The sequence below is a fragment of the Alnus glutinosa genome, chromosome 1 (assembly GCF_958979055.1).
Source record: "Alnus glutinosa chromosome 1, dhAlnGlut1.1, whole genome shotgun sequence".
In the NCBI taxonomy this organism is placed as follows: Eukaryota; Viridiplantae; Streptophyta; class Magnoliopsida; order Fagales; family Betulaceae; genus Alnus; species Alnus glutinosa.
In genome coordinates this window covers 16629527-16701615 of record NC_084886.1, presented here as the reverse complement: position 1 = coordinate 16701615, position 72089 = coordinate 16629527, and the positions used below count along the sequence as shown (strand labels likewise).

Genomic DNA, 72089 nt, shown 5'->3' with positions numbered 1-72089 from the left:
ATTTTTCTAGTAAACTTTTTTACTTTGAATCCACTTGAGTGGAAATGGAAGTGAAAGTAGAAGTTGATATGTTTATGTTTGTGTTGGGTTTGATTGCTTGAATTTTCATTTATATGCTGAGTGTGGGTGTGTGGACTATGAATATATATGATTATATGATTGTCTTGACCATGGACTATGAATTTTTTGATGTTATGACTTTTCATTTATATGATTGTCTTGACTATGGACTATGAATCATTTATTAGTTTTATTTCGTTTGGTGAAATGTATTTTTGAATGGAATCATTTATTTAGTTGTGAAGATATGTATCAGATCGGTATCCTACTCAGTGGTGGTGAATGAACAACCAGTGGAGAAAATTGTTCCTACTCGGGATATTAGACAAGGGAACCCTTTGTCTCCATACCTCTTTCTCATGTGCACGGAGGCCTTATGTTCTCTTCTTCATCATGCCGAGCGGGTGGGCAGTATCATAGGAGTCTCAACGTTAAAAAAAGGTCCTCGACTCATGCATTTATTTTTTGCAGATGACAGTCTCTTATTTTGTAAGGCAAACCAAGTGAAATGGCGCAGATTGATGCGGCTGTTAGAAAAATATGAAAATGCATCAGGGCAGAGACTCAACAAGGAGAAGATTTCCATCTTCTTTAGCAAGAATACTAGCCCATCACGGAGACAGGAAACCACTCAACTTTCGGGGTTCCCAACTGCACACAAATATGAAAAATATCTTGGCCACCCAACTCTAGTGGGCAAGTCTCGATCCTCAGCTTTCAAATGCATCAAAGATAGGGTGTGGAATCGGCTAAATAACTAGAAGGTAAATTTTTTATCCCAAGCAGGGAAGGAGATCCTATTGAAAGCTGTAATACAAGACATTCTAATGTACAACGTGAGTATTTTCAAACTTCCAATCGGTCTTTGCAAAGAAATCAATGGGCTAATTTAAAAATTTTGGTAAGGGCTAAGGAGAATGATGCAAAAATTTATTGGATGAGTTGGAAAATGATGAGTGTTTCAAAATCACAGGAGGGGGATTGGGCTTTAGAGACCTAGTTTGTTTCAATCAAGCCCTCCTGGCAAAACATGTTGGTGTTTACTACAAAACCCCACCTCCTTGTCAGCTCAGATCATTCAAGCAAAATACTATCCACATTCCTCCATTCTGACGGCCTCCCTGGGAGAGAGACCTTCTTTTACTTGGAGATGTCCAATGTCGGCTTGTGATGTACTCAAGCAAGGATTGATTTGGCATGTGAGGGATGGTAGAGATGTGAAAATTTGGGGTGATAGATTGCTTCCAATGCCAATCTACTTTTCAGTTCAATCTCCAAAGCGATACTTTACGAAGGATGCTAGGTAATGGAGCTTATTGACCCAATCACAAAGTGGTGGAATGTGCCTCCAGTCCATGTAGTTTTCAATGAAGAGGAGGTAAATATCATATGTAAAATTTCTCTAAGTCCAGTACCAGCAAATGACCAACTCATATGGAGAAGTACTTCACACAGAGAATTCTCTGTAAGGAGTACATATCATATGGAAAAAGAAATACAGGCTATGAGAAGCTGTGGAGGGGTCCAAAGGACAATCGGGGAATCAAGTGTGGAAGACGATTTGGACTGAAAATTCCAAATGTGGCAAAAATGTTCCTAGGGAGAGCATGCAATGATATTCTCCTAACAAACGCGCTCTTGCTTCGTCGACGAGTAGTTCAGGAAGCGCGATGTCCCATATGCGAAAATGATGTAGAGGCAGTGAAACACATTATTTGGAGCTGTATGTCCTGCTGCTCAAGATGTTTAGAACTATGGCCCCAAGCAAATACAAAAGTTCTCTGCCATGGGTCTACTTTCTTACAAACCTTTGAGACTTTAATAGAGCCCTGGGAAGTGGAAGACATTGAGTGGGTGGTGATGGTGGTTCGAAAAATTTGGTTTCGCAAAATTGAGGTAGTGCATGGGGGAGACTTCCTTCATCCTAACCAACTTCTCATCGAGGCTAGCAATTTTATCAATGAATTTAGAAGGGTAAACTCAGGCTGACATTCTAATTATTTGGAAAAAAATCACCCACATATATGTTTAAAGTTAATTGGGATACAACTGTTGATAAGACCTAAGGATGCATTGGGATAGACATTGTTGTACAGGATCATGGGAGAGTAGTTATGGTTGCCTGTAGCATTCAAAAAACTTTATTTGCAGAGGCTGTTGTTGCCGAAGCGTTGGCAGCAATCCATAATGTTGAACCATGCAAGGAGATGTGTTTTTTTTTTTTTTTTTAATATCATTTTAGAAGGAGATGCCTTGCAAGTTGTTAATGCGGTTAATATGGAAATTAAGCTCCAATTGGAGCAAAATGGGTCATCTTATAGATGGAATCAAAGAAGGTTTGGGCAAGTTAAGATCATGAAGGGTTGAACATGTGAAGAGAGTTGCAAATTCTACAACTCATATTCTTGTACGAGAGGCTTTTTCTTATGTCATAGATAGGGTTTGAGTTGAAGACATTTCATATTGTATATATGATATTGTAAACAAAGAGCAATGGCTCTTGATTGATTGATTGATTTTATCAATAAAGATTATAATTTTGTTGAAAAAAAAAATGTTTTGAAGGGAATCATTTATTGTGATTGTGGATTTTTTGAGTTGAGTTAAGGTATTTGGATCGGTGTAATGTATTGGATAGATTATTCAGTTTTGTATGGTATTTTTAGGGCCTTTTTAAACATTATCTTTTCAAGCTTGACCAATAAAGCGTAAAGGTTTTTCATGTCTTTTAGGGCCTATAAAAATGAGTTTTTCAATCGAAGAAAATGAAGAAACATGAGTTTCTGTCAAGCTTTTTTAAACATGAGCTTTTCACGTTAAAAAAAAAAAAAAAAAAATAATAATAATAATAAATGCATGAGCATATTGGGCCTAAAGTGACACAATCAAGATAGAAAAAGCCCTAAAAAGTTTAAAAAGGGGAGAAAAAAAACGTCTAAAGGGAGCCCAAAAAATAGGCTTAAAAAGTTCAATCTTCTAAAAAGCGGTTAGCGGAGACGGTTATACAATCTTTTTTAACCGCCTTAAGCAATTGCAATTAGCAGTTTTAACCAATAATTACTAACCACAACCACATTTTCATGCATTGTTACTCTAAAACAATAGAGAGAGCGTAAGTCTATAATGTCTATACTTTATTTACAATATCTAAGATGACACATGCACGCTTTCCACAAATATTGCATTATTATTTTTATTTGTGACGTCGTCACTGCCAAAAGTATCTACTATCTACCACGACTCCCATATTTGTGGCCCCAAGACGAAAATTGCTATTTGCAGGAGTTTAGGGAACTTCGATCAATTATTGCTAGACAAATGTTTGTGTTTATAATTTGGGAAAAATCAAATTTAATTAATAGTTTTTAAGACAATTTTAATTTAGTCTTTAAGTTTTTAATTTCAACAATATTTAAATTTTCCTCTAATTCTAAATAGGTTCGTCTGTCCACTTACCTTTTAATTAGTTAATAAATATGTTACGTCCCAATCAATTAATGTCATATAACTCACTTGACACTTTTTGTGACGGAGGGAGGGGGGGCATAGGGGCCATGGCCTCCTCCCAATTCCTAGGAAATTTTTGTTTATAAGGATGAAATAAAAAAAAAAAATCTAAAAAAAAATAATATATTTTTAGTCCATTGGCCTCTTCTCAACAAATTATGTTGGCCCTATCCAAAATTTTTTTTGGACTTGTTCACTATTTTTTTTTTTTTTTTCCTGTCTGACCTTACCCAATTAAACCTAAAAAAAGTCCTTAATTTCTAGGTCTAGGCCGCCATATCAATCAAATGAGTTAACATGTGCCGTCGGAGCCTACAAGTAAATCAGGTATGTACCTAATTTTCTAGTTATAGGCCAGCGAGAACTAGTTGATGTTACATCTTGACACCTTATTTGAGAAATAATTAACTTAGACTGTTTTATGCAATAGCGTGCATTACAGTAGAAACAAAACAAAGTTAGGTGATTCAATTACAAGAATTAAATCGCTGGTTTAGTGAGCATGCGGTGGAGTTGCTTATTTCAGGTTCGACTTTTGATCCTCGAGTCGCACGTGAATCTTTTAGAATTGATGATATTTGTGAGTTGGTGAACAAGTTTTATCTGCAAGACTTTACTGATTTTGAAAAGGAACAGTTGAAAATAAAACTTAACCATTATAAGCATAATGTATGTAGTTCAACATTCAAGTTTCCAAGCATTGTAAAATATTTCTGAATTGTGCCAATGGTTGGTTAGTACAGGAAAATCAAATTATCTACCAACATGTTTTTCGAGTTATTGTATTTGTACTTACTCTTCTTGTTTCTACCGTAACTACAGAACGGGCATTTTCAACTATGAATTTTGTCAAAATTAGGCTTCACAACAAAATTGAAAATGAGTTTTTGATGAATTCTCTAATGATGTACATTGAAAGAGAAGTTGATACAACAATTAACATAGATTCAATCATAGATCATTTTTGGGATTCAAAAAAACGACAGGTTCCATTTTGATAGGTGTTTTGACTTAAATTTGATGTTTTTCTTTTGTTTATTTATTTTGTCAAAACTGAATTGATACTAATTTCATTTTTATATATTTATTTCAACTTCAATCGTAATATATATATACTTTTTAGCTCCATTCTTGCTTGACACGTCACATACCAATTGTAAATACAATTACTTTAAATTATAAATATGCCATAAATAAAGAATTCGTTTTTATGTTAGGGAAATATTTATCCCCTATGATTGGTGGGGTTAGACCAACTCCTTTGGGCTGATCCCTGGACACCGGGGTGTATTTTAGGTCTTAGACTTTGGGCTTTGGCCGGACATCTGAGTCTTCTTTATTGGCGTAGTTAATTCAAGTCAGATATATATATGTATTGAATGTACGCCTAGAACACCGTGCCTGACAGAGAGACAGAGGAAGTGACTTGATATTTATCATGACAAGGTTTTCTCTAAACAAAAGGGAGAAAAAAGGGGATATACGCGTGAATGTAATATAAAAAGGTGGTATCTAAACTTTTGACGGGAGATTGAATGATCCTCTCTCTCTCTCTTTCTCTCTCTCTCTCTCTCTCCCTCTCTTCTATATAGACACTTAACTGATTTGATCGTCGGAGGAGGTTTCGCTGGCCACCTCTCCAGCGGGTCTTTACTGTTTTGCAAGCCATGACATGGACGAAGGGAAGTTTCTAATGGTGCCACGTCACTGGACAAAAATTTGCATCAACAGTTTTAAACTTTTTTTTAAAAAAAAAAATTAAAAAATATATATTCATGTCATGTTTAGACAACGTAATATATACTTTTGCAGTTTATATTTTGATGATAAAGCGTTGGACGTGCGCGCGGGGTGAAGCCAAAGACCGAGCTACGTTCAACGTTGTCAACTACTTAAAAGTTGGTACACGACTTAATTATTTAATATTCCACTTGCGCGTGATTCAACGATTGAAAAACGCCAACCGAATAGCGACGACGTCAAGCAGCCTAAGATTGACTGAGTTGAGTAAAGCCGTGACCCTCTTTAGTCTTTAGGCATCCCACTCTAAGCACCAAGCATTAAGCAAGAAGATAGTCTTAATTAATCAACCGTACGTTTCTTCCCCATTTCTTTCAATTCCCCATACTCTCAATTCCTTTCTTTCCTAAAAACCATCTTTATGCAATATCTGATCTGCTGCTAGCTTTTACTTCCCACAATCCCACCTGTGCTTTCCAAAAGCTTGGAGGCCGGCCGGGCACTGAGTCCCTCCGCCAAACCACGCAGAGATGGCAATGCATGCCCTTTTGTTACCATCTATTGTTCTTGAGCCCCACTATCTTTTCTCAATGCTCCTCTCTTCTCGAGAAGAAAACTGCCTAATTAAGGTTTCACACGTACGCTTTCCTTCTTTCATCATTGTTCATCTCAAACCTGACAACAGATTAAAAATTCATCGAACAAGTACTGTAGCTAGCTTCCTCAACTTGACAAGTTTGGGATGTGCTTGGCATTAAAGATCGAGCATGTAATCAAAGAAGGATGGTATGATGGTAGAAGCATATTTGTTGCCGTATTTCTTGTCATTGCTAGCTGTTTCTGCCATAACGTACTAATTTTAGGCAAAACACACAATTTGACAAGTTGCCCAAAGCCAACAACAATATCCAAGTTGATTCGAGAACTTGGCTGCATCAACATATTTCAGTGTTTGAAATTGTGGTTGGAGATGTCATTTGTTTAAAGATTGGAGATCAAGTTCCAGCTGACAGGCTATTCTTTGACGGGCACTCATTGCAAGTGGACAAATCCAGCATGATAGGGAAGAGTGACCATGTAGAAGTAAATTGCAGTCATCCATTTTTGGTTTCTGGAGCACATGCAGATGGTTGATGCTGATGCTCGAATGCAGATGGGGCGAGATTATGAGCTCATTCAGTCGAAACACACCAACAAACATGATTACATCTACCAAGCTCACCTCAACAAGCTAACCTCATCAATGGGTTAGGTGCGTTTGCTACTTCACAGGAAATACACCAGAAGATAACCGAAGGGAGTTTAATGGCAGCAAGACCAAGGTTGATGAAATTGTGCATGTTAAGGTGGGGTCGGAGAAGGTGACAATTTCTGCCAATTTTGGATCGGGTTAATTGAGGCTCAAACGTGTTGGTCGGACTCATCTACTCCTTAAGCACGGGTCACTGATCAGCCACTCCGAAATCTATTGGCCAAACCCACCGATGACCCATTGGCGACCTGCAATCCGATCCCACCCAACCTAAATTTCATGTTTTACTTAAATTGATCATGTAGAGGTATGCTTTCAGACTTTTATTTCATTACATTGTGTTAATTTGAGATTTTTGTTTTCTCTAATTTTGTTAATTTGAGTTAGATGGTTGTGAATTAAATCTTTTTAAACTTAGGGTTTTAAAAGGCCAAATTTTTTAGGGTTTTTTTTTTTTTTTTTTTTTTTTTTTTTTTTTTTTTTTTTATAATGTGACTTCAATTTACCGACATTTATGGGTGGTTTATGTTAATAAGTTTTAGAATAACATCTTGAATAATCAATTATAATAGTGAGTTATGATTAATTTGAGAAAATTTGAGAATCGTGGTTGTTTTATACATGAAAGTTAGGGATTTTGGTTCTTGGATGACTTGTGCTTGATTTTGAACAAATTGGTAATATTGATTTTGTTTGCAATTGAAAAATTAGTTTAGATTTGGTAATTAATTTTTTATTGATGGAGTTAGTTTGTAATTGATCTTGTCGTGTTTATCTTATATATATATGGAGTTGTTAAGACATTTTGGTTATTTTGAATCTTTGATGTTATGTTATGGTACTAGGGATATCAAGTTATTTATTTATTTTTTTTAAGAAAAATAAAATTAAAGTGAGATATATATCTAGTTTATTTGAACAATAAAATGTGTTCTTAATTTTTTTTTTTTAATTAGTCGCTCTAGTTGCATTGTATTATTTTGGAGAACGCCATAGCTATAGTCATTATCATATGAGAAATGTCATTTTGTATTCTTTCATCTATCTTTTTTTGGAATCAACAATTATTTATTTAAGTTTGGGAATTGAATACTTACAACACATTGGTTATCAGATCGAGCAACTCCATCATGTACCAATTCAAGAATATATAGAACTAATGATGAGCAAGAAGCTGCTGCAAAACCTTGTTACCTTCATTTGGTTCAGCGCGAGATTGCCTGTTTTATCCAAGTAAATGATGGTGGCAAAGCCCATGGTCTCACAGGGATTGCCTGATCAGCTATCATTCTGATCTCTTCCTGGATTGAGCAATTGTAAGCGTAACAGCTCGTGTTGAACCTTCTGGATCGGGACTTGCAACCACGACTACAGTAACTACAGCAGCTACATTAATCCCCATGATCACAACATTCACTATGTCATCAACCTAGCTTGGTCTTGCTGCCATTGAACTCCCTTCTGTTATCTTCTTGTGTATTTCTGTGAAGTAGCAAAGACACCTAACCTATTGATGAGGTTAGCTTGTTGAGGTGAGATTGCTAGCTAGGTGCATGTTTGTTGGTGTTTCGAGTACTGATCAATTAGCTCCATCATCTCGCCTCATATTGTGTCCATACCAACCGAAGTGACAAGAATTCAAGCATCAGCATGCATCAACTACCTTTGCACCAGAAACCAAAAATGGATGACTGCAATTTACTTCTACATGGTCACTCTTCCCTATCATGCTGGATTTGTCCACTTGCAATGAGTGCCCGTCAAAGAATAGCCCGTCAGCTGGAACTTGATCTCCAATCTTTAAGCAAATGACATCTCCAACCACAATTTCAAATACTGAAATATGTTGATGCAGCCAAGTTCTCGAATCAACTTGGATATTGTTGTTGGGCTTGGGCAACTTGTCAAATTGTCTGTTTAGCCTAAAGTTACTTATGACAAAAACAACAATGATAGAAATACAACAATAAATATGCTTCACTATCATACCATCTTCTTCTTCCTCTTCTTCTTCTTCTTCTTCTTCTTATTATTATTATTATTATGTGCTCTTTAATGCCAAACGCGAGAGAAAGCGCAATACATTCTATAAGGATGAAAAAAGAAGAAGAAAAAGGATGAAAATAGTAAGATCATTGAAGGCGGATCACCCGATGATGATGGTGGGCCTGAATTCATTTTTGGGTTTGGATAGAAGAGAGGATTTGACTTTAAAGTTCAACGTTTACTTGAGAATCATATATCGGTTAACTTGAGAGGATTTGACGTTAAAGTTCAACGTTTACTTGAGAATCATATATCGGTTAACTTGCTGCTTAACGGCGTGACATTTTTTACGCCTTGAATCTTGTAAAAAAATCTCAATTATGAACACAATTCAAATGAAATGGCCGGAGATGACCCTCAATTGGGAGCCGGTTCTTATTTTAAGAGGAACAATTTTTTTTTTTTAAATGTAAAATTAGTCAATGTACGTGTTTGGCCTAAATTACAAATCGCGTATTGCGGTATAAAAAATAATGCAAAGGCCCTCGGGGTAGGCCAAAATCATAATTTAGTTTCTGAAGTCAAATTCTGTCAAAACACATAACATATTTCGTTAGTGTGACACGTCAGCACCAATAAAATGATGACACGTGTCACTCTTTTTTAAAAAAATTATGTAACTAATTAAAAATATAAACACATAAAAACTTAATTAATTTTTTTTTTTAAAAAAAAAAGAAAAGAAAAAAGAAAGGTGGATCGGCCCCACCTTCGACCCTATCTACCCCACCTCTTTTTTTTTTTTTTTTTTTTTTTTTTTTTTTTTTAAATTTTTTAATTTTTTTTATAAAAAGTGACAAATGTCATCATTTTATTGGTACTGACATCACACACTAACGGAATCCGTCAAATGTTTTGATGAAATTTGATTATAGGGACTAAATTGTTATTTTGGTAGGGGTGAGCAAAAACCCACAAACCCGCCCCTAAAAATGGTTTTTTTTTTTACGGGTACGGGTTGGATTTTAACCAACCCGTGCGGGGCGGGGCGCGGATTTAATCTTTTTTTTTTTCCCGGATCCCCGCCCCGCGCCCCCCCTCCCTTTCATATATTTTCCTTTTCTTCCATATTCTTCTTCTTCTCTTCTTCCTTCCTTTTCTCTTCTTTTTCTCTTCTTCTTCACAGATTCACAACCCCCCTCTCATATATTTTCTTTTTCTTCTTTCTTCCAGATTTTTCTTATTCTTCCTGCACCATTTTTCTTCTCTTCTTCCTTATTTTTCTCTTCTTCTTCACATATTCACATCCCCCCCTCTCATATATTTTCTTTTTCTTTCTTTTTTTCTTTTTTTTCTTTTTCCAGATTTTTCTTCTTCTTCCTGCACCATTCTTTTTCTCTTCTTCACAGAATCACCCCCCCTCTCATATATTTTCTTTTCTTTTTCTTCCTGCACCTTTTTTTTCTAATTTTACATTTATCCCAATTTATTTTTACAATTTTGCCTCACTTCTCCCTCCCTCCTTTATTTCCCCAAATCTTGGGTGACCCTCATTCACAGCTGCTTTCTCTCTCTCTCTCTCTCACTCTCACTCTCACACACACAAACATAGAGGGCTCAGGTTTCTAGCCATTCCCAACAATGCAGTGGAGCTGGTGGACAATGGCGACAGACGAAGTGAAGAGTGAGTTGGAGGCGGAGAGGATGTGGTGCGTGTTGTGCCAAGAGGAGTACGAGACAAATGATTCAGGCACTTGCAAGGAGTGCTGCGAGGAGGCAAACGAGACAAAGGAGGAGCTGAAGAGGGAGATCAAGGACTTAAATGCCAAGGTCGCTTTTCTCAAGTTCTGGTCTCTTCTTGACCGGCCACCACAACCTTGGGCCTTGCTTCACCAACGTCGTTCTCATTGTGACGTAGCAAGAAACGACTGTGTTCTTAATGCACAAAATTAACACACACGTTGATAGAAAAAATTGATAATATTTTGGTGTCAAAAATTGAATTGTTTATTCCATTACAATTGCTCCTAATTTATAATGAAACCTTAAAACTATAAAATGATAAAATAATCTAGGAATGGAAAAAAAAACTATGGAAATACTTGATGGCTACATAAGCCGATATATAGAAAGATCCTAAAGCTACTAACACTACAAAAAATTGGACATTTCGCCACGTGGCTACAGTAACCAATACTATAGCCATGTCGCGATTTCACCGTGGATAATTTACCACATCGCGATTTCGCCACGTGAGTAGTATACCACATCGCGAAATGTATTGCGTTGGTAATTTGCCACGTCGCCAATTAGCCATGTGACAAATAAACCACATGGCTAAGTTAATAAATTTTTTTCCAATTTTTTAATGATTTGAAAATTTAGCCACATGTTTTATTTGCGAAGTCGCAAATTATTGATGTGGCAAATAAATCATGTGACTAATTTTTATAAAAATTTTCATTTTTTTTTTTTAAGGATTTGAAATTTTAGCTACGCACTTTATTTTCCACGTCACCAATTAGCCATGTGACAAATAAACCACGTGGCTAATTTATTAAAAAAAAAAAATCAATTTTTTTGAGGATTTGAAATTTTATTAGCCACGTGCTTTATTGGCCACGTTGCCAAACAACCACGTGGCTAATTACCATTAATTGTTGAAACAATTTGGAGGGAATTTTACCTCCAACCCATTTCTAATTTCCCTCCTTTATGCAAATTTTCCTCCTCTTTACCTCTCTCTCTCTTTTTTTTTTTCTTTTTTTTTTTTTTTTTTTTTTGTTCGAACATTGTATAGTTCTCTCATTCTTTGATTTTTATTTATTTTTTATTTAAGACAACGACTCACCCCCACCCGGCCGCACGACTCGATCGCCACCACTCGGAGAAACTCGTTTTCGTCGTCAGTGACGGAGAAACTCGTTGTCATTGTCTCGCTGGGGAGTTGGTGGTTTTTTGGGTTGGATTTCTTGGGGAGGAAGGGGAAGGAAAAGTGGCCGGTGCTTCATTTTTTTTTTCTTCGCCAGGGAAGGAAAATCCAGGCCTTGAGCTCGTCGGCCCTCGGCGGTTGTCGATGACATTGTCGACGAGGAGGTAGACAAAAGTCTAGTCCGGATCTCGTCGGATCTTGACGACAGTGTTAGCAATGAGGTGGACGAAGATCTAGAGAGATTTATGATATTGGGGGGAAAGAAAATTATGATTTTTACAACGTGGGTTAGGGGTAGGTGGCTAAAAATGCCTATTTTTCTCTTCTTCTTCTTCTTCTTCTTCTTCTTCTTCTTTTTTTTTTTTTTTTTTTTTATTAATTTTTTTTTGGCCACATGTTAGTGGCACATGGCTAAAAGTGTCACGTCGCTAAATAAGCACATACTTAAAATGTCGCTAATTGCCATTTAGCGACAACTTGATTAGCGACGCGAGACCCACATGGCTAACACCATATGGCGACCCATTAGCGATGTGGATGATCCTCATCCACGTGGCTAACTGCATTGGCTTTTTTTTTTTTTTTTTTTTGTAGTGTAAAGAGTAAAATCTTTTAAGAAAGAAAATAAACAACGAAAGAAAAATATAATAAATAAGATAATTCTTGACGACTATGTCAATCTAAATTTGAGAATCTTTTACTAAGGGAATTAGAAAATTTAGGAAAAGTTATTATGCAAAATATCTTCTAAGTCACAATATGTCAATAGTCTCTTCTTTCCTTCTTGAACGACATCTGCTAATTGACCCTTCATTTATTACTTAAATCTTCTTGATTTGGTATATCAATATGATATATGTTATGGATGTAAAAGAATCAATCTCGTTGCCACATCATAGACTGATTAATTAATTCTCGGTCGTACTAAAAGTCCCGACGGTAATTTCCCACTCATGTCCCTCGGCCGTTTCTCACTCTTTATCGACCCGGCCGGTAGCCTTTTCCTTTTGTACTTCCACCGCCGAATATTAGTTGTCCTCATGTCCACTTAGTGCCGACAATACAGAATGTCTCGCTTAAAATAGTTTACTCATCAGAACCTAATGTTAGGTTCCGACAATAAAACATTTTTGTCCCAGCTTGCTAAGAACCCTTTGGTAAAGCTCTTTGTTTTGTTCCTGAATAAGCCTATTTTTTTAATAATCTCGATGTCAAGACGAGTCCCCTTAGTAATGAGAGCATCTTTGGAACAAGATGGAGCTCTTGTCCTACATCACGTTGCCTCCTCATTCCTGCCATTTCAGGTAGAATTTCTGTTTATGAATGTACTCTATGGATCGTATAATCGGAAGGGTTTTATTTGAGAAGCTATTTCTTTGAGTTACATATAAATTTGTGTTTGAGTGGTTTTGGTTTTTTGTTCTAGAGATTCTTTGGAAGTAGAGGCCGAGCAAAAGTTGCTTGAGGAGGTTAGTTTATTCTCTTTGTTATAATTTGTATGCGTTGCTGAAAAGAAGGCTCGGATTTTTGCATCTTGGAAGCTAATTGATGGGTTTGTATGATTTTGCTCTAGGCAGTTAAGAATGCTCGAGAAAGGGACCGAAGGACTCTACTACGTGCAGAAAGTTAAGAGGCAATGCTTAGAATGGGAAGGAAATGCAAGCACTACTACACATGACAACCATATAGAATGTAAGTTGTAACTCCATTGGAACATGGAAGATACTGACTCTGTGTGTTGATCATTGTAAAGTTTGTTTTTCTTAATATTCCTGGATATTGCAGTTAAGAGAATTTTGCATATCAACTGTTAAGTGAATTATACATGTATGCTTTTGTTGATCTCTTTTTCCACTGTTTTGGAGCTAACTGTTGGCAATGTTTGTCAAATTCATGCAGTTAGGCCTTTGGCAATCTCTTCCTCCCTGTTTGGGGCTAACTATTTTCTATAGTGGTCCCTAATGTAGATATGTATTTGTAAAGCCTGTAGTATCATGTACTTTTGCAATCAACTAGTATGCATATTATGTTGACTGAAGTATGTAGAATATTACGATATATTTTATCAGTTTAGCTTAAACTAAATTTGTTATTTTAGTTTTAGCTTGTTAGTTAGTTTCTCTTTCTGTTATTCAGTTGTATGAGCTGGATCCTAGCTGTTTAGTTTAGTTCAGTTTAGTTGGATCCTTAGTCTTAGTATAAATACTTTTCTCTCAGTTGTATTATTCACTTACGCACATTTATCAATACAAGCAGAGATTACAAAGCTCTCAACTCTTTCTTCTCTCTAGATTTTCTTTACCAATCTTTCTTTCTAAAAGTCAATATGGTATCAGAGCAACTGTCAATGGCGTCTGGCTCTTTTTCTTTTGCTTTCTCTGATTCTTCTAGCCCTTATTATCTTCATCACGGGGACAGTCCCGGTTCCGTTCTAGTCTCTCAAGTTCTTCAAGGAGATAACTATCACACTTGGAGTCACTCGATGATCATGGCTTTAACAGCCAAGAATAAGCTCAAATTCATCAATGGAACGCTGAAGAAACCATCTACTGAGCTTGAAGATGAATTTCATCCATGGAATCGCAGTAATAATATGGTGTTATCCTGGATCCTGAATTCGGTGTCCAAGGATATTGCGACGAGTGTGATCTACATCAATTTGGCCGAAGACATGTGGAACGATCTCAAGGATCGTTTTTCACAGAAGAATGGGCCTCGAATTTTTCAATTGCAGAAGGCAATTTCTTCTCACTCGCAACAGAATCTCTCTGTCAGTGAGTATTATACTCGACTTAAGGGGTTTTGGGACGAATTGAATAATTACAGGCCAATTCCACAATGTTCTTGTGATACTCCGAGAATTCTTGCTGATCACTCTCATTAGGATTATGTTTTTCAGTTCCTCATGGGACTGAATGACAGTTTTGCTCAGATTCGAGGGCAAATACTTCTTATTGATCCATTGCCGTCGATCAATAAGGTGATTTCTTTGATCGTCCAGGAGGAACGGCAGCGTGCCATTTCCGTAAATCCTGTTCAAGTTGAAACTGCTGCCTTGATGACGAAGACTTCTTTACAGTACCAGAATCAGCCAAATCGATCTGGTAAACCGCAGTTTCGCAAATAAAGACCTGTTTGTACTCACTGTGGCTTGCTCGGTCACACGGTGGAGAAATGCTACAAACTTCATGGTTATCCTCTAGGATACACTTTCACTAAGAACAAGCAGAGTTCTTCTTCAGCAAATCAAGTTCAAGAAGCTGATCAGTCCTTTCAAGTCCCTCAGTTGTCCATATCTCAGGAGCAAATTCAACAGTTGCTAGCTCTAATCAAACCTTCAACTTCATCTACTGAAGCTTCACCTTCCGCACATCAAGTCGTCAACTCTTAGGATCATTTGTTTTCAAACATGGGAGGTAATTCCATTCCTTTTTCTTTTGCTTCTTTCCTTTCGAAATTGAAGCATTCTATGGTTCATTCTGTGACCTCTGCTTCTATTTCTACTTCTTTGGATTTGAAGCATTCTGTATTTTCAACATCACATATATCATCTCATATTCCATCTAATAACCTTCATTCTTGGATAATTGATACTGGTGCTACTGATCATATGATCAGTACAGTATCATTATTCACCTCTGTTACTGCAACTATTTCCTCTCGTGTAAAACTACCAAATGGCAATTATGCCATGGTTACTCATATTGGTACAATTAAACTTTCTGAACATCTTATTTTACATGATGTTCTTTGTGTTCCTTCATTTTCCTTCAACTTGATTTCAGCTAGCAAGTTGATTCAATCTCTCCATTGTTGTCTAATTTTTCTTGCCATTTTTTGTTTCATACAGAGTTTGTTGGATTGGGTGACGATTGGAGTGGGTAGACAGCAAGGTGGTCTCTTCTACTTGCTGCATAAACCACGTTTACATTCTGCACAGGTTTATTTTGCTTCAATAAAGAATGCTTCTAATGACATATGGCATTATAGGCTAGGTCATTTGTCACATTCTAGAATGAAATTGTTAGAACATTTCATTCCTTTTGTTCCCTGTACTTTTGATTCTGTTTGTACAGTTTGCCCTCTTGCAAAACAGCATGAGCTCCCTTTTCCATTTAGCACTTCTGTTTTACAGGCCTCATTTGATCTAATTCATTGTGATCTGTGGGGACCTTTTAATGTGAAATCTCATAATAATACTAGTTTTTTTTTTTACGATTGTGGATGATTTTAGTCGTTTCACTTGGGTTTTTTTGTTACACTCTAAATCCCAAACTCGTTCTTTCATACAATATTTCTTTCATATGGTTGAAACTCAGTTTCACACCAAAGTTAAATGTTTACGTTCGGACAATGGAGTTGAATTCAATATGGTCGATTTTTTTTATGGCTAAAGGAGTTATTCATCACAGATCTTGTGTTGAAACTCCTCAGCAAAACTCTATTGTTGAGCGTAAACATCAACATCTTCTAAATGTCGCTCGTGCTTTGCGTTTTCAATCACATCTTCCTTTGCATTTTTGGGGAGATTGTGTCCTCACAGCTGTTCATCTTATTAATAGACTTCCGACCCCTTTACTCTTGAATAAGTCTCCTTATGAGATATTATTTTCTAAACCTCATTCTTATTCACATTTGCGTGTCTTTGGCTGCCTTTGTTTTGCTTCCACTTTAACTAGAAATTGTCATAAATTTGATTCTAGAGCTGATCCATGTTTGTTTTTAGGGTATCCAGCTGGTATTAAAGGTTTCAAGTTACTTAACTTGCAAACTAAGTCCACTTTTATCTCTCGCAATGTGATTTTTCATGAATCCATTTTTCCTTATAAATCCTTATCTGATTTTGTTTCTCCAAATTTTAATCATTCTGTTTTACCTCCTTCTTTTTCTGATTTTCCAGATTCTTGTTCTCATCCTATTTCACATAATTCTGATATTTCTAATTATGTTCCTTTAGCAAATACAGATTCTGTTTCACATTCAGTTCCTGTTTCTTCTTCATCTATTCCATCCCATGTTTCAAACTCAGATTCTATTTCTATTTCTTTAGATCGTACACCTTTAGATATTGTTGATCCAGTTTCTGTAAGAAGGTCTACTCGTGTTAAATGTAAACCTGGTTATTTGCAACAATACCACTGTAAGCTTGCCACTCACTCATCATCTTCATCCTCTCCTGACGAACAAGGTATTCCTTATTCTCTTTCTTCTTGTATTGCTTATGACAAACTATCATCTGCTCATAAACATTTTTGTCTTAGTCTTTCTTCTCATGTTGAACCCAAATATTTTTACCAAGCCGTTAAATCACAGCCTTGGATAGATGCTATGCATGCTAAAATTTCTGCCCTTGAACTTAATAATACTTGGACAATTGTTGACTTACCTTCTCATAAACACCCTATTGGTTGTAAATGGGTTTATAAACTCAAATACAAAGCTGATGGCTCTATAGAGCGTTACAAGGCCAGACTTGTTGCCAAAGGTTACACGCAGTGTGAGGGTTTGGACTATTATGATACGTTTTCTCCAGTTGCTAAACTCACTACTGTGAGAATTTTACTTGCTGTCGCTGCAGCCAAAAATTGGTTTTTACACCAATTAGATGTGAACAACGCCTTTTTACATGACGATTTACCTGAAGAGGTCTATATGACTCTTCCTCTCGGTTTTGATTGTAAAGGGAAGTTCTTACCTTCTGGTTGTAAACAGGACACTTCTAAAGTCTGTAAACTGAACAAGTCCTTGTACGGTTTAAAGCAGGCTTCGAGACAGTGGTTCTCAAAATTTTCTACCACTTTACTTAATTCTGGTTTTACACAGTCTCGTTTTGATTACTCATTGTTTACCCGAGTTCAAGGTTCTTCTTTTGTGATTTTATTGGTCTATGTTGATGATATTATCTTGGCCAGCAATGATTCTCAAGCTATTTCTCAGTTGACAGTTTATTTGAACAACCAGTTTAAGTTGAAAGACCTCGGACCTCTTAAGTTTTTTCTCGATTTAGAGGTTGCCCGAAGTGCTCAAGGTATTTCTGTTTCTCAAAGAAAGTATACCTTAGAGATTCTTGATGATTGTGGTTTACTCGCTTCTAAGCCTGCTAGATTTCCCATGGAGTCCAATTTAAAGTTATCTCAGTCTGATGGTGTTTTACTTGAAGATCCTTCAGTTTTTCGAAGGTTAATTGGTCGTCTTCTCTACTTGACAATCACACGCCTGGACATTTCCTATGCAGTGCAGAAGCTTAGTCAGTTCATGGCTCATCCTAGACAGCCCCATTTTGATGCAGCTTCCAGAGTTTTGAGATACCTTAAAGGGTCTCCTGGTCAAGGTCTTTTCTTCTCCTCTTCTTCTACTTTTCATCTCAAAGCATTCTGTGATTCGGATTGGGCAAGATGCCCGGATACTCGTCGTTCAATCACTGGCTTTTGTGTTTTCTTGGGTGAGTCTCTTATTTCCTAGAAATCCAAGAAGCAACATACCATTTCTAGGTCTTCAGCTGAGGCAGAATACTGGTCCATGGCTTCCACAGCATGTGAAATTGTTTGGCTTCTCTCTTTACTTAAGGATTTCAGGGTTGATCATCCACAGGCTGCATTACTTTTTTGTGACAGCAAGGCTGCCCTTCACATTGCAGCAAACCCGGTTTTTCATGAAAGGACCAAGCACATTGAACTTGATTGTCATCTTGTGCGTGATAAAATCCAAGGAGGCATTCTACGGACTCTTCATGTTCACACTCAGCATCAAGTTGCTGATATTTTCACTAAGCCTTCAGCTTGGGGTCCTTTTCAATTGCTCAAGTCCAAGATGAATGTTATAGATATATTCCCTTCATCTTGAGGGGGGGTATTACGATATATTTTTATCAGTTTAGCTTAAACTAAATTTGTTATTTTAGTTTTAGCTTGTTAGTTAGTTTCTCTTTCTGTTATTCAGTTGTATGAGCTGGATCCTAGCTGTATAGTTTAGTTCAGTTTAGTTGGATCCTTAGTCTTAGTATAAATACTTTTCTCTCAGTTGTATTATTCACTTACGCACATTTATCAATACAAGCAGAGATTACAAAGCTCTCAGCTCTTTCTTCTCTCTAGATTTTCTTTACCAATCTTTCTTTCTAAAAGTCAATATAGAACATGGACATTATGAGTTGACATTTGTAACTATACCAAGTTGTCAAAGTACCATATAGTTGTGGGTTTTATAGTACAACTGTCAAGGATTCTAGATGCATTATATTTCGGAGGAGCTATTGTAGCTGACCAGCTCTTTTCTAACTTCCTCAAGTTGATGAATCACTGGTATGTTACCAGTGTTTTTCTTGGTTATGTAAGTTATCTTAAAAACCTACTACTTAATTGATTATCTAGAGACTAATCAACAGAGAATCATCCTCCAATATCTTTCTCTTTCTTACCCAAGCAACATAGGAGAAAGCCTTCTTAACCAAAGAACAGAGTACTTGGCTGAGAAAACAAGCTTATCAAATGTCGTGTTCCAATGGGCAATTTATGAGCTGGTGCTTTGTTTAGGTGGAAATCCCTAGAGCTGTAGTGCATACGCTTAAGTGATACTATCCAATGGTATTGTTGTGCACTCATTATTATCATTATGAATGGTTTAAACCTTCTACTTTGTCATGTAATCACCTGATTTGAACCATCACAATTGGAAGCCTCGATATGAAATGTCATTCATCATTATTGTTTTCACTCTATTCTCACTTTCGTCCCTAAAGTTCGAATTTCTTGTAAAACTTGTAGTGATTGTTGTTAGTCTTCCCAAATATAAGTTATGTTTTGTACTTGCCTCTGGCTTGCTGTTAATAAAAGGCGACAGAGTTGTTCAAGATTGTAACTACAAGTTGCATTCAGGCAGACATTCGTAAAAGATATTGAAACTACCCTCCATGTATGATAAAAAACAAGTGAAAAGAATTGTATTATTGAAAATCTGACATCAATACGTACATATCTGATCAGCTATTCAATGAGAGAACTAAATAATTATAATAATGATAAGCTATACAACGAAAGAATTAAAGAATTATAATGAGAACCCAGATATTGAAGAAAAGCTCATGGCAGACCCATGGTCATATCTTTTTCATCTTTAGGTAGCTAAGAAATGGTCTTTGTGGAACAGGTATCCACTTGACAATCCAACCGATTGGCCAAGATAGTGCTGCAATTCCAATGCATGCACCCCATTGTGCCCAATTCAACCTCTCTGTATCTGCAAACTTCTTCAAAAACTCTACCATGACCACCTGAAGAACAATGGTTATCACAATGATCCCCAAAAATAATCTATTCTTGTGTATCCCCTTGAAGACGTTCTTCTTCTCGAGCTTCCTTGCATTGAATTCATTGAAGACTTGGCAAAGAACAAAAGTATTAAAGATTAAGGTGTCGTTTACCTTCTCAGACACACCAAAGATTGATTCACCTTTGAATTGCAGAGTCAAGAGGACAGCTATTTGATATGAAGCTTGGGCTAAGAGGTTTCTCCACATAATGTTGGTGATAAGTGGCTCTGTCCGCCCCACAGGTGGTTTATCCATCAGCTCCTTGGTGGGTTGCTCTGTTGCAAGAGCCAGAGCACCCAACGTATCCATAATCAAGTTCACCCACAATAATTGCACTGCTGTTAGTGGAACTTCACCAGCTGAAACTGCTGCCACAAAGTTGATCACAAGGGCAGCAACATTTACGGTAAGTTGAAATTGGATGAACTTCTGGATGTTGTTATAGACACATCTTCCCCACTTCAGAACTGTGGCCACAGACGCAAAATTATCATCCAAAATGACAATATCTGAGCTTTCCTTGGCCACCTCGGTGCCTTGAATCCCCATCGAAAGTCCTATATCAGCTTCTTTTAGTGCTGGTGCGTCATTTGTGCCATCGCCAGTAACTGCAACCACATGTCCCTTTTGTTTCAAGCATTCTACCATCAACAGTTTGTCGAAGGGAGAGGACCTTGCCATCACACAAATTGTATCAACTTTCTTCAATCTTTCCTCTGGTGTGTAGTTTCTGAATTCCACGCCTTCTACTACTGCTCCACTGACCATGTCTTGACCAGGCCTGAGTATCCCACACTCAGTGGCTATAGCTTTTGCAGTGAAAACGTTGTCTCCAGTGATCATTTTAACGTTCACACCAGCATATTGGCAATCTTCCACAGCTTTCTTCACCCCTGGACGACATGGGTCCTTAAGTCCCACTAGTCCCAATAGGGTCAAACCATCTTCTTCTAGCTTTTTATGTTCTTGCTCATTTTCTTGATCTCCTGAAACCTGTTTATGCGCAAATGCAATGCACCGGAGGCTGCTAGCAGCCATACCTTGAATAATTTGCTCAAATTTCATCTTTTCAGCATCATCCAGATCTTTTACAATTCCAGAAGCATCATAGTAACTTGAACACATCTTCAGTATCATCTCTGCAGCACCTTTCCAGTGTACATGGATTGAGTTGTCTACCTTTCTGCTCATAAGGACTCCGCTTCGTTTCTTCTGGGAATTGAATGCTTCAACGAAAAGAATCATACAACTTTGCATTAGTTGCTCCATTTCCATGTTTAGCTCCAGAACAGCCCATGAAAGAATTGCTTTTTCAGTGGGGCTACCTGAGAACTCGATTTCAGATCCTGAATTAGGCTTGTAAACACTACCGGTTGTGTTCAGAGCAACTCCTTCCTGGACCAATTCAAGAACGTATGGAGCAATTGATGAGTAAGAACCTGTTGCAAAAGTTTCTTTCCCTAGCCAAAACTTTGTCACCTTCATTTGGTTGAGCGTGAGAGTGCCTGTTTTATCAGTACAAATGGTGGTGGCGGAGCCCATAGTCTCACAGGCAGAGAGCTTTCGCACCATTGCCTGATCAACCATCATTCTCTTCATGGAATAAGCAAGTGTGAGGGTGACGGCTAATGGCAAACCTTCTGGAATTGCAACCACAACTATAGTAACTGCAGCAGCTACAATCCCCACCACAGCGTTCACTATGTCATCAACCTTGGTCTTGCTGCCATTGAATTCTTTATTTCCATTGTCATCTTTTGTATTTCCTGTGAAGTAGCGAACCAACAAGACTACGAGAACTAGGAAAGCGACTAGCAAACCAACTTTACCTATTGATGAGGTTAACTTGTTGAGGCGAGCTTGTAAAGGTGTTTGTTCGTTTGAGTCACGGCTGATTGAACTCATCATCTCGCCCCAGGTTGTGTTCATGCCAACTGAAGTGACAAGCATCCGAGCATAGCCATCGACCACCTTAGTACCAGAAACCAAAAATGGATTACTGCAATTTACTTCTACATGGTCACTCTCCCCTGTCATGCTGGATTCATCCACTTGCAATGAGTGGCCGTCAAAGAATAGCCCGTCGGCTGGAACTTGATCTCCAATCTTTAAGCAAACGACATCTCCAACCACAATTTGAAATACTGAAATATGTTGACGCCTCCCAGCTCTGACAACATCAACTTGGATATTGTTGCTGACTTTGGATAACTTTTCAAATTGTCTGTTTTGCCTGAAGTTGCTTATGGAAGAAACAGCAATGACTAGAAGTATAGCAACAAATATGCTCCCACCATCATACCAACCTTCTTTGATTCCTTTCTCTTTAATGCCAAAAGCAAGTGAAAGAGTTGCACAGCCCAAAAGGATGAAAATGGTAAGATCCTTGAAGGCTTCCACTATGAAATGGAAGATGCTCTTTGTAGGCGGAGTTTCATATGTGTTGGAGCCAAAAGCCTCGTGTCGGTGAGCAATATCTTCAGCATCGCCTTGAATACCAAAATCAACATTGGATTCAAGACTGGATGCTACTCCATCAACCCCTCCAATGTTTTGGAGCGTGTCAACATTTTTCTCTTTCAGAAGTTGAAGGAGACTAGTTTGATCAATCTTGAAGCTTTTGTCAGGTTTGAGATCAACAACGGTGAAAGATGGACGCTGACTAGTTTGATCAATCTTGAAGCTTTTTTCTGGTTTGAGATCAACAATGGTGAAAGATGGACGGCGTGAAACCTCAAAATGTTTGTTTTCGGGTAGAGAGACATTGAAAAACGACAGTAGAGTTTTAGAACAATAGATGGTGACAAAAGCGGAGCGCCATCTCTTCTTGGGTTGGTTAAGGGTGTTTGGTGCATGGAGTAAAGACACAATGCGCTCCAAGTTTGATAGGACAATGCTAGCCATTAATTGGTTTGCAAAGCACAAGAGGGGAAGGGTAGTAAAAGAAGCAGATCGATCACTATAAAAGATGGCTCAGGGGAAAAGAAAAAGGCTTCAGTGTGAAGATGAGATATATGTAAATTAAGTAATGGATAGATGGAGAAATATTTGGAGGGAAATGGATAAAATAGTCAAAGACGTTGGATACATGATAGTCTTCAGGGTTCTTCGTTTTATAGCTACGTTTTCATCATGTGGCCGGGTGCGGTGAAATTTCCTGTTGAAATTTCCTTGTGGCTTCTGCGTCGACGCTGCGTTAGGAGAGACGGTCTTTTAATTAATATACGCGCATGAGTTGACTTAACATGTGCGCTTGGGTTAAAGTCCAATTCAAATGTCAGGCTATCCGTTGCGCCACGCAAACGGAGTCGGGAATCTTCTCGGTTCACAAGGAACGGATGAAGTCGGGCAAGCAGCACACGGGCTTGTTTGGTAAGGGAAGGGGGAAGGAACAGAATTTGGTAATGAGAGTTAAAATTGATAGATGTGATAAGGGGTAAAAAAAATTTGTATAAAAAAGTAAAAAAAAAAAATTTGTATTGTAGTGAATTTTTTTATTTAAATAATAATAAAAAATTATTAATGTTATATAAATGAAATTTATTGAAGTTAATTATTTTTAGAATAAGTGAGGTAAACAAGCCCAGATGTTAGCGCGAAAATATATCACTCTTTCCTGAAACGGAGACAATATCTCACGTATCCCAAAACGTAAATTAATGCAAAATTATGAATTTAATGATTTAATCGTTATTCCAACGGAATCAATTGAATGCCCAACTTGTTATACAATTTTACGTCCTTGATCTATCTCAGAGCATTCTGGCTTAGTCAATTTTGCTCGGCTAAAAAAATATTCCTCCATCCAGTTATACAGATTAAATGCAAAATGCATTTGTGATGTACATGTGAATATATATATATATATATATATATATATATATATATATATATATATATATATATATATATATATATATATATATATATATATTATTTGTTTATTTTTCTTTCACTATGTCTTTCTTTCATTTTTCACCAGAACTCATTTTCACCATAATAATATTCTAATATATCTCTCAATCTCAAAAATTGTATTCAGAATATGTCTATATGACAAAATTTATATTTGTCATTTTAAGGTCACACCCATGCAAACCACCTCTGATGAGAACAAAAAAAATTTGATGACTTTATAGCAAATAATTATTTTAAAAAAATGATTAATCGTTGAAAAAATGTTTTAGAATTAAGATAAAAAAAAATGAAAAAGAATATTTAAATGATATAGTGAAGTAATAGATAATTGGATATATATATATATATATATATATATATATATATATATATATATATATATATATATATATAGTACCTTTAAAAATTAAAACCCATTAATTAAAATAGAAAAAGTAGATTTTTGTTAACCATTTTATATATAAAAATGTATAAGTCATTGAAAGTGCTCTAAAAAATGCATATAAAAGGATTGTATTTAACTGGAAGAAATGAGGTTATTTCATTTTACTTTACTGGAATGCAATTTTGAAACAATTGCAATCACTAGATAATCTTTTTTTTTTTTTTGACAAGACTAGATAATCTTTCATTCATTAACTTTTCTTTCGATAGCCAAAAACTTCATTTTCAAGAGTAATAAACTGTTCTTATGGTTCTATAAAATACAGACTTCAAAATTTTGTAAAGTAATTTGTAATTTAAAGCGGTGTTCAGAATTTGCAATATTCACATTATATTCAGACATTATTGTATTCCATACAACAAAACTTATTATATATAAATGGAAGACTATTTATTTAAGAGATGGACAGATTCATATTTATTTTGCTCTCCAAGAGTTCATACACATTACCGCACAGATTTTTATTATGTTTTCTTTTTCTGGAATTAAGTAGTTCCAACATTTATTTTCTAACAATCACCACAAATCCAACAAAGTATAAAATAAAATCAAAACAAAGATAAAATCTTTTGAAGAACTTCTAAAAATAACACCACTTTTGCTTAACATCATAGTACGTACTTCCTCTGCTAGTGAAAATCACCTATCCTAAGTGATTTTTTTTTTTTTATTTAATAAATTTATTTTCAAATTTTTGCACTTAAGAGTTGGTGGGATGGGAGTAGGATGGGAATGGGTACTCTAGCATTTCTCAGAAGCAAATATATACAAATGATTCTATTCAAACATTATCTGACGAAGTCAAAGACGACGACGATGTTCATTCATTGAAGATGACGACAGCTGCTTGTATCGATCTGGTGTAATTTAAAATGATGAAATGTGTTGTACGTGTAGTTTATCTTTTTGAATTTCAAATGGGAACAAGTGGATCCACTGGAAGCGGCGGCAACGCGTCTCAATGAAGAGGGGAGGGTAAGTTTCCATAAAAGTCGGCAGGTATTTTCTATGTGCTTGAGAGATCGATGCAACAGTTTTCCATGGAAACGATCTGAAGTTTTAGGCTATCTTCCATCTGATCACTTCGATCTCTCTTTGCAATTGCGTCTTTCACGCGTTTTATCCATAACCAAATTGGAGACAACGCTTAAGGAGGGTCCTCCAAGTAACAAGGACCCTAATCTAGTAGGTCAACCACTTCACGGACTCTGGTCAACCGGCGTAGCGGTTGTATATATATATATATACAAAACAAAGGAACGCGCAAAGCACTATAAACAAAATTTAGCTCTTCAAATCTATTGATAGTAATTATTTTATATTGATTGGTGTGATGTATTTTGACTGATTTTTCTTTTCATGCCAATCAATTAAAAAAATTACGTTAGATCAATAAGTATGTAGTTAGTACAACAAATACTCGTAAAAAGTAGCATTACTCTTAGTTTTAAACTCATGTTAAAAGGAGTCGAAGTTTTTTTTTTTTCTTTTTTGTTAAGTAATTTGAAGAAAGACAGAAATTGATAAAATTTATTTTGTATAAAAAGAATACTTTAATTTGCGGATTCGTTTGTTAAAATTCTCTTCTTCTTTTTTTATCTTTTTAGCTTTTTTGGTTTTTTCTTCTTAAAATAAAAATATTAACAAAGAACTCAAATACAAAACACTCTTAAAAATACTAAAATAATTTTTACCCACATTAGAATAATTTTTTTAAAGAAAAAAAATTGTAAAAACATATTATTGGAAATATAATATGAAAGAGAGAGTAGAAAAAGAACGAGAGAGAACAAGTAGAGCTGTGTCTTGAGGTGTATATTAAACCATATTACTACAGCCTATATTTCTATAGACACTACGAGTGGTAAACAAAAAACTCTAAACTAAATAAGGAAATGAATAAACCTAGAGAATAATATAAAATATCATAGCATTCCTCCTCAAACCCAAGGTGCATTTAATCTTAAGCATGGAAAAAGAAAGGTTTTTTTTTTTCCTTTTTTTTTTTTTGTAAAATAAAAAAAATGTAAAATGCGATCTAGTGTGGGAAGAAGAACAAAACTGACTGTGAGCTCAACCACTAGAACCGTTAGATGAAGATGATGATATGTGAAACTGCATGGCTGTGATCTAGTGTGGCGCAAGTGGAATTGTGAACTATGGTAGAAGACCGCCATATATTGTGACCGATGGTTGCCGAAGATGCTGATCGGTGGCTGCCAGCAACGGTTTTCAACTGGATGACGATGATGTGGCAGGAAGACGGTGTAACGGCTGAAGGATAGAGCAGTGGAAGGGGGAAGGTGCATCAGCTGGATAACAACGCGTTGGCCAGAGACAACGTGGAGGCTGGAGGACGGCGATTGTGACGACCCGTTTTTTTATTTTTATACAAAATATTTGGATAAATATTAATCTCTTAAAACATAAACGGATCTTCACAGTAGTACGACGATATATTGCAAAGCCAACATATGGTATATATCCCATAATGTGTACCTGGTAAATCAAAATATAACATCTATCCATTATGCAGCGGAAAACATAAACCTAATAGTGGATATCACATCTTAAACATCTATTATAAATTAATCAAAATCAAGAGCCAATATTGTATCTATTTATTTAAGTATTTCCTCAAATTAAATACGTAACATAAATGGCTATATACAATAACAAGTGACACAGGCGTCATAAGCCATGAACAAAACCCATAAAACAGAGGACGCCCATGGTCCCGCAATTACGATCGTCGCGGCGAGTTTCGGTCATAATATCCCAAGTGCTCATCTACAACGCCATCAACTACGATAGGAGTACCTGCAGCCAAATGAACATCGTTTATACGGTTATGGGGGTTTGCCACATCCGTATAGGTGGAATTATGAGCTCACCTTCTTAGCATAAATAAATACACTGAGACCTCATAGGTATACTATTTACTGAGTTTTGCAAAGAACCAACTTTTCCTTTTTAATCATGCGTACATTATAACAGTTACCAATTTTATAAACTTTTGTTTGAAAACCCGCATAGCTGATATTGCAAACACTGACTAATAAAAAACATTTAAACATACTAGGCAACTAAGATTATACGTAGAAGTTCTGTTGTAGTAACAACTACGTACGACCTCACCTACAATAATACTTTGTGGTTTGTTTGCTCAGGTTTACATAACCCTTAAGTTAGAAAGCAATGTCATTTAAATTATATAATCATCGGATAAAAATATACATAAACTCTTTTCATTGAGATTCTTATGCATACTAATACGTCTAGCAAAATTACAATATACATATTATGAAAATAGCACACAATTTAAACAATGCTATGCATGCTCATGATAGTCTTTTTATTCATTGTGAAGCTTAGCATCTCTTTCATTATTATGAGGCTTACCCTCTCTTCATATTATGAGGCTTACCCTCTCTTCCGTTAATATGTTCATCCTTTATACTTTACAATTCATACGCTATACTCCTATTCTTTGCAAATCATGCTTTCTTCAAATACGATAAACCAATCAACATGTAATTTTATCATTCTTCTTTGCATAATTTAAATCCCAATTGCAACACATATTCAGACACTTTAAATCATTTCAACACCTTTCATTCATGCATCATTTCAAAATGTAAAGCATGAGACCAAATAATTTTTGCCAATTCAATTTTTCCAAAAGCAAATAATTTATGCCTTAACAACTTGGCCAAGCAACAGAGAACATCAAACAATAGAAAAATAGATAGCCATTCTTCTTATGTAAAACATACATATAAAGAAGTAATATAACAGAACAATTATCAAAAGTCTTTCTTCATGAACAATCTGACACTTGAAATAACTTTGGACAAAAGATAACATAATATTGTTCAACAATCAGGGAATAGAAAACTACTAGAAAATAAGCAACCACTTGGCTCAAGGGACCAGCACTTTGAGTTAGACCTTGAGTATTCTTTTAATCGGTCATTGAAATTTGAATCAGAAACGAAATAATCCAATTGATCTTCTAGTCATTTTAACATCCCAATAAATATAGAATTAAGTAACTTTGTTTACAACAGAACTTTGCTATTAAACATAAGTGTTAGAGTTCTGCTACTAACAAAATATGTCCTAACCATCATATCCAGCCACAGATGAAATGTTGTAATACAAGATCAAAATGACTAATTTTTTAGTTTTCTTTTAAATTTTTTTAGGTAAGCCATAGCTAAAAGCACAATTCAGACTAGCAAAGTTGAAAGCATCTTTTTTTTTTTATTAAGTAAATAAAGTTTTATCGAAAGCTTAAAGCATCTTTCCATGAATATCCTTAAAAGTAAGAACAGCAAACATCTGCATATCTCATAATCAAACAAAATGAAACAAACAGATCACAAAAAGTACAGCCAGGAATGCACAAAATCAAAAAATTAATTACCTTTTACAAAAACATTTTCCAAATTTTAAACCAATGATTTACCAGGCCAATAAACCATAAAGAAAAGTTCACAAATTTCTTCTCCTTATGTCAAACACCACAAGGATAAAATTCACCTCGTCAACTAGAAACCAACGAGAGCCACTGGAAATTGCTGCATCTCGCGGCCGAACTCCACAACAAAAAAAAGAAAAAAAGAAAAAGAAAAACAGAGTGCAGAGTGCATGTGTGAAGGTGAATTTGTACATCCACAGTTATAAATAAGCAACAAGCAACGCAGAAATAAACCATATGAGGGTGGATTACGATTGTATTAAGTAGTGAAAACACTATCCAACAGATCCGGCTGGAGAGAGAGGGAGAGACGGAGAGTACCTTTTTTTGTGTCGACGGAGACAGATTCGGCAGCCAAATCTGCCGGAGACAGAACGCTGGTGAAGTATGGCCTGGTGGAGGGTGGCCACTGCCGAGAGGGTCGGTCACAACCGTGAGCAAGCAAGCAGGAGAGAGAGAGAGAGAGAGAGAGAGAGAGAGGGGGCGGTAGTTTCGAACAGAGGAGACCGAACGCCAGTGAAGCAGCGCCGGGAAGGGGACGACCGGCGAGCGAATGAGCGGCGGCGGCGGTTTCGTACGGAACTTGGAGAGAGAGAGAGAGAGAGAGAGAGAGAGAGGGGAAATGAAAATTTCAATCCCCTCCAACCAGTTTTCAATCCCAAAAGAAAAGAAAAGAAAAAACAAAAAATAATAAAAAAAACCACTTTCCACGTCAGCGTGTTATGCAGGTGTTGTGTTATATGAGTGCAGGGATCATTTCTCTTGCCAAACAAGTTAGAAAAGAGATAATCATTTGATGCGCAACAATTAAATATTTTTTTTTTTTATGAAATCAGACGTTTCAGCATAATGAAGAAGCGCCTTAGCGCACATAAGGAATAGATAAAATGACAGATGATTCCTTTGCCTAATCGCCTAGTTGGTACAATTTTACCCACAAGTCATACACTAACCACAATAACATATGATACCATACGAATACATGTCATAATAAGCGTTATCCATATGCTTGAAACCAGGCATATGCATATATGCATAGTTGTATTTGAAAATATAGACTGAGATTTGGCTCCCGATTCATGAATTTTAAATAACACTTTGGGAATCTTAGGTACAGCTAATTGAGATATAAATAGTATTTCCAACTGCTGATTGAGATACATCTAAAATAACATCAATTTTCAAAGTATATACAAAGTAGCAATTTTATTTATTTATTTTTTTTTTGAGGAGAGCAATTTTCATTTTTAAAAGAGAAATGATTTATTTCCTCTTCATGTCCTTCTTTCATCTTCTCAATTTAGAAAAATCAGCATTGAATTCATGGGTTCATGTGGATTTTTTTTATATGGACCTCATAGATCTAATAATAATTTTAAAAAATAAGAATATAAAAAAAGAATATAAAGAGGATGTATGGGGCATTTTTTTTTACAGTGAAAAATGTTAATTTGTATTCTTTTACTTTTTTTATCAATTTTTTTTTATTGATTTGACATGGTTAATTCACTTATTCACCCTTTTTTTTTAATTAAAATTAATTTAAATGTAAATTAACTAATAGAGAAAAGACAAGAGAAGGTGAGGTTTGGCTCATGATTTGTGAGTGGGCCCGCGGCGCACGATTCGTTTATTTTTTAAAGATCAATTTGGATCGTGATTCGTGATCGTGAAAGTTTACTGCAGTCTTTAAAGTTTTTGATGAAGATGTTGATTGTTGAGTGATGGCAGAAGTGATGTTGTAGACTTGTAGCCCTCAGTCTATCACTGCTATCGCCACTGCAATTCTGCATGTTCAAATGAATCAGACTTGAGAAGTCAGTTGTGAGTTCTACTCAGCTAGCTTAACTTTTTTTTTTTTCCTTCTCTCATTCAACTTTCAAGTGCTATTTCATACAGTGCTGTAAATAAAAAGCCTGACAGTCTCTAACACAGAAGAAAACGCCTTTTAAGAACAATTGAGTTAAAAAATCATCCCAAGTTTGTGGCATCATAATTCATAACATATTTTGAAGCATGCACTCCTCAGTTTCAACCTTCAAAGAAGGCCTTTGTAAATTGTAAATAAAGTAGTAGCAGCTTCTTGCTCTTTGTCTAGACCCATTTCTCTTTTTCTTTTCTTTTTTTTTTTTTTTTTTTTTTGGAATGATACAAGAGAGAAGAAGAACTAAACAAACACAGTACTATTAGCGCGTGTTCAATTAAAATTTGATCACAGCCATATTCGCATTAGAGTTGTAGAGGTTGGATTTCTTGAGTAGAACTCACAACTGCAAGTAAATTTCTTTGATGGGTTTATTGCAGGATGTTGAACGCAAGCTGGAAACTTCACTGTAGGAACCAAAAACCAAATTCTTAAATAATTACTGGTATGTGAATTTAATGCTTATTACATACTTTCATCTTAATTTGAGTCCTTTTTGTTTTGTTTATTTCGACTTTTGAAAACAAAGTCAAAACAATTTTTTTTTTTTCAAAGCAAAAGAACATATCCAACGTATGGCTGTGAATGAAGAAGATTGTGTTAGAAATGATATCGACCGGTTGGTCACTTCAATAGAAGCTACGATGCCCCATGGTTTGCTCATGCCACTGAATTGTTGCAACTTCAAAACCCTTGCTCTACTCTTTAGGCATAACAAAAAAGCTTTTATCCCCAAAGCATTTTTTATTGGGCCTCTCCATCATCGGCAGCCAAACTTGAAAGCCACAGGAAAAATTAAAACGAAGTATTTGCAAGGCCTCATCTCTCGTTCACACTCTCCAGATACAATGTTAAGAACTATCGTTACTTCCATAATGAGGATGGAGAAACAGGCTCGTGAGTGTTATGCTGATGCAATTGATTACAACCCCGAAGAACTGGTCAAAATTCTGGTGATTGATGGTTGCTTTATTATTGAGTTGATCTTCAGGGAAGCTTATCGGGAGCTTAGAGAAGAAGATGACCCTGTTTTCACCAGGTCATGTCTGTTACAATTTCTAGGCCATGACTTCATATTGCTAGAAAACCAAGTACCTTGGATGGTACTTGAGATTTTGTTCGACTTGACAAAGGATTCTAGCCGCCGCAACAAGCCCCTAATTCAACTTGCCACAGATTTCTTTTGTTCCAGCGTTTTATCATATTGAACGCTTCCTCTGGTTCAGTTGATAAGCATGAAGGGAATCATGCATTTTGTTGATCTGCTCAGGAAATTGTCTGCTTCATCTTCTGAAGAAAAGAAAGAAGAATACGAGGATGGGAGCCCCTGCCTTCTGCTACGAGCCTCGTGGAAGCTAGAATCAAATTCAAAAGGGGTTCGTCTAAAAGCATATTGGACGTAAAATTTATTGATGGCGTTCTAGAAATCCCTCCATTGCTAATTCATGACGTAACAGAAACTGTGTTTCGAAATCTCATCAGCTATGAACAATGTCTGCCCAAAATGTGCAAGCAGGATCACTTCCTATGCCATACTCCTTGACAACCTCATTGTTACTTCTAAGGACATGGATATTCTCTACAAGAATCGGATAATTGATAACTGGTTGAACCCAAAGGATGCAGGCCAGCTCTTTAACAAGCTTTACCATGACAGTAATTTGAGTGAATACTACTACACAAATCTTTGCAAGCAAGTGAATAGTTTTTGCCGACGCAGGCGGCCTAGATGGGGCGTGCAATGCTTATGCACAATTACTTCAACACTCCATGGGCTGTTCTTTTCGACATTGGCCACAGTTTGCCTGTTGATCATGACCTTCTTACAAACTTTGTACACCATGAAAAATTAGTTTTACTTCCTTATAAAACTTATTGTGTTATTGTTCCCTACTATCCTTTCCTGTGTCAATTATGAAAAGAAAGGGCCGTTGTTTGCTTTGGTACGGTGTATGTTTTCTAATGTTACCTTGTTGGAATTGTTAGATACTAATCATTCTATGCAATTAAGAGAAAAGAGCAAATATAGATATGCCCATGATATCTTTTTGTACTAGATATATGTTGCAATAAGTAGTTCATATTCTCTCAAGCATAGAAAGTAATACTAAAATACTAGTATCGGTGGCTAGTTGTCAAAGCCTAGCTGAGCGAAGTGAAATGAGTGAATAGGTTGATTTTGATTATGTTAGCCTTGGGACGAATAGGTTCTGGGGGTGCGGAGGAAATGCTCCACGTTACGGTACAACGTATTTTAGAGTCTTTCATATATGTTCGTACATTAGGGTTTTCATATAAGTATGTTATGCTCTAACTCTAAATCATATATTGAACTATAGTCGCACTCTCGTAAATGTAAGAACATTGTCGAACCACATAAATCTGTATTTTGATTTTCTCTTGCTCTCTTTTTTCGATTCCATATTATTCATCATTATTGTGCACGGTAACAACAATATTAGTGTAACTTTCTCATTCCAAATATGAGCCAATATTTCTAATATCAGTTTGATAATGATCTACTTCTACACATCCATCACACAATGCCTATAGTTATTGATAGACAAGAAGAATTGTGGTATACGCTTTCATGTACTAGCTAAAGTGTGTCTGTCAATAACAGTACTTTCACCACTCTTGGAACATTTAGTTGCTATATTGTCTTCCACGCACTACTACATAAGAACAAAATAGTGCTTTCACCTGCTACTTGCATGATTCATCAGGCAATGTAATCCCCTTTCATAACTCCAAAGTTCTCAATCAGACCATTATCCAATAGCAATTGAATCTAAAGTTATCATTAATACTTCATATACAATTGAAGACAACAATTTAATTGTAATCCATGAATCACAGCCTCCTTAACAATTTGAACCCAAAACTAACATCGAGGTTCACTCCTAATTTGATACAAATTTGAAATATGTTACAAATTTTTTACCAAAAAAAAAAAAAAATCTCTACCATTGACAACCGTAATCAAGGCAACCGGCCAACTCACTGGAAAATAATTCCAAATTTTTCCATTTTTCTTTCGATCGGCCACACCAAAAAGAATCAATCCGAAACTATTATCCATATTCTAACCATAACTTGGGACCAATTCATGACATCCAAAAAGATAGGGACAATTTCCATAATCTACTAGCAATTTTCTTAATCATAAGATGGGCACATCAATCACATCAATGATGATGCAGGATAAAGTAAGAATATTCGGTCTTTAGATTTATTTAGGTTTTATATTTTAAGAGCTAATGTATTTTGCAATTTAATAATGAGTTTGACCCAAAGTCGGTCAAAATAAGATTAGAGTTATTTTATAATTCAATAATGGGCTTGGCCCAAAGTCAATCAAATTAAGGTTATGGTTTATTTTACAGTGTCTATTTAAAAGCTCTTTGTACTTCTATGGAGACAGATAAACAAAGATATTTATTTCCATAATTCCCCTTCTCTTTTGGTGATGAGATTTTGCGAGACCAGTGAGACTCTGGTTCAACCTCTTTTTATCATTATTTTGGTGAGACTCTGAATTAGCGTAAGATTTATATTTATTTTATGTTGTTTCCTTTTTGTCATGCGTCATCAAAATCATCAATTTAAGCTCAACCCAAAAGATCCAAACAACCTTTCCTTAACAATCAAAATACACATTCTTTCACATTCTAGTGACATAAAAAATGTTCATTTACGAATTGCCTTTAGAGAGAGAATGTCTGCCTTCTCTCTAAAAAACCATTGCTCTCTTTCTTGTGCCAAACGCCATGGGAGGGAAGCCGAAAGCTTCCCTGCCCCCCTTTTCTCTTCTCTTTTTCTCCTCTTTCCCTCACCTTCCCCGTTACTTACACACCTTTTATGAGGTCCCTATCATGTTAGAACCTCTTTCTAGCCCTATCTGCCTCATCAGAGACAATTTATTTGTCTTTTATGCTTTCCGTCTCCACAGCACAAAGTGCACCGGTTTCTACCCTCTTCCTCCACTGTGTTTTTTGTGATTTTTGGCTAGGTTGTTGGGTCTAGATCTACGCTCCTCCATCTAATATTGCACGACACGTGCCTCACCAGTGGATTCGTCGGCGTCTTCCATTTCCACTGATGGTCGCTACGTTTTCTTCCGCCGGCCACACATCAAAGCGTGGCATGCACTGGCCAGGGAGTTTGTCTCCCTTTCTAGCGTGTGGTGGTCACGCACCCCCCTCCACCCTTCCCATGCCAGATTTTCGGTGGTTCCCGGCAACCTCTACGATCCTTGCTGGAGACAGACCTTCCAGTGGCGGTGCATGGTCCTCACGAGCCACCATTGGCGGCTCCCAGTCCACCCCCCTCAACCAGCTCTCTATTATTGTTTTAGCTGTTGTTTATTTATGTTACTTAGGTTATTGTTTTCCTTTATAAGAAACTATTGTATTTGAAATTGTGTTGGTTTCTCTCTTTATTGCAATCCTTTTTTTGGACTCTAACAGCGTTTTTACTATTCCTGCTATCTTTTGGTGATTGTTGCAAGTCTTAAGTGGGGATGCAGTTGGACTTGTCCTGATCTGATTTTCTTTTCACTTTTGAAACTGTCTTGTGCGGCCCTTTGAAAAGATCGGGTCATTTATTTGTCTCATTTCCTACCATTTGTAAATATCTCAGTGCTGTTTCAGTTTGGTTTGGGTCTAATGTTGGGGAATCCACCCCTTTTTCATTAATAGGATCACCCACTTCTTATTCCTTTCAGATCAGAAATGGGAAAGATCCTCCCTTGTAACCATTTTTCTTATTCAATTAAAAAAATCAAAAATCAAAATTAACGAAACATCATATAGTCTTCAACACAAAGACCCACGAAAATTTCTTTTCAAAAATCCATGGAAAAATCAATCAAGCTCATCAACAAACAAAACCTAGATCGATTTTCTTCAAAATTTAACATTAAAGCATAAAAACCCAACTAACCCGAGAGAGAGAGAGAGAGAGAGAGAGAGAGAGAGAGAGAGAGAGAGAGAGAGAGAGAGAGAGAGAGAGAGAGAGAGAGAGAGAATGGAGAGTCAAACTTGAACAAAAGAGAGAAAACGATGAGAGACGATACCTCAAAAATTCCTTCTGTCTTCAAGTTTCCTTCATTTTATAGAGCCAGAGAGAGACGTTTAAAATCTGAGAGGGAGAGAGAGAGAGAGGCGTATGTTTTTTTTCTGTTTTAGTTTGTAGAGAGGATGCTCTATTTTAAATAGAAAGAAGAGTTGTGCTGTCACTGTGCGTGAAGGTGTAATGACCCAGAGTTTGATTTCGAGATTAAAATCCTGTTAGAATATTTTATAGACAAAATAATAAATTAATAATTTCGAGGGTATTTTTAGAGATATGTGAATACTTATGGAGATATATTTTGATGAGTGCAATTTAATTTATAGGTCTTGATTTTATAAGGTGAGTTGTTTTAGAGTATAAATTTACATTACAAATGATTTAAAAGCATTAGATGATTTTATTTACGGAAAATGGTGTTATTTTAGCTTCTATTGTAAGCTATAAAAATATATTAATAATAATAAATAAAATAGAATATTAATAGCAAGTAAACCGAAGGAGCAAAAATGCATTCAGTTAGCTTCTTCTTTTTTTTTTTTTTTTTTTTTTAAAGTACAATCAAAAAGAACAAAGCACAAAAAAAAACTCAAGGAACAAAGAAAGAAGCAGAAGATTTCTTTCCTAAACTGGGTGGAAAAGAAATCGGTAAGTAGGACGGATTGGGAATGTAGCTAGAAATAAATCTAATTGCGGCCTAGTTTGCCACAGAAGTTTGCACTTCGATTGATATGATTAACTGACCAGCTAGTTGTTGATGGAGTAGTGGAAGAAAAATCCGAGATAAGTGAAGAGATTCTCCAGTCTTGTATAATAGTAGGATTATTGATGGCAATGGTGACCATAAGAGAATCTCCTTCAAAGATGACTGAAGGAAGCTTGAGAGACAGAGACCGTTGTGCTGCTAGGAGAGCTGTAGTAGCTTCACCATAAATAGCTGAACATGAGGGACTAATTTGAGCTAAACATTGAATAACAGCTCCTGTAGAATCACGACAAACTGCCGATTGGGTTGAGAAATCTTCCATGATGGCAGTGTCATAATTAATCTTGTATGAAATTGCTTTGAGCTTGCTCCATACTGGAAGAGAAGGGGAAACTTGGATTTTCCATTCCATATTGTGTTCTTTGGAAATATGATTTGTAATATTTGAGACATTATTTAATAATTAGAGTATAAAATTTGAGTAAATGATTAATTAAAATTATTTTAGTGTCATTAAAAATGCAAAGGAATATTTTTAAAGTCCAAATAAAATAGAAAATAGATAAAATAGTTAGAAAAGAAATACAAATAATAAAATAGTAGATGAGATAGAATGAATAATAAAAGAGAAATGAAATAATAGAAATAGAAAATAAGAAAAGAAATTGAAAATAGAAAATAAAAAGGAAATAAAAATAATTAAGAATGAAGGGCCTTTGCCCTTCACACAAAACGGCCATGTGGCCATTAAAAAAAAAAAACACAAGAAGGCCAAATGGCCTTTCACACTGTCGCACGGTCATTTTAAAAGAAAAGAAAAAAGAAGATAAGGTGTGAGGCGCAAAAAACGAAAAAGGATGAAAGAGGGTGCCTCTTTCTGTGTGGCCGAGAGAAGAGATAAAGGGGGGGTTCTTTTTCCTTATTTATAAAAGTTGTGATTTTCAAATATCCAACGATTCAATTTTTTATCTGTCTTTGAATCTATGTTTCTACTGATCGTTTTGAGGTAAATAGTTAAATTCATATTTTGAGATTTTTGGTTAAATCTAGCAAAATATGAGTTTGATATAGTATTTTCTTTAGGCTTTGCGTTGTTTGGAGCTTGGAAAATTCTCCAAACACTGGGTATTATTTGGATAAATTTTTGGGTAAGTTCCTTTAATTCCTAATTTAAGGATTAATGTTATTTTAAATATATTAGTGTTTATGTTAGTGAGATTAATATTTGTTGTGATTAAGTTAGTATTTTATAAATTATGGGTTAATTTTGGAAACCCTAATTTGATGGGTTAAATTAATTTGGGAGTTTTAATTGATTAAAATTTAGATAGTTAAATTATGTTAGTAATTGATGTAAAAAGATTTATGAACATAATATTAGAGTTAATGATATTGATAAAATGTTAGTGAGAAATAAGCTAGAGATTATTGAATATAATTTTAGTGCTAATATTATTATAAAAGTGTTAGTGAAAATTATGTATGGGTTAGTGGAATTAATTACGGGTTAGTAATTAATATTATAAGTAAATAACTAAATAGTGATATTAATATCTAATCTTTAGTAAATACTTTGGGTTAGTATTGTTTGAGTTTTAGTTAGTGTCTAAGATTTATGGGTAATCATTTGGAACCCTTAAAAATATTATGAGTTTTCCAACGGTTTAACCTTGAGCGATTCAAGTGCTAATTAGGGTGTTAATTATTTAAAATACTAAATAGTACAATGTGTTATTCCACAGTGATATATTGCAAGGTGGTGTCTAGGAGACCTAGTGATTATATCCGCGCAGCCAAGGTGAGTATTTTACTCATTGAGAAACTACTATTTTCATATATTATAGAATTGCAAAATATGTATTTTATAAATCCGAACCGACTATATATTGACAATATGTTTTGGATGTTTGAAGTAGTTTCAATTATGTTGAAGTATCAATGATGTTTATGAGAAATGATGTGTGAATGAAAAGTGTGATTTGACTTGATTTGAAGGATTTAATTGTGAGATGTCGTTGGGATTTAAATTATGCAAATGTTGATTGATGAATTGAGGTGTTAAACTGTTTATGGATTTACATTGGAAGCAGGAGTTAAAAGCATGTTCATGAAACTAGAAAGTATATGTATATTGTTTTAAGGCATGAGCTATGAATGCTAAACGTGCATCGAAGTGAGGTTTATAGCCCACGGGAAACTATACTTGGGTTAATTCCCATGAGGCTTGGATTAATTTTCATGAGGAACTTGGGTTAATTCTCATGAGGCATGGATTAATTTCCATGAGGAAACCTGCATGAGCATGTATAGTATTGTTTTTATGAGTGTGATGTTTTTATACTATGATTAGTTTTGCTAGACATATTAGTATGCATAAGAGTCTCAATGGAAAAGAGCTTATGTATATTTGTATCGGATGGTTGCATGATTTAAATGCTATTGTTTTCTAAATATCACTGAATCAAAAGTAATATAGTAGGTGAGGATGTATGTAGTTGTTTCCAACAATGGAACTTCTACGTATAAGCTCAGCTGCGTAGTATGCTTTAAATGTTTTCTATTAGTCGGTGTTTGCTATATCAGCTATGAGGGTTTTCAAATAAAAGTTTATACAATTGGTGGCTGTTATAGTGTACACATGACTAGAAAAGAAAAGTTAGTTCTTTGCGAAAACTCAATGAATAATATACCTCTGAGGTCTTAGTGTATTTATTTATGTTAAGACGGTGGGCTCATAATTTCACCTGTACGGATGCGGCAACCCCAGCAACTATGCAGATGTTTATACTTTGGTTGCAGGCTTTGCGGATATAGATATTGACTCGTCCACCTAGCGTATGAGTTGCTATGATTGGAGCATATCGCGACAGTCATAAGTCACGGACTTATGGGTAATCCGCATTTTGGGTATTTTATTTATGGCTCGTGTCCTACGTGGCACATGTATTTGTTGAGCTTATATTTTAGTATGTAATTAGTGTAATATGTTTTATAAGCCTTCTTGTAAATGGCTCTTGTTGTAATTAACTGTTATGTATTAGATATATTTCCGCTTATGATATGTGTTCCGCTGCACATTGATTATTATCTTCCACTATTAGATGTAACTCTAATTATCAGGTGCATGTTATGGGGCATGTGCCATATGTTGTATAACACCTCAGTAATAATAATAATAATAATAATAATAATATATGTGTATATATATACTTGGCAGCAAAAAAGGACACGTGGCAAGGGAGTAACTTCATATTTTTTTTTTTTTTCTGGACGTCCTTAGTTGCGTAACTTGCACGTAATTTTTTTTCTTCTTCTTCAAGCTACTTCCATCTGGTGTTCTGGTTTAAAAAGGGCTGTGTTTCTTTTCTTCTTCATCCTTTACGAATTGTGAAGCTTTGAAACTCAAAGAAAACCCAGCAGGTAGAGATATTTAAAAAGTCTGCTCAGAGAACTCAGGTAAGGGAACACAACCTAGAAACCCCGGCAAAATTTTAATAGGACTTTTCAAAAGAAAAAGTCGGGGATTTTTCCTTAACACCTTTATTCCTTTTTATTAATTGTCTCTTTAATATTTTGTCATAATATCACTCTTATTATTAAATGTGCTTGAGAAATCATGTGATCATATGATATTCAATGTATATGTGTTAAAAGATGATTTCATGAGGTTTTGGTATAGATATATTTGTGTACCATATCATATATGTTGCTTGTGCTCTATGTGAGCAGAAAATGACTATAACGTCGTAATTATATGTGCATATATTACACATAGTTTTATCCCACGGCTGCATCGTGTTTTGATCCGGATCCATTTGAGTAGCGTGGCAACTACATCAAAAGTGTGGGCTATCGGTCGGGAGGGCTTCACCTAGCGAAGTTCCTAATCCGTCGGCTCTTCTCTGTGACAACAGGATGAGCAATTAGGTCCTTCGGGATCGGTCCTTTTGGACGTGCCAAACATAACGTGCGCCGCACTTGTTTAAATTGCGGAGGTGGGCCGGTGGCGGATAAAACTTTCACTCTGTTTAAATGATTTATGTATCATCACGCATTCTAGATATAAATGTCATTTATTCATTATTTAGTACTCCTTTTAGAATTCAGAAAAATATATCATACTCTTATTGGTTGTGATTTCCTTACTAAGTTGTCGAACTCACCCTTTTTCCTTATAACATTTTTCAGATGAAGGTTTATATAATAGTCATGAGAGGAGGAGTACCAGTGGGACTCCTGGTTATTACTGATCCACAGATCTGGCCCTATCAGTGGGCAACCTGGACCTATTGTTCTGTGGACTAGCTGATGATGTAGATAGCTGTAAATAATAGCAGTTTTAGTACCTGGGGACTCCTTCGTGGACAAGGACTGTAGAGCTAATAGATCACGATAGTACAGTTTTATTTTGTAATGGAAACTGTACACATTTCAGTCCTTTAACTTAGGTGGTTTTCTAGCAATGTTGATTGCTAGCTTTTGTATTACCACTTTACTTTTGAGTTGTAAATAACCTTGAACCCCAGTGTATAAATTTTGATATTGCTATCGTAGTTAGTATGAATAGTAATATTACTCGTGTCTTGAAACTCTCCGTCTTTATTTATTTATTTATCTTTTAGTTCGCGTTTTCCCTTATATCCCAAAACGGGGGCGTGACAACATGGTATCAGAGCAACGTCAACTGTTGTTGACTTGCTATAAGAACCTAGAAAACATGGAGACCCAGGCTTAGGTTAAGATACAATACTATTAACGTAGTTGAGTAATTATATAGGAATTCTAACTTTGACCCGTTTCAGAGTGATGTCGGAAGGAGGCAAAGAATCTTCTCAAGGCTCTGGAAACGAGAATTTTCAAAACATGGCACAAATGTTTCAAGCTATGGCCAGAGAATTCGTTACGGCCATAACCGATCTTAGGAGAGATGCACCTCGTGACGAAGAACGTGGATGTCCGTTCAAACGCTTTGAGCGTCTTCAAATTCCCTTATTCGATGGTAAACGGGATCCTATGGAATGCGAGAACTGGCTGATCGATGCGGAGGAAATTTTACGACTCGCTGGCTGCACAGAAGAACAAAAGGTGCAGTACACCACATATCGATTGTCGGGTGAAGCCAGAAATTGGTGGGTTGCCAAGAAAGTACTGCTAATCCAAGAGCTGGGCAGCGAAGAAGCAATTTCCTGGCAGCGATTCCAGAAAGAATTCCTTCAACAATATTTTCCCAAGATTCTCAGAGATGCGAAAGCCCGGGAATTCACGGATCTCACTCAAGGAAATTTGACTGTCACTCAATATGTGGCTCGCTTTAATGAATTGGCGCGTTTTGCTCCCTACTTGGTAGCTGACGAAGAGATTCGAGTGAGGAAATTTGAACAAGGTCTCAACCCTCGAATCCACGATCATGTGGTTTGTCTAGAGATTCGTGATTTCGTGGAATTGGTGAACAAGGCCTCCTTGGCTGAGGAGAGTTTGAAAAGGAACGCTACGGAAACGGCGGAATTTCGAAAAAAAGCTGCACCCCCACTGAATCAAAACCAGGCTGGGTGGAGAGGAGGACCAAATGGTAACAATTGAGAAGTCAGATTTAGAGGGAACAGGCCGATGCCATCTAATGGCACTTTTTGCTCTAAATGTCACCGTTATCACCAAGGACAATGTCGCATGGAGACCAACAATTGTTTTCGATGTGGACAAAGATGACATTTTGTACGAGATTGCCCCAAGGCAAAGGTAGGAGATAAACCCCAGCAACAAGGAAATGGACAAAAGCAGCTTACTCAAGCAAGAGTCTATGCTCTCATGCCAGGTGAAGCAGAGATTGGAAATGAAGTAGTTACAGGTATTCTACCCTTATTTACTGGCAAAGCTGTTGTTTTATTTGATTCTGGTGCTACTCATTCGTTTATATCAGTTAAGTATGCTAGGAGATTTCATATTAGTATGGAACCAATGGAAATAGAAGTGTTAGTAGCCACCCCAATAGGAAAAGCTGTGATATGCAGGAAAATAGTTTTGAACTGTCCAATTTATATAGAGGGGAGGAATCTCGCAGCTAATTTAATAGTATTTGATATGGAGGGGTTCGACATCATTCTCGGGATGGATTGGTTGTCAAACAATCATGCCATCATCGATTGTCGCAGCAAAGAGATAATTTTTCGATTACCAGCCGACACCGAATTCAAATTCGTAGGAACTAAAGTGAACCATACCCTGCGATTGATTTCAACAACTCAAGCGAAACAATTGATATTAGAAGGATGCCAAGTTTATCTAGCATGCATAAAAGAATCATCACATGAGGAAAAGAAGATAGAAGACATACCAGTGGTGCAAGAATTCCTTGATGTTTTTCCAGAAGATCTTCCAGGACTTCCTCTAGATAGAGAAATGGAATTCTGTATTGAACTAACCCCAGGGACAGCCCCGATATCCAAACCATACTACAAGCAAGCTTGAAAAATGAGGAATAAAGCAAGCTCCAAATTTTAATAAAGGTTCAATGGATTTGATACCATTCAAATAAAAGAACCAGTAGGCAGAGGACTAGTAAAGAGATTCCTATATTTTACATATTTAGTCTTGAATAAAGAAACTCTGACACAGTCATTATCCGAGAGAAGTTTCCAACCCAACTTCGATAAAAGGGAGATATTGACATCCTTCATAAGACAGAAGCTCAAACCACCCTGATCTTTAGGTAAACATACGAAGCTCCAAGATTTTAACGACAAAATGATGAGACTTACCCTTAGGAAAACACCACCAGAAGTTTTTAAAAGCCATATCAAGTTTATGACAAAAATCATTTGGAAGCAAGAAGGAGCTCATGGCATACGAGGGAATAGAAGAAGCCACCACCTTAATGAGGACAAATTTGCTAGCCTGGGAAAGCGTTTTAGAACGCCAACCCTTAATTTTCCCCTGAACTTTCTCCAAAATATCTAAAAAATCACTTTTCTTTGATCTACCAAATAACATGGGAAGCCCCAGTTGCTTTGCAGAAATTGGAGTGTTAACATAGGGAAGAAAATCCCGAATTCCTGAAATAGTAGAAACAACTGTATTTTTACTAAACAGAATATTAGATTTACTATTGTCTAGACCAGAGACTGTATTTATCCAAGCATGCCTTAATAGCCGAAGCTTTAGAAGAAGTAACCGATGTGAAAATAACCAAATCATCAGTAAAGAGAAGATGGTTAAGGGTTAAACAGTCCCGAGAAACCTTCAAACCCCTAAGATTGAGATGAAGCAAATAAGATAAAGCCTTAGTACCAGTGATGAAAAGAAAGGGCGAGAGAGGATCACCTTGACCCAAGCCCTGGGAAGGCCTAAAATGGCCAAAAGGACTACCATTTAATAAAACTGAGAATAATGTTGTAGATATATAGAGATGAATCCAATTAATCCATTTGTCCTAAAATCCCAATTTATGCAGGATAGATAAGAGAAAACTCCATTCCATTCTATCAAAAGCCTTTTTCCTATTAATATTGACTACCACAAGTCTTCCACTACCCATCTTAGATTTACGAGTATGAAGCATTTCTTGCGCTAAGATGGAATTATCCTGAATATGACACCCCGACACAAATGCTTTTTTGAAAATGCGAGATAATTTTGAAAAAGAGAAGCTTTAACCTATTAGCAAGTAATTTAGAAATAATTTTATAAATAATATTACATTAACCGATAGGCCAAACAAAAAGTGGCACCCAAACGCTCTGGAGTTAGCTTTGTTTTGTTAGTTTCTAGACTCTAGTAGTTTCAAAATGAAGCAATAGACTAATGTAGGTGTACACGTGGAAATGGACTGGGCGTGTAAGACAAAGGGTGTAGGATAAGCTTTTAGAAGAAGGAACATCTTCTACACATTTGTTTCTCTCCCTCGTCTCTTCAAGTGTATAAAACATAGCACGCTCAGCCCCTGTTAAACACACGCTCAAACACACCTCTCCCCTGTTTCTTTCATCTCAACCGAAACCCACTCCCCACCCCGTCCCCTGTCAGTTCGACGAAACAAAGAAAGAGGGAGACTGAGCGAGAGAGGCAAAGACCCGGAAGAGAGAGAACTGGTGATTGAGGGAGAAATCCAAGAGTGGCCGGGGACCCAAAAATCCGCGGGTCGCCGGTGGTTGATGCTGTCGACGCCCGTGGAGCAGAGGCGCCGGTGTTCAGTGGGTGGGTCGTCGCCGGTGACCAATTTCCGGTGAAGATTTCTAGCAATTTTCCGGTGGGTGATGTAGATGTTTTCCGGTGATTTCTGAGGAATTTCCGATGGTGTTTTTCCATGGATGTTAACCCCTGTGATTAGCCGAGTATTGTCCTGTTCTTGGTTGAATATTAGAAGTTCTGTTTTGTTGTGATGATTCGGGTGTGGGTTTTGATCTGTGTTGACTGATTATGTGGGAGCCGAATTTGGGTATTTCAGGTTTGTGTAAATTCTGGAGTTGTGGAACCTCGAGTCCTTGATTGGCCGGTTGGGTGTTAACCGATTATGGGTATGTTGATGGTTGAGTGGTTGCGTGCCCAGTTGTGTGTGTGTGTGGATTCTTGTTGTATACCCGATTATGTGAGAGTTAGTAACCATTTTTTTTAAAAAAAAAAAAAAAAAAGATTTAGTAAGTAATTCTTGTTGTATACCCAATTATGTGAGAGTTGTAAGGTTGAACGGTGGCCGAATATTAGTGGGTTTTATTGGATATGTAGATATAGTACTGGCCACGTGTGTGTTACTATTAGAAAGATTATGGGTTAGTTAATTATATGAAATTCTCTTTAATTAAAGTGTGGCTTATAGTGTGATGACGGTGTGAGTGTTAGGAAAGTGACGATGCTTGGCTATTTTTTTTTTTGTTTTGAACAAAATAGCGTGCGTTATCGTTAATACTGCAAACAGTTTATAGGCTTACAACTTGAAAGTAAGGGATATGACCCCTCAACTCTCTAAGCCAGAAGGATCTGGCTTAGTAAAACAGCTGCTTAACAGAAATACAAACTTTACAAGACGAACACTTAAGCCGCTCTGACAATAACGCTCATTCTCTAAAGAAAGAGGATAAATCTAGTACTTTGCTAACAAATAATCCCATAAAATTTGAACCAAAACCACAAGCAGGCTGAGACTGGAGAAACAAAAGAGAAACACCCAAAACACAGAGGCAAAAAAACCCAAAACAAACTATCGCTAGTAGGGGAGGAGCTGATATGCCGGACGGCGGCGCGGAGTACGCATCATAAAATTGGATGCTTAGGATTGAAGCTAGTTATCCAATATAGAGTAAAAGCGAGGAATTGTGAAAGGAACCAACAAGGAAAGTGCACCAAGTCAAAAGTTCACCTTAACGGTCTACAAAGTTGTAAGTATAATTCCTTACTGAGATTGAAATAATACTGTTTCATTGCTTTATATTTATATACCTTATATATAATGAATAATGTGATTTATATGTTTTGTGATTATTGATTGGTTTCATTGCTTTATATTTATATACATATGCATTTTATGAGATAACATGTATATTGGTATATATGTGTAAAGCCATACGTATTAAATAATGTCACTAAAAGATAAGTGAATTTTATTATATATTATTAAGCAACTCTACAGTACTTATCTTACTAACTATGAATTACATAAAATGATTCTTTTTGGTAAACCTAATGTAGCTGTTATTATAATCACCATGTTAGAGACATTTTCTAAAAAGATTGCTCATATTTGAAAATGCTCAGTAATTCCTTATACTTTATTGAGACCGTGGACTTATTAATCCGCCTATGTAATTGTGGATCACAATTGCATAGTTATTATGATAGAACTTGCAGGCATGGAAGATTGTAGGAATCTCATAGTAATGCTTAGATGTCTTTTCTTGAGGTACTCAAGGACCCTAGTCTCATGAAGTTCTGATTTGAGTTAAATCGATATTTACAGAATTTGTTTTAATGCCACGTGTAGTATATTGTAGTTTAGATATATAAAGAGTAAGATTTGAGTTTGTAATGACTTTATAATGTGTAATAAAAGTTCTGGTATGTCTTATTGTTGAGTTTATAAGATCAATTGAAAGGCAAAACTTTATTGCTGATATTTCTACTGCATGGTTAATATATATATATATATATATATATATATATATATATATATATATATATATATATATATATATATATATATATATATATATATAAACTCTAAGAGTTAGTAGTGCTTAGTAAAGATCAGGGATTTTCACTTTCATCTTTTATTAAGTAAAGACGGGCACTACAGAAGGTATTTCACACAATTTCAGTAAAGCATTGCGCCATTGCTTGGTCAATTTTTCCACTGCCTTAAAAACTAGCTTTGATTCTCTTCCCTTCATCCTTTGCACTTTTTTTTTTTTTTTTTTTTTTTTTTTTTTTTTCTTCTCTTTTTTGAAATTACGATTTTGTAAAAAAAAAAAAGTGCAATTTTTAAATCAAATGGCAGAAAATAAATTTTTTGAAAATAATATTTTTAAAAAATTACTATTTGAAAATGCAGAAAACTATTTTGTCAAACCACATGCAAATAGTGGCAATTTTTAAATTTTACTCCTAATTTTTTTTTAGTTTTGCCCCCACAATTGTTTTCTTTTCAATTTGGCCCTCCCATACATTTACAAGGCTGGGTCCGCCACTGCCGGCAAATATGTACTTTTTTAAAGACACAAAATTTTAAGACTAATATGCTATTTTAAAGATCAAACTACGATTTTGCTTAATACTTAACTACATTTCTTAAAATATTTTTTTAAAACACATTTTAAAATTGCTATTTTTAAATCGCAAACACAAACGAACCTTAATGAACATAAATTCCAAATCTAACAAAATTTCCTACAACACATCACGTATCTCTTTCTTTTCTTTTCTTTTTCCTTTTTTTTTGGAAAGCTACACATAACACTCTCAAACTACCACATCATTATCAATGTTTCTTCCAAACTACCAATTGTGTTAATGTCTCCCCTTAAACTACAAAAAAAATGTCAATATCTCCCTAATAACAAAAATACCCTTAATAAAATTATTAAAATAAAATAATTATTAAAAAAACAAAAATTTATACAAAAAATAAAAATAAAAATAAAAAACTGTTTTTTTTTAAAAAAAAAAATCGTTCTTTTTTTTTTTTTTTTTTAATTTTTTTTCCTTTTTCTTTAATTTTTTAATTTTTTAAAGTTGTTTTTTAAAAAATATATTTTTTTGTTTATTTTTTAATTTTTTAGTTTTAATATATTTTTTTTCATATTTATGAAGACATTTTTGTCTTATTGAAAAAAATGTAGGGTGATTTTTGTCTTTTTGTTGGTCTAAGGGGGACATTAACATTTTTTTTTTTTTTTTTTGTAGTTTGAGAGAGAATATTGACACACTTGGTAGTTTGGTAGGGATACCAAGTTTGGTAGGGACATTAACAATCGAATGATAATTTGATAGGGATATGTGTACTTTACTTTCTTTTCTTTTTTTTTTTTTTCTTTTTTTTTCATTGAAATATCTCTTGCATTTAAATCCTCTCGAATGATCCATCATCCTCTTCTTTTTTTCATTGAAATATCTCTTGCATTTAAATCTTCTCGAATGATCCATCATCTCTTTAATACGCATCTTCCTATTCCCAACTTTTTAAGAGATAGCTGGCCCTCATTTAAACCTCTTTGACAAAATATAAGTTGCCGGGTTTGTTTTATTATTATTATTTCTATTGACAGGATATAAAAATTAAAACATGATTCTCTAAGAAAAAAAAAAAAAAATCTTTCAAATATCATCTCTGATCTTTTATATCTTAAAATAATAATTCTTCCCTCGTACAAATGTTCAAAATTAAAATTATTTTAATAAACCACTTTCAAATAGAACATATAATCTACTTATTTAGGTCCTTTCTTAAAAACTCTTACTAAATAATTATGGACTGGGATATCACATTAGGTAGCAAAGAAACGGTTTCTGTGGAACAGGTATCCACTTGACAATCCAACCGATTGGCCAAGATAGTGCTGCGATTCCAATGCATGCACCCCATTGCACCCAATTCAACCTCTCTGTATCTGCAAACTTCTTCAAAAACTCTACCATGATCACCTGAAGAACAATGGTTATCATGATGATCCCCAAAAACAATCTATTCTTGTGTATCCCCTTGAAGACGTTCTTCTTCTCGAGCTTCCTTGCATTGAATTCATTGAAGACTTGGCAAAGAACAAAAGTATTAAAGATTAAGGTCTCATTTACCTTCTTAGTCACACCAAAGATTGATTCACCTTTGAACTGCAGGGTCAAGAGGACGACTATTTGATATGAAGCTTGGGCTAAGAGGTTTCTCCACATAATGTTGGTAATGAGTGGCTCTGTCCGACCCACAGGTAGTTTATCCATAAGCTCCTTAGTAGGTTGCTCTGTCGCAAGAGCCAGAGCACCCAATGTATCCATGATCAAGTTCACCCATAATAACTGCACTGCTGTTAGCGGGACTTCACCAGTTGAAACTGCTGCCACAAAGTTGATCACCAGAGCAGCAACATTTACTGTAAGTTGAAATTGGATGAACTTCTGGATGTTATTATAGACACATCTTCCCCACTTTAGAACTGTGGCCACAGAAGCAAAATTATCATCCAAAATGACAATGTCTGAGCTTTCCTTGGCCACCTCGGTGCCTTGAATCCCCATCGAAAGTCCTATATCAGCTTCTTTTAGTGCCGGTGCATCATTTGTGCCGTCGCCAGTAACTGCAACCACGTGGCCTTTTTGTTTCAAGCATCCTACCATCAAAAGTTTGTCGAAGGGAGAGGACCTTGCCATCACACAAATTTTATCTACTTTCTCCAATCTCTCCTCTGGCGTATAGTTTCTGAATTCCACGCCTTCTACTAGTGCTCCACTGACCATGTCTTGACCAGGCCTGAGTATCCCACACTCGGTGGCTATAGCTTTTGCAGTGAAAACATTGTCTCCCGTGATCATTTTAATGTTCACACCGGCATATTGGCAATCTTCCACAGCTTTCTTCACCCCTGGACGACATGGGTCCTTAAGCCCCACCAGTCCTAATAGGGTCAAACCATCTTCTTTTAGCTTTTTATTTTCTTGATCTTCTTCTGAAACCTGCTTATGTGCAAATGCAATGCACCGGAGGCTGCTAGCTGCCATACCTTGAATAATTTGCTCAAATTTCATCTTTTCAGCATCATCAAGATCTTTTACAATTCCAGAAGCATCATAGTAACTTGAACACATCTTCAATATCATCTCTGCAGCACCTTTCCAGTGTACATGGATTGTGTTGTCTACCTTTCTCCTCACAAGGACTCCGCTTCGTTTCTTTTGGGAATTGAATGATTCAACATAAAGAATCATACAACTTTGCATCAGTTGCTCCATTTCCATGTTTAGGTCCAGAACAGCCCATGAAAGAATTGCTTTTTCAGTGGGGCTACCTGAGAACTCAGTTTCAGATTCTGAATTAGGCCTGTAAACACTACCAGTTGTGTTCAGAGCAACTCCTTCCTGGACCAATTCAAGAACGTATGGAGCAATTGATGAGTAAGAACCTGTTGCAAAAGTTTCTTTCCCCAGCCAAAACTTTGTCACCTTCATTTGGTTGAGCGTGAGAGTGCCTGTTTTATCAGTACAAATGGTGGTGGCGGAGCCCATAGTCTCACAGGCAGAGAGCTTCCGCACCATTGCCTGATCAACCATCATTCTCTTCATGGAATAAGCAAGTGTGAGGGTGACGGCCAATGGCAAACCTTCTGGAATTGCAACCACAACTATAGTAACTGCAGCAGCTACAATCCCCACCACAGCGTTCACTATGTCATCAACCTTGGTCTTGCTGCCATTGAACTCTTTATTTCCATTGTCATCTTCCGTATTTCCTGTGAAGTAGCGAACCAACAAGACTACGAGAACTAGGAAAGCGACTAGCAAACCAACTTTACCTATTGATGAGGTTAACTTGTTGAGGCGAGCTTGTAAAGGTGTCTCTTCGTTTGTGTCACGGCTGATTGAACTCATCATCTCGCCCCAGGTTGTGTTCATGCCAACTGAAGTGACAAGCATCCGAGCATAGCCATCGACCACCTTAGTACCAGAAACCAAAAATGGATGACTGCAATTTACTTCTACATGGTCACTCTCCCCTGTCATGCTGGATTCATCCACTTGCAATGAGTGGCCGTCAAAGAATAGCCCGTCGGCTGGAACTTGATCTCCAATCTTTAAGCAAACGACATCTCCAACCACAATTTCAAATACTGAAATATGTTGACGCCTCCCAGCTCTGACAACATCAACTTGGATATTGTTGCTGACTTTGGATAACTTTTCAAATTGTCTGTTTTGCCTGAAGTTGCTTATGGAAGAAACAGCAATGACAAGAAGTATAGCAACAAATATGCTTCCACCATCATACCAACCTTCTTTGATTCCATGCTCTTTAATGCCGAAAGCAAGAGAAAGTGTGGCACAGCCTAAAAGGATGAAAATGGTAAGATCCTTGAAGGCTTCCACTACGAAATGGAAGAAGCTCTTTGCAGGCGGTCTTTTATATGTGTTGGAGCCAAAAGCCTCATGCCGGAGAGCAATATCTTCAGCATCTGCTTGAATGCCGAATTCAACAGTGGCTTGAAGACTGGATGCTACTCCATCTACCCCTCCAAGTTTTCGTAGCCTCTCAACATTTTTGTCTTTCACAAGTTGAATGAGAATGGTTTGATCAATTTTGTCAGGTTTGAGATCCACAATGGTGAAAGATGGACAATGAGAAAGCTCGGCATTTTTCTCTTTCACAAGTTGAGTGAGAGGTTTGAGATTCATGATGATGAAAGATGGAGAGCGTGAAACGCCAGCATTTTTCATCTCTGGAAGAGATTGAAGGCTGCCAACATTTTTTTCTTTCACAATTTTGAAGCTATTGCTTGGTGTGAGATCCACAATGGTGGAAGATGGACAACATGAAATCTCAGTAATATTTTTCTTTTGGGACAGAGAATCTTTGAAAAAAGATAGTAGGGTTCTAGAACAATAGATGATCACAAAAGCAGAGTGCCATCTCTTGTTGGGTAGGCTTAGGATTTCTGGCACATGAAGTAAAGTCTCAATGCACACCAACTTTGGTGGGAGAATTGTAGCCATTGATTTTGGAAAGCACAAAAAATGAATGGACGGAGCAAAGTGATCGAGGATGAAAGGACAAATTCCTTCAGAAAACAAAAACCAATGAGGAAATGCAGGATACATTTAAGTTGGGGAAGTCCTCATCATTTTATACATACCCGGTAAGTTGTCGGGTGTAACAAGTTTGCGCGGTTTTGAACGCCTTTAAGTGTAGGAGACCCACTGGAAGGGGGAAACTAGCTTGTAATCAACTGAAGCTTATAGGGGAAGGAGAATGACCAAACTTTCCCTTGGGCCGAAGCAAACGGAAATGTCCAAATTAAGGAAAAAATTTGTACATCATTGTTAAATGTATCCAGGCAATTTCCTTTTATTTTCTCCGTCTATGTGTGGAAGCTAGGAACAGATTGACGCGCAAAAGCCAAAGAGATATGACACGTTGTTACCTCAAGATACAACTTTTGACCACCTTGCTCATATATGGCAAGGTGGTCCCCTAACTAACTTTAATGTTTTTTTTTTTTTTTAAGAAAAAAAAAAAAAAAAAAAAAAAAAAAAAAAAAAAAGTTGACACTTAAGCAAAGATGGTCAAGAGTTTTTTTTTTTTTTAGAATAAAAATGGTAAAGAGTTGTGTCTTAGAGTGACAATATATCATATCTCAAAGCCAAAAGACAAACTTAACAATTTCTTTGCATTGAACAGATTTAAAAGGCTCTGTAGCAGCATGCTTGTAGGGAACTCTTGTGACCAATTGCATGGAAAAAGAGAAGAAATCTTGTTAGAGTGTGGATGGGTTTCAAAATCAGAATAATTTATTTTCATTTCATGACAAAACGATCACTTGTTTTCAAGTTTTAAATTAAATTAATGACTGTGTTGGAAAATGTTGAGCCCGTCAAACATATATTATTAGTCGTTCAACTTCCAAATACCAAGAGGAATAACTTGTTAAGAAGGCAGCAATTTCCAGTTTCTATGACGACCGCAGCAATGTATAACAAAGAATGATGTAATTCTATGCACAAAATACTCAAGTTCTATTTCAAGCGGTGGACCACAAGTTTTTTTTTTTTTTTTTTTTTTTTTTAAAAATAAAAAATAAAAAATAAAAAACTTGACTTACTTTGTCTCCAATATTAGCCATGGCTTTTGCAATATTACTCTCAAACTATCAAAAATGTCCCTCCACAAGGAATTTTGCTTTTGCCCATTTAGTAAAAGAATTCTCATCAATTTAGCAGCAAATAAATGCTATCTTTGCACCCATTTCACATCTTAAATAAAGAAATTTAATTGCTTGATCTAACGAAGCACAAAATCGAAACATCATCTGGAAATCATTGTATGATGGTCAATGCATGTGTTGCATTGAGAAATGTTAGAGCTCATTCTAGCGTCCTTTTGGTGTCCTTATGGATGACATGAATTTAATAAATAAAAAAAATTATCTCAAAATGTGATCTATGAAATGCAATTTTTTAAGCAAAAAAATTAAATCTACGTTATCTTGAATGACACTAGAAAGACGCTAGAAGGAGCTCTAGCATTTTTCAAAAGATATATAATAAAGGATTTTTTTTATTATTATTATTCAAATGAAGGAGGAGGGGAGGTGTCATGGTAGAAATAGGAGGATATATAAGTTAGATGTCATATTAGAGTAGAATTATATTAAATAATGATAGATATCTATTTAATTTAGTATTTTAATTATTTGTAGCACTATGGTGCAGAAGTAATTTAATAGTAGGTTTCTATTATTCTTAATAAGAGTTTATCTCCAAGTTAGAGTAGGAGTACTTATCTCTAAGTAGTTTATTTGTATTAAGTATTTATCTTTGGGTAGAGGTAAAAATTCATCTCCTATTCTATATCTTTATTTTGTGTCTTTATAATTCTCTTATTTATAGGCATGAGTAATTAATAAAAAGTAAGCAGAATTAATTAATCTCAAAATCTAAGTTTCCTCAAAATCTAAAGTCTAAATTCTCTCATAACCCAACAATTTATCACAGATTTAAGGTTCTGGGAGAACTTAGATCTTAGATTCAAAGAGAATCTAGACCTTTAGATTATGAGGGAACCTAGACATTTTTAAATACAAGATTTGAGATTAATTTTGCTTACTTTTTATAAATTACTTCAGCCTATAAATAAGAGAATTACAAAGATATATAATATGAGATAAACTATATTCTAAGATAAACTCCTACTACAAATAAACTACTCGAACATAATTCTTACTCTAACTTGGAGATAAACTCCTACAAAAAAATAATAAAAACCTACTACTAAATAACTTCTACACCATAATGCTACAAGTAATTAAAAGACTAACTCAAATAGATAACTATCGTTATTTAACATAATTCTACTTTAATACGACTTCGATCTAACTTATCCCCATATTACTTCCATAACACGTTACTTGTTTGCAAAATCATTCAAGCTACAGGAGGGGATGGTGAAGGAATTGTTAATGCGCAATTTTTGAGCATGCAAACAGGAAAAGTAGTTCCCGACAAGTTTCAGTTTTGTGGCGGCTAAACAGTAGAGGATCAAATATGGAAGCAGTCCTGTATCTCAGGCTACGTGATCGAGCTAGGTTTCCCAATTCCAATCCAAAGTTGTAATTAATGCTCCGTTTGTTACGACATAAAATGGTTTCGTCGTAAAATGATTTCAATGAAGTCATTTTCTGGAAAAAAAAAATTTCGCCGAAAGCATTTTTCGGTGTTTGGCATGTATGGAAAATCACAAATATTTTTAATATTTTTATTCAATCATATTAACCTATAAAAATCAATTTTTATTTAAAACATATAAATATTAATGTCAAATAATATAAAAATTACCGAAGACGAGATTTCGCCACTGACTGACAGGATTCCACTATTCCGGCTACTATAGCCAGAATCCAAGATAAAGGCCGGAATCTGAACAGTTTCATCGGAATCTGGGTTGGCCGGATTCCGACGAAAGTGGCCAGATTCAGGCCAAAACTGCCGATTTCCGGCACAGAACGGCCGGACTCCGGCATACTGACCGGAATATGCCGAAACCGCTGGAATCCGGCCGTTCTGGCCGGAATTTTCTGGCTAGATCCGGCCGTTCTGGCAAATTCCGGCTAGATGGCCGGAATACAGTCGCCGAAATCTAGGCTGACCGGATTCCGGCGACATTATCCGGATGCTATCGGATTTCGGTACTGGCAAGATTTCGGTGATGGTCGACTTCCGTGATGGTCGACTGCTTGAAGTGAAGGTCAATTGTGTCGTTTAATAGGAGTCGAATGCATCTGGCATCTTTGAAAAATGATTTACGCTTTTTAAAAGCGTAAATCATTTTCCAAAATTTACTAAGCATTTTTTGTCAAACATAAATCATTTTTCGGTTGACTATTATTTTCTCCCCTACCAAACACCAGAAAATACCGAAATCATTTTTCAGAAATCATTTTATGCTTAAACAAACAGAGCATAAAAGGAAATTTTGCGTAGGCTTTAGACTTCGGAGGCCTCCGGGATCGATCTGACGTTTCTATATAAGCAAACGTCTAAAAGGATACATGTGATCCCATTACTTCATTTATGACATGCGCGTAATGCATGCGCCGCTGCGCCTGAGATGCAGCCACCTACCTTGTGAATCTGTAATCACTTCACATACATATTATCCCACATAGGATTCGGCTTTTATGCAATAATGAAAATTACCGCATATCTGCTGTGATATGTATTAAGGGGTCTAGATGCAAGTGACCCAGAGGCAGAGCTATGTTTGGTCCAAAAAAATTTCAAAGCCTTCTAATTTTTATTTTAATTTTTTTTAATTTTTTTTTTGTTTTTTTAAAGGTTAAGCATTTGGCTCCAGAAAAAATAAAATTCACGCCCCCCCAAAAAAATTTACTCTATTATCTATTACTATAATTTTTTTTTCTACTCAAAAAAATATTAAAAACCCAGCAACGTAGCAGATATTAAACTAGAAAAAAAAAAAATAACCACCAGACCCAGTAGATAAAAAAATAATAATAATAATCAGCAGCAAATCCTCTGCAACGTAACACCGCAACAGTTAATAAAATAAAATCACACTGCATAAGAAAAAAAAGGAACAAGATTTACTTTACAACTACTCTCAAACTTCCTTTCAAACCCTGAATCTCACGTTCAACCCTAAGAACAAAGAAAACAATGAAAATACCGAGAGGTGAGATTAATGGGAAGGAAGAAGGTGAACAAAAATGAAGGTGAAGAAGAAAGAACTAGAAGAAAGTTGGAGTCTTTAGTTGAAAATGAGTTTGAATATTGAGGAGATGGATCATCAAGCAATCTGAGACAAGACATGAAGTGACGGGTGGCTGACAGAGAAAAGTCTTTGGAGAGTTAGTGCGGAACAGCTCAAAACAAACTGTTTTATCCTTGTAAAAAGCACAGTTTTATTACTTGCAAATACGCAACGTTTTATCAGTTTTGGGCTTGGTTGTTAAAGCATTTCATGGGTTTTCTGTTAGTAGAATTGTTAGGAAGTCAGTAGATTGAAGAGTTATAAAAGTCCAATGTAATCAGTGGGTTGGGTATCGAAGTTGATTGTATTCTGAAGTTGAACTTGGAGCCTTGGGTGGAGTTTGAATCTCTCATGTTAGGAGCTTTAGCTGAGCTCGAATAAGCTACACTATCAATATAGTAGTATAATTCAATTTCTTTTCTCCATCCATTTCTAATCTTTCCATCACAAATATGTCTACAAAATTCCAAAATCACACAACATCATTACAATGGGCGAGAGAATTGAGTCTGAGACTGAGATCTGGCTGTGCAATGTGCAGCCACCGTCGGCCGTTCGTCCACCTGTTCACTCACCACTAGCAATAATCAACACTCATCACCCTGAATTATCTGCTCTTATTTTTCTGTAGGTTATAACTTCTAAATCTTTAATATGATTTTGCTTTAAAATTTAGGACTTTTCTATTTTTCTATACGTTGATTCATTGAAAAGTACTCATTTTTCTTTGGCCCTATTAATTGTGCATAATTTATTTGTCAAGTAGTTTGTATTTTTATGTGTTTGCTATTTTTTATAGATTATATTTTTAATAGATGCTAACTTACTTTGATTATTAGATTTTTTTTTTTTCTAATTTGATGGGTTTGATTTACTTAATTATTCGTTGTATTTTTTTTGCTTCTTAATGCTAATAAGAATTATTATAAATTAAGTTTAAGACTTATTTTATTTTATTTTAAAAGCAAGCGCACGTATAAATGAATTATATATATATACATATATATATATATACATATATATATATATATAGTTCGGCCCAGGGGCGAAATCACGTTTATGGTGAGAGGGGGGACACAAATATTTTTAAAACTCTTTTAAAAATATTGAGAAGTTCATTATTACCCTTTCATAGTTCACTTTTCGTCCCCCCTCCCCCCCCCCCCCCAAATGATTTTTTCGTCCCTTAAAGACAGGTTGAGGTCTACTCACAAGTCAAATCCTTTCTTTCTTAGTTATGATGAATGTAGCTTTTCACAATGGACAAAGAAATCAAAATATTAAAAAGTCAAGTATATAACATATCTTTTCACACTGCAGAAGACCTGCAGCTTTTCACACTGCACAAGCTGCACGTCCAGTGGAGAGTGTGAAAAGAAAGGTAGCAACAAGCTTTTTATCTTTTTCTTTTTTTTTCCTTTTTTTTTTTTTTTTTTTTTTTTTCTTTATATTACCGTAGTAGTAGTAAAATGGTTTATGAATATAAAATGGCAAATATAAGAGAGAAACACTTATCTTTCACGTTGCAACAAATTTTATTGTAAAAATTTCTCTTTCCTTCCTTTCTTATGAAACAAGTTTTTTTAAGGATGGACCTAGCACAAGGCTTATGGGAGTCCCCCAAAAATTTTAAATATCCGTAAAAAAAAAAAAAAAAAAAATATTTTTTTTTCTCTCAGAAATTGATTTCGTCTACCTCAATTTTTTTTTTTTTTTTTAAGTTTCGTCCCCCCTTATTGAAAGTTCTAGTTCCACCCCTGGTTCGGCAAACCCCCCCTTATTGAAAGTTCTTATAAATTCGAAAAAAAAAAAAAAAAAAAAAAAAAATTAAAAATGAAAAAAAAAAAATTGAAAACAAAAGGCAAAATTAATTGTTTTAAAAATAAAATTACAAAAAAAAAAAAAAAAAGATCGCCTTGGTATTTCATTTGTTTCTCGTTTTTATTTTTGTTATTTTTTTTTAAAATTTAATTTTCTTCAGTTTTTAGGAAAAAAAAAATAAAAAGAAAAAAGAAAAAAACTTTAAAAAACAAAAATTAATTATCTTTTTTTTTTTTTTTGTTATTTTTAGATTTTAATAGTTTTTAGTTTTTCTTATAATTTTATGATTTTTTTTATTTTATTTTATGACGGGTATTTTTGTCATTAAATGAACATTGATAATGTTTTGGTAGTTTAGGGGGGAGATTGACACAATTGGTAGTTTGGGAGGAGTGGACATTGATAATTGGATGGTAGTTTAAGGGTGGTAGGTATATTTTTCCTAAAAAAATAATTGTAATGTAAGGGTAATTTTGTAATTTTATAAATTTTACAGGGGTAGAAGGGTCATTTTACCCTTTGATCGTCTGATTTTATCCTGTGCAAAAAATTCAAAGTTTGATATACTAAATTGAGAATTTTTTTTCCTAACTTTACAACATTTTTAAACAAATGACATAAATTGGCGTTTTTATATAAATGATGCTAATTTTATGACACACTTAACTAAAGGGATGGCAAATTGAGATGTTAGTGTCATTTTTATAAAAGGACGCTAATAGAAATGACACTAATGACCCGTTTTTATATGTTTAGTTTGATTAGGTCTGGGTTGTAATAGTATCCGTTTTATATGTTTAGTTTTTGAAAGTATGAAAGAATGTAATATTAGTAAAATGCAAGTATAAATAGAGTTGTATGGTAATGTAAATAAATGAAATTATTTTTCATTTATGCTTCGTTTGTTTCAACGTAAAATGGTTTCCATCGTAAAATGATTTTAAGGAAGTCATTTTTCTAGAAAATATTTTTCGCCGAATGCATTTTTCGGTGTTTGGCGCGTACGGAAAATCACAAATATTTTTAATATTTTTATTCATTCATATTAACCTATAAAATCAATTTTTATTCAAAAACATATAAATTTTAATGTAAAATAATATAAAAATTACTAAAGACGAGATTTTGTTACTGACTAACAAGATTCCGGCCACTTTTACCGGATTTCGATATTCCGGCTACTAAAGTTAGAATTCAAGATAAAGGCTAGAATCCGAACAGTTTCATTGGAATCTGGGTTGGTCGGATTCCAGCAAATGTGACCGAATTCCAGCCAAAAATTATCGGATTCCAGTCAAAACTACTAGAACCTGGCATACTAGCCGGACTCCGGCATACTGGTCGAAATCTGCTAGAACCGCTCTAATTAATCCGGCCAGTAGGCCGAAATCCGGCCGTTCTGACCAAATCCCGGTGACATTGACCGGATGTTGTCGGATTTCGGTACCGGCAAGATTTCAGTGACGGTTGACTGCTTGAAGTGAAGGTTGACTGTGTCGTTTAATAGGGGTCGGATGCGTCTGGCGTTTTCGAAAAATGATTTACACTTTTTAAAAGCGTAAATCATTTTTTGAAATTTATTAAGTATTTTTGGTCAAACAGAAATCAATTTTCGATTAACTATTATTTTCGTCCCTACCAAACACCGAAAAATATCGAAATCATTTTCCAGAAATTATTTTACGCCGAAACAAACGGAACATTAGTACTCTGGTATATATTATCCTTATAGTTCATGATTGAGTTATGTTAAAAAAAAAAAAAAAAAAAAAAAAAAAAAAAAAAAAAAAAAAAAAAAAAATTATAGCATTTTTTGGCTACGAATTTAATGTTAAAGTACATAATAATAGCACCTTAAGATGTATTTAATTACGTGACAACGTACGTGAAGGGCGTTACATTATTATATTGAGATTTCACTCAAAATATTATCATATTCATCTCCTAATATCATCTATACGTGTCAATTTCAAAGTTATGTATGATAACAATTAAGCTGGCAGCTGGCTGTGTCTAAAGGCTTAGAAAGTTAGAGGTTGACCAATTATGGGTTGAATTAGAAGTTGAGTATTAATATTTGGTGTCACACGGCATTTCTAAGAAGAAGGAGAAGAAGGTAAATGTCCGATCTTGCTAGGAGGGGAGAGAAGAAGAATTAAGTTGGTCTTCTCTGAAGGCCAGATACGTGGCAGCATCTGGAGTGGTCAACTAAGAGATGTGATCGAGCTGGGCTTCTAGAAAGGGCCTGGCAAAACGGTGTGTTTTGGCCAGCTTAGGGTTATGCGTTTTATTCAGAATAAGAATTGTTTTGTGTCTTTTGTTAGTCTGCGTCGTTTTAGTCTTTTGAGTTGCGTTTTATAAGGGACTGATCTATATAAAGTCTCAAGGCCGGGGTTTGGGGAGTTATCTTTTGAATAGCTGAATTGTGTTTGGTTGGAGGGTGGCATCCTCGAAATGTGCCAGAATCTATTTTTCTTAGATTTATCAATCTATCATGGTAATTTTCATTCAATTTCATCTTAAAGTTCCAAAAAAATCCTAGAACAGTAATTAACCTTTTCCATTAGGGCACACAATACAATTACATCATTCTTTCTTAACCAATATTGCGGTTGACGGTTGTCAAAGATCAAAGTGGAAATTGAATGACTATATATATATATGTGAATAAATTGATAAGAAGATTCGATCTGTTCCTTCCTTCCTTCCTCGATGCATGACAGAGATGGAGCAAAAGTAAATGGAAATTGCGTGGATATATCTCGATCTTTCTTTCTTTTTTTTTTTTTTTTTTTTTTTTTTTTTTTTTTTTTTTTTTTTTTTTTTATAAGTACATCAGAAACTATTACAAACTAAAAATAAAAACACAAATAAATACAGTTGGGCTTGGGCAACCCAAAATATAATCTAAGAATGAAAGTACGCGGGGGCAATGCTTCCGAAGATGCGGGCCCAATAGCTCGAGGCACGGATGCCACGAAGCCGGGGTCACCATTTAAGGTGATTTCACAAGTGTATTGAGTCACAAGGATCCAAACACTAAAACAGGGGTAAACAGGGGGAGAGGGGTACAACAAATAAGCCCAAAATAACAAACAAATAAACACAAAAACAGCAGCAACAAGACTGGCGGAGGCAGGGTGGGAGCCCTCCCGGGTGGCGCGTGAGAGCCACGCGCCGCCCAAGGACGACCTCTCAGCAGTAGGGAACGGCGGAATCGACCGGAACCACCGGGGGTTGGAGCGGAAAGTGGAGGAGGGTGCAATCGGAATCTCCACGCGCCGGTTGAATCCAAGAGAGTACTGGCGCGTGGGAAGCACGCGCCATCTTCCAGGCGACGGACGAGAAGAGGAAGACCATCGGCAGACTCCAGAGACGCCGGCGAAACCAGTGCTGAGGAGCAAGACCAGAGAGAGAAGAAAACAGTGAACAGATCTAAGATCAAAACACCGACTCCAAACTCTAAAACCATAGAGGATGAAGGGGGATTGGTGAGTACAAGCTTGCTGATTGGAGGAAAGTAAGACGATAGCTGGAAAAGGGTAAGATAAATCCGGTGCAAGGCCAGCTCTATGGAACCGGAGCAAAGCCGGCTTAGTGGTTTGAGAGAAAGCTCTCAAACTTATTTGGGTATGGGTTGGTGGGTTGTTGGGTGGTTGTGGGGAGGGTGAGAGGATGGCAAAAAACGATGGATAGGGAAGCATAAAGCTTCCCTCCCATGGAGGGAGCACCAGCAGCAAACCAGAAGGAAAAATTGTAGAGAGAAGTAGGAGCGTCTCTCACTGGGCCTCTCTTCCATATCTATATATCTCGATCTTAAGCATGAAGGAAGTACGTACCCACATGGAAGGAAATTCACCTTCCCCTTTAGGCTTTAGTCGACGACAAGTTTCCGCGTCCACTCGGTCTTCTCCTTCAGCTCAAATGCATTAAGAGATTTCAGAGCAAAAGCTAGGATTCTTATATCCATACGATATTCTCCAGCCTTGCTACCCTTTTTTCTTCTTTTTTTTTTCTTTTTTTTTTTTCTTTTTTGTCTGAAGGAATAATATCTCTATTTATCCTCACTTTTTTGCTCTATTTATTCGTAAAAAGCATTTTTGCTCATTTGCATCCTTCATATTTTTACCCATAAAAAAGAGAATTATTGCCTTTTATTTACCCACAAAAAAAAAAAGAATTATTGCGTTTTATTTTACCCATAAAAATTAGAATTATTGTCTTTTATTTTACCCATAAAAAAAAGAAAAAAAAAAGAATTATTGCCTTTTATTTTACCCACAAAAAAAAAAAAAAAAAAAATTATTGCTTTTACTTACCCTCACCCCTCACAAGCGTCGCCGCACTGTCCTCCTTGCCATCGTTGCACTGCCGAGACAATCTATCTCCTTTGCAAAGCTCTAGGGTTGGCTGGGTTGGTAGCTCTTTATCAATTAGTTATTTATAAATCAAATTTAATTTTCATTATTTATTTATTTAACTCAAACTTTTAGATAGGTAAGGGTGAAAATGCGGACGGATAATAATCACCTGTATCTGCACCTAACTGCTATCCGCATATGCAGATGCAGATATAGTTTTAGGGTTTGCACATGCGGTTAATAATTGCATCCGCATTCTCTTTACATACATATAATATAAATTAAATTAAATTCACTAAATCGACATCGTTTTGGATTCGGTAAGTTTAAGGTCTTTAGGTTATGTTTGGTTTTTTTTTTTACTATCATCTCAAAGCCATATCTTACTACATTTACTTTTCTTTTTCTTTTCTTTTTTTCTTTGAGAAATTCAAATCATTATCACTCTATGAAACAATGATCATTTATGGTTGATAATCATGAATTGTGTAACAAGTGAAATCTTAATTTATTTAAGCTTGCATATATATTTAGATAGTAATACAAAATGGCCCACTACCACACAGGCGGATAGCAGATAATAACTTTCACAACTATGTGGATGCAGATATTTAAAAATGATAACCGCAGTATGTGGATACGGATGCAAATATTGTTAATAACTACATCGGGATCCGCATTTTCATTCCTATTAAGATAGGTCTCACAATCAACCTTCAAATTTATGCATTGAATCCTCTTTTGCCTAGAAGAAGGTTATCATTTTTTAAATTGTCATGATATTTTAATTACAATACAATTGTCTCAAGCACATTTGTAATTTGTACATGCTCGTACCTTGATATTATTATGTTAAGTTTATAAGCTTTCTTGTTGTTTTCTCCATAGGATTTTGCTTGATGACCAAATGAGAGTGGTGTAGGATTTGTTCTAAAGCTCATTGGATTATCATATTTTCATTTTGTTTTTATTATGTTTTATGTTTTTGAACTATTTTTATTGTGTTTGGTTGAATTTCTCTAGTAAACTTTTTTGCTTTGAATCCAATTGAGTGGAAATGGAAGTGGAAGTAGAAGTTGATATGTTTATATTTGTGTTGGGTTTGATTGCTTGAATTTTCATTTATATGCTGAGTGTGGGTGTGTCGACTATGCATATATATGATTATATGATTGTCTTGACTATGGATTATGAATTTTTAGATCTTATGATTTTTCATTTATATGATTGTCTTGACTATGGACTATGAATCATTTATTAGCTTTATTTCGTTTGGGGAAATGTATTTTTGAATGGAATCATTTATTTAGTTGTGAAGATATGTATCAGATCGGTATCCTACTCGGTGGTGGTGAATGAACAACCAGTGGGGAAAATTGTTCCTACTTGGGGTATTAGACAATGGGATCCTTTGTCTCCATACCTCTTTCTCATGTGCGTGGAGGCCTTATCTTCTCTTCTTCATCATGCCGAACGGGTGGGCAATATCACAGGAGTCTCAACGTTAAAAAAAGGGTCCTTGACTCATGCATTTATTTTTCGCAGATGACAGTCTCTTATTTTGTAAGGCAAACCAAGTGAAATGGCGCAGGTTGATGCGGTTGTTAGAAAAATATGAAAATGCATCAGGGCAAAGACTCAACAAGGAGAAGACTTCCATTTTCTTTAGCAAAAATACTAGCTCATCACGTAGACAAGAAACCACTCAACTTTCAGGGTTCCCAGCTACACACAGATATAAAAAATATCTTGGCCTCCCAATTCTAGTGGGCAAGTCTCGATCCTCAGCTTTCAAAAGCATCAAAGATAGAGTGTGGAATCAGCTAAATAACTAAAAGGTAAAATTTTATCCCAAGCAGGGAAGGAAATCCTATTGAAAGCTGTAATACAAGACATTCTAACGTACAAAACGTGAGTATTTTCAAACATCCAATTGGTCTTTGCAAAGAAATCAATGGGCTAATTTAAAACTTTTGGTGGGGGGCTAAGGAGAATGATGCAAAAATTCATTGGATGAGCCGGGAAAAGGATGAGTGTTTCAAAATCATAGGGGGGACGAGGCTTTAGAGACATAGCTGGTTTCAATCAAGCCCTCCTGGCAAAACAATGCTAGCGTTTACTATAAAACCCCACCTCTTTGTCAGCTTAGATCATTCAAGCAAAATACTATCCACATTCCTCCATTATGACAGCCACCCCGGGAAAGAGACCTTCTTATGCTTGGAGAAGTCTAATGTCGACTTGTGATGTACTCAAGCAAGGATTGATTTGGCATGTGGGGGATGGTAGAGGTGTGAAAATTTGGGGCGACAGAGTGCTTCCAACGCCAATCTCCTTTTCAGTTCAATCTCCAAAGCGATTCTTTACGGAGGATGCAAGGTAAAGAAGCTTATTGACCTAGTCACAAAGTGGTGGAATGTGCCTCCAATCCATGTAGTTTTCAATGAAGAGGAGGCAAATATTATATGTAAAATTTCTCTAAGTCCAATACCAGCAAATGACCAATTCACATGGAGAAGTACTTCACACGGAGAATTCTCTATAAGGAGTGCATATCATATGGAAAAAGAAATACAGGCTATGAGAAGCTGTGGGGGGGTCCAAACACCAATCGGGGAATCAAGTGTGGAAGATGATTTGGACTCTGAAAATTCCAAATGCAGCAAAAATGTTCCTAGGGAGAGCATGCAATGATATTCTCCCAACAAACGCGCTCTTGTTTCATCGAGGAGTAGTTCAGGAAGCGTGATGTTCCATGTGACGACCCGTTTTTTTTTTTTTTTTATACAAAACATCCACATAATCATTAATCCCTTAAAATATAAACGGATCTTCACAGTGGCACGACGATAGGTCGCAAAGCCAACATATGTACATACCCCATAATATGTACCTGGCAAATCAGAGTATAACATCTATCAACTATGCAGCGAAAAACATAACCTAATAGTGGAAATCACATCTTATACATCTATCACCAATAATTACAACAAAGAGCCATTAAATATCTATATGATTAAATCTTTCCACGAATTAAATAAGTGACATAAATGGTTTTGTACAATAACAAGTGACACAAACGTCACAAGCCATAAACCAAACCTATAAACAAGTGGACAACCCGTGGTCCACCAATTACGACCGTTGCGGTGTGCTTCAGTCATAACATCCAAAATACCCTTCTACAATGCTATCAACCACGACCGGAATACCTGCAGCCAAAAGAACATCATCTATACGGTTGTGGGGGTTTGCCACATCCGTATAGGTGGAATTATGAGCCCACCGCCTTAGCATACATAAATACACTAAGACCTCAGAGGTATACTATTCACTGAGTTTTCGCAAAGAACCAACTTTTCTTTTCTAGTCATGCGTACACTATAACAGCCACCAATTTTATAAACTTTTGTTTGAAAACCCCCATAGCTGATATAGCGGACACCGACTAATAGAAAACATTTACACATACTATGTAGCTAAGACTTAGAAACAATAGCATTTAAATCATGCAACCATCCGATAGAAATATACGTAAACTCCTTTCCATTGAGACTCTTATGTATATTAATACGTCTAGCAAAACTATTCATAATGTAAAAACACCACTCATAAAAACAATGCTATACATGCTCATGCAAGTTTCTCATGGAAATGAATCCATGCCTCGTGGAAATGAATCCACGCCTCATGGGAATTAACCCAAGTATAGTTTCCTGTGGGCTATGAACCTCACTTCGATGCACGTTTAGCGTTCATATGCTCATGCCTTCAAACAATATACTTATACTTTCTAATTTCATGAACATGCTTTAAACTCATGTTTCCAATATAAATCCATAAACCATTTAACACATCAATTCTCCTACTAATATTTTCGTAATTGACATCCCTACAACATCTCACATTCAAATCCTTCAAATCAGTTTAAATCACTTTTTAGTCACACATAATTTCTCATAAACATCATTGATACTTCAACATAATTGAAACTACTTAAAACATCCAAAACATACATGTTAACATATCGTTGGTTCAGTAAGAAAATCATATATCATTTGCACTTCTATAAAATACATAAAAATATATTTTCTCAGTGAGTAGAATACTCACCTTGGCTGCATTGGACCATGACTCGAATTCTACATTGGAGAACCCATTAAAGACTCCAATCCGGACACTATCCTGCAAACATTAATAACATTAGACTATGTTATTGAACTCTATACTCTATGACACGTACACTACCCACGTGCTCACACGTCGCGTAATCTGCTTCTAAGGCTAGTTAGGTATCCTAAACTATTATTAGGTTATCATTTAGGTTTAGGTTCTAATGATATCTTTGATTATTAATACAAAGATGTATTTACTATATGCATTAGTTTATCTTTTATTGTTATTAACTATAAATCTTATAGTTGTTTACTTACTATTATTGAGTCACATTTATCATAAGGTTCCGATACTATTTGACTTTAGTACTTAATCTTTATCATTTACTATCATCCAAGTAGTTTAGGTTTAGGACTTAACCTTATTTAACATTTTATAATCTTTGTGTATTCCATCCATCTCCTATACGCTTTCATATACATTCCTCATTTTCACCAAGTACCAAGATTATGATCTATTTATCTCACTTATAACTACCATCACTACCCGAGAATCTTATTAGGACTATAGCATGAGACTAATCAAAACAACCCAACTCTACAAAGGACATCATCTAAAATCTTATTATTACATAACCTATACACCTAACTAAACTATAGCAAGGAATTCAATTATTTATCATAATCAACCATATCCAACATATCATCAAAATCCTCATTTACATATCAAGACCAATTCTCAACAACTTACATTAAGACTAGAATTATATTACAAAATCTAACATAATTCCTTAAAATAAATTGCCACCAAGAATTAAGCTTCATCAAAGAACAACAACTTAACTAGAAATCAAACTCATCCATGAAATCCAACAACAAAGACACCCATCAAAGCTTTAACTCTCTTCCATAAGCATAATACTCAATTTACAACTCTCAAATCCAGATTTGGATTACCATCAAAATACCCTTCATAATCACTTTCCATTCCAACATCAAGCACTCACCACAAAGCATCATTCATAGGTTATCAAAAATCAAGAATCAAAACCCATAACAAATATCAAAACACCTAACCGATATCAAATTCCAACTCATCAAAATCACAACCTCCATCAATGTAAATCCAAAACCAGCCACCACCACACATCACAAATCAGCCATTAATAACCAATCATCCATAGCCAACAAAAGTTATCCAAAATTAACATCAAAAGCCCCATAAACTACCCACAAGCATCAATCACCATAGTAAATCAACTCAAAGATCCTAAAAGAATCAATAACCCCTTTAGAATTTCAACTAGAAATTTAATCACTCCTAGTCTAGCAAAACAAGCAAGGCCAATCAACCCAACACCATAAATCCACAATAACAATACCCATAAAAATTAGTCTTCTAAACCAAAGATCATAACAACTCTAAGATTCCAATTTAGATCAATCTCCAAAGAGACCCATCAATCATAATTCAAGAATACAAACCCAAAACCCGTTTTAGAATCATCAAACACCAATATATCATCACAAAACCGAAACCCATCACCATATTAACCTAAAATCCGAATCTAAACAAATCTTAAATAATACACCTGGTTTTCGTGCTTTATAATCAATGGGTAACATAAAAACACAAGAAAATGCTAGAAATTACCCCACAAAGGCCCATGGTTTATGAAACACTAACTTAATCACCAAAAATATTAATCTCACTCATAAACACTAATATATCTAGAATAACATTAACCCATAACTTAGGGATTAAAGAAACTTACCCAAAAATTTACCCAAATAATACCCGGTATTTGGGAAATCTTTGCAATCTCCAAATAACACAAAGCCTAAAGAAAACACTATATCAAGCTCATATTTTGCTAGATTTAACCAAAAATCTCAAAATATGAATTTAACTATTTACCTCAAAACGATCGGTAGAAACGTAGATCGGGCTTCGTAGATTACGTTACTGAAATCGGATTTGAGTTCGGACGGTTGGATCTTCATAGATCATAATTTTTGTATGAAAAATCATCTCCTTCCTATTTCTTTTTCTCTCGGGTCAAATGACCTCTTTTCATTTTTTTTCTTCTTTTCTTTTGAGACAGCAGAGGCGCACGGCCTCTGCTTTGGAAAGGCCATTTGGCCTTTCCATTATTTGAGAAGGGAGGTGCACGTGCACCTCTCTTCTTTTCTTTTTTTCCTTTTCTTTTTTTTTTTATTAATGAAAGGCCATTTGGCCTTTGTATCACGTGAAGGGCCATTTGGCCTTTCACTTGTTTTTCCATGTGGGGCGCAAGTCGCCCCACTCATTAATATATATATATATATATATATATATTATTTTTTTCTTTTCTTATGGCAATTATTTACAAGTTCATAAAATAAAAATAAAACAATTTATTTTAGTTTACCACACTATATAAACTTATTTTTATTTAATCCATATAAACTCATTATTATCATTATTCTATTTTACCACCATTATAATATATCTCCATAATATAAATATTACCACCTAGAATACAATTGTTAGTCTCATCTATTAATAAATGTAATTTATTAATTGCTAAACTCCCTATTTAATTTTTAGGTCTTTACATTCCATATGCGAAAATGATGTAGAGGCAGTGAAGCACATTATTTGGAGCTGTACGTCCTACTACTCAAGATGTATGGAACTGTGGCCCAAAGCAAATTCAAAAGTTCTCTGCCATGGGTTCTACTTTCTTACAAACCTTTGAGGCTTTAATAGAGCGCTGTGAAGTGGAAGACACTGAATGGGTGGTGATGGTGGCCCGGAAAATTTGGTTCCGAAGAATTGAGGTAGTGCATGGGGAAGCTTCCTTCATCCTAACCAACTTCTCATCGAGGCTAGCAATTCCATCAATGAATTTAGAAAGGTAAACTCCAAAGAACATGACGCACAGAACGGCCCTCATGCTGACATTCTAATTATTTGGAAAAAAATCACCCACATGTATGTTTAAAGTTAATTGGAATACAATTGTTGATAAGACCTAAGGATGCATTGGGATAGACATTGTTGTACGGGATCATGGGGGAGTAGTTATGGTTGCCTGTAGCATTCAAAAACTTTATTTGTAGAGGCTGTTGTCGCCGAAGCGTCGGCAACAATCCATAATGTTGAACTATGCAAGGAGATGTGTTTTTTTTAATATCATTTTAGAAGGAGATGCCTTGCAAGTTGTTAATGCGGTTAATATGGGAAGCCCCAATTGGAGCAAAATGGGTCATCTTATAGATGGGGTCAAAGAAGGTTTGGGCAAGTTAAGATCGAGAATGTAGAACATGTGAAGAGAGCTACAAATTCTACAGCTTATATTCTTGCACGAGAGACTTTTTCTTGTGTCATAGATAGGGTTTGGGTTGAAAAAATTTCACATTGTATATATGTTATTGTAACCAAAGAGTAATAGCTCTTGATTGATTGATTGATTTTATCAATAAAGATTTTAATTTTGTTAAAAAAAAAAAAGTTGTGAAGGGAATCTTTTATTGTGATTGTGGATTTTTTGAGTTGAGTTAAGATATTTGGATTGGTGTAATGTACTGGATAAATTATTCAATTTTTTATGCTAGGGCCTTTTTAAACATTAGCTTTTTAAGCTTGACCAATAAAGCGTAAAGGTTTTTCAGGTCTTTTAGGGCCTATAAACATGAGTTTTTCAATTGAAGAAAATGAAGAAACATGAGTTTATGTCAAGTTTTTTTAAACATTAGCTTTTCACGTTAAAAAAAAAAAAACAAAAAAACAAAAAAAAAAAAAAAAAAAAAAAAAAAAAAAAAAAAAAAAAAAAAAAAATGGGGCATATTGGGCTTGAAAAATATGCTAGGAAGTGACATAATCAAGCCAGAAAAGCCCTAAGAGCACTAGTAGTAGATGCCCTATAAGTGGTTCTATTCCCTAAAATAGGGAAAATTTGAAAAAAATCACAAAAAATCAACCCACAATAGACACCCTATTTTAGATGATGACCCTTGGGAAGCACTGTAGCTTCCTAACGTGTTATTATAATCTAAGAAAAAAGACAGTCTCTCTCATTTCTCCTCTCACGATTCCCAATCGTCTCCCTTCTTCTTCCTCCTCGCTCATCTCTCTCTCTCTCATGTCCTCTACTCTCTCATTCTCCGGTAGAACCATTGGAGAACAGCCAAAAATCAAACAAACAAAAATCAAACAAAATCACTACAACCCAAACAAACAAACTCAAAGCAGATATCCAAGACTCTTTCTTCTTCTTTCCACCGCTTCTCTCTCTCTCTCTCTCTCTCTCTCTCTCTCTCTCTCTCTCTCTCTCTCTCTCTCTCTCTCTCTCTCTCTCTCTCTCTCACGGCTACTTGTGCGACTCCTCCCGCCGCCACGTGACAGCTCTGGACCTCTCTGGGTTCAATCTCTCAGGCGCGCTTTCGCCGGATCTCGGGGTCAGTCGCTCCGGTTTATGCAGAAACGGTAAAAGCAGTGAGGATCGCCTAGTTGACGCCGCCGACGATCTCTTTCGGAGGAACAAATTGGACCCATTAATCGTCGTCGTGACAGATTGTTTGAAGGAGCAAATCATGGCATAAAAAATCGAGTTTTCAAAGGAAAATCCAACTGGGTTTTCTGGGTATCTTGCAAAAACAGAAAAAGAAAAAACGATCGGAGAATATATATAGTTTCAAAGAGATTTGGAAGCTTTTACACAATCAGCTTGGATTGGATTTTCTTTGGATTCTGGTGGATCTCGCAAAATGGGTATGGCTTTCTAGTAAATTTGTGAGAAGTATCAGTTGGGTTTTGGAATGTGGGGTGTCAAAGTGGAGAGGGATTGTAGAATCTGCTTGCTCAGCCACCATGCCTGGATTCTGCACCTGTGTGCTGGATTTTACTTCAGCATCTTGCGTCGATAGGAAGACGAAGAAACGAGAGAGAGAGAGAGAGAGAGAGAGAGAGAGGAGAATAAAAAAATTAAAAGAAAAAAATTAAAATTAATATTTTAATGTTATAGGGAAAGATAAAAGGAAGCTGTTGTGGGGTGTTTTTATATAGGGAAAAAAAAAAGTGGTTTAGTTCCCTAAATTTTTCCTAAAATAGGAAAAATGGTTGGGAATCTGCTGCTAGTGCTCTAAAAAGTTTAAAAAGGGGAGAGAGAAAAACGTCTAAAGGGAGCCAAATAAATAGGCTTAAAAAGTTCAATCTTCTAAAAAGCGGATTGCGGAGGTAGTTACCCAATTTTTCTTAACCGCCTTAAGCAATTGCGGTTAGAGGTTTTAATCGAAAATTGCTAATGAAAATCACATTTTCATGCACTGTTACTCTAAAACAATAGAGAAAGCATAAGTCTATAATGTCTATACTTTATTTACAATATCTAAGATGACACATGCATGCACGCTGTCCACAAATATTGCATTATTATTTTTAGGGTTAATCACTTTTTTAGTCTATGAGTTTTGGAAACTTTATTTTTTAGTCCCTCAATTTTAATTTGTATCATAGATAATACATCAATTTTGGGAAATGACCAAATTAGTACTCAGTTAACTTCTCCGTCCAAACACTAATGGCCGCCACGTGTCAACCTTAGAGAGGTTGACACGTGGCACTATATAAAAATTAAAAATTAAAAATCTTTAAAAATTAATTAAAAAATTAAAAAAATTATTATTTTTTTTTTTTTTTTTTAAAAAAAAAAGCCGCCCTTTGGCCACCCCCATTTTGGCCAAAGGGGTGGCTGGCCGATCATGGGGTGGTTCGGCCACCCCCTGGACAGAAAAGAAAAAAAAAAAATGGCAAGATCGATTTTGTCCTTGGGGTTGGTTTGGCCACCCCCAAGGGCCACGGGGGTGGTTCGGCCACCCCTAGATCGGCCGGTCTGGGGGTAGCCGAACCACCCCCGTGGCCTATGGGGGTGGTTCGGCCACCCCAAGGGCAAAATGAGAAAAATAAAATTTGAAGGGTTTGGCCCTTGGGGTGGCCGAATCACCCCCAAGAGCTATGGGGG

General features: G+C 35.7%; 4 protein-coding genes, 3 long non-coding RNA genes and 1 pseudogene across 7 annotated transcripts; 5 read left to right on the top strand and 3 right to left on the bottom strand.

Annotated features, from left to right (window-relative positions):
* Nucleotides 1-5569: 5569 nt before the first annotated feature.
* Nucleotides 5570-8545, top strand: LOC133875003 (uncharacterized). Its single transcript, XR_009901424.1, has 2 exons — nt 5570-6866; nt 7674-8545. It is a non-coding gene; the product is annotated as an uncharacterized LOC133875003 (long non-coding RNA).
* Nucleotides 8546-13803: 5258 nt separating this feature from the next.
* On the top strand, nt 13804-14868 carry LOC133879315 (uncharacterized). The gene is made up of 3 exons (XM_062317872.1): nt 13804-14247; nt 14377-14581; nt 14681-14868. Exons 1-3 carry the CDS (start codon nt 13804-13806, stop codon nt 14866-14868), a joined length of 837 nt encoding a protein of 278 aa, XP_062173856.1.
* Nucleotides 14869-19391: 4523 nt separating this feature from the next.
* Nucleotides 19392-22856, bottom strand: LOC133874995 (putative calcium-transporting ATPase 13, plasma membrane-type). Its single transcript, XM_062312962.1, has one exon. It carries the CDS (start codon nt 22687-22689, stop codon nt 19573-19575), a length of 3117 nt encoding a protein of 1038 aa, XP_062168946.1. The 5' UTR covers nt 22690-22856; the 3' UTR covers nt 19392-19572.
* An 8267-nt stretch (nt 22857-31123) lies between these two features.
* On the top strand, nt 31124-32408 carry LOC133879148 (UPF0481 protein At3g47200-like; annotated as a pseudogene).
* Nucleotides 32409-37216: 4808 nt separating this feature from the next.
* LOC133862962 (uncharacterized) lies at nt 37217-39395 on the top strand. The gene is made up of 3 exons (XR_009899340.1): nt 37217-37340; nt 37418-37482; nt 39102-39395. It is a non-coding gene; the product is annotated as an uncharacterized LOC133862962 (long non-coding RNA).
* A 1745-nt stretch (nt 39396-41140) lies between these two features.
* On the top strand, nt 41141-41914 carry LOC133879074 (uncharacterized). Its single transcript, XM_062317642.1, has one exon. It carries the CDS (start codon nt 41141-41143, stop codon nt 41912-41914), a length of 774 nt encoding a protein of 257 aa, XP_062173626.1.
* A 6270-nt stretch (nt 41915-48184) lies between these two features.
* Nucleotides 48185-51590, bottom strand: LOC133874987 (putative calcium-transporting ATPase 13, plasma membrane-type). Its single transcript, XM_062312951.1, has one exon. The coding sequence runs from the start codon at nt 51512-51514 to the stop codon at nt 48299-48301; it is 3216 nt and encodes a 1071-aa protein (XP_062168935.1). The 5' UTR covers nt 51515-51590; the 3' UTR covers nt 48185-48298.
* Nucleotides 51591-64908: 13318 nt separating this feature from the next.
* LOC133874981 (uncharacterized) lies at nt 64909-68244 on the bottom strand. The gene is made up of 4 exons (XR_009901421.1): nt 68003-68244; nt 67860-67925; nt 66083-66154; nt 64909-65202 (listed from the first exon to the last, which is right to left on the bottom strand). It is a non-coding gene; the product is annotated as an uncharacterized LOC133874981 (long non-coding RNA).
* Between the last annotated feature and the right edge of the window lie 3845 nt (nt 68245-72089).

Excerpts from the sequence above, each read along its gene's own strand:
- LOC133879315 (XM_062317872.1), top strand. The coding sequence starts at position 13,804 with ATGGTATCAGAGCAACTGTCAATGGCGTCTGGCTCTTTTTCTTTTGCT. Across the intron at positions 14,248-14,376 it reads ACTCGCAACAGAATCTCTCT|TTCCTCATGGGACTGAATGA; the intron begins GTCAGTGAGTAT and ends TATGTTTTTCAG. Across the intron at positions 14,582-14,680 it reads GAATCAGCCAAATCGATCTG|GATACACTTTCACTAAGAAC; the intron begins GTAAACCGCAGT and ends GTTATCCTCTAG.
- LOC133874995 (XM_062312962.1), bottom strand. The coding sequence starts at position 22,689 with ATGGCTAGCATTGTCCTATCAAACTTGGAGCGCATTGTGTCTTTACTC.
- LOC133879074 (XM_062317642.1), top strand. The coding sequence starts at position 41,141 with ATGTCGGAAGGAGGCAAAGAATCTTCTCAAGGCTCTGGAAACGAGAAT.
- LOC133874987 (XM_062312951.1), bottom strand. The coding sequence starts at position 51,514 with ATGGCTACAATTCTCCCACCAAAGTTGGTGTGCATTGAGACTTTACTT.